This window comes from Morchella sextelata (assembly GCF_020137385.1).
Source record: "Morchella sextelata strain SCLS chromosome Unknown scls_33, whole genome shotgun sequence".
NCBI lineage: Eukaryota > Fungi > Ascomycota > Pezizomycetes > Pezizales > Morchellaceae > Morchella > Morchella sextelata.
The window spans coordinates 1-67,990 of NW_025408648.1; the positions used below are offsets into that span (position 1 = coordinate 1).

The 67,990-nt window shown below is 46.4% G+C and overlaps 13 protein-coding genes across 13 annotated transcripts; 8 read left to right on the forward strand and 5 right to left on the reverse strand.

The window, feature by feature from the left end:
• Window positions 1-2,247: 2,247 nt before the first annotated feature.
• H6S33_009830 (uncharacterized protein) lies at window positions 2,248-5,513 on the forward strand (the record flags this gene model as incomplete). Its single annotated transcript, XM_044841268.1, has 7 exons — window positions 2,248-2,321; window positions 2,468-2,655; window positions 2,746-4,034; window positions 4,084-4,412; window positions 4,568-4,747; window positions 5,106-5,367; window positions 5,421-5,513. 7 exons carry the CDS (start codon window positions 2,248-2,250, stop codon window positions 5,511-5,513), a joined length of 2,415 nt encoding a protein of 804 aa, XP_044687481.1.
• A 3,561-nt stretch (window positions 5,514-9,074) lies between these two features.
• Window positions 9,075-10,764, forward strand: H6S33_009831 (uncharacterized protein; the record flags this gene model as incomplete). The annotated part of the gene is made up of 5 exons (XM_044841273.1): window positions 9,075-9,236; window positions 9,315-9,539; window positions 9,603-9,904; window positions 10,297-10,471; window positions 10,534-10,764. 5 exons carry the CDS (start codon window positions 9,075-9,077, stop codon window positions 10,762-10,764), a joined length of 1,095 nt encoding a protein of 364 aa, XP_044687482.1.
• Window positions 10,765-20,423: 9,659 nt separating this feature from the next.
• On the forward strand, window positions 20,424-21,768 carry H6S33_009832 (uncharacterized protein; the record flags this gene model as incomplete). The annotated part of the gene is made up of 3 exons (XM_044841274.1): window positions 20,424-21,379; window positions 21,435-21,455; window positions 21,543-21,768. The coding sequence occupies 3 exons, from the start codon at window positions 20,424-20,426 to the stop codon at window positions 21,766-21,768; spliced, it is 1,203 nt and encodes a 400-aa protein (XP_044687483.1).
• Window positions 21,769-25,018: 3,250 nt separating this feature from the next.
• H6S33_009833 (uncharacterized protein) lies at window positions 25,019-25,483 on the forward strand (the record flags this gene model as incomplete). The annotated part of the gene is made up of 1 exon (XM_044841275.1): window positions 25,019-25,483. One exon carries the CDS (start codon window positions 25,019-25,021, stop codon window positions 25,481-25,483), a length of 465 nt encoding a protein of 154 aa, XP_044687484.1.
• A 524-nt stretch (window positions 25,484-26,007) lies between these two features.
• H6S33_009834 (uncharacterized protein) lies at window positions 26,008-27,332 on the reverse strand (the record flags this gene model as incomplete). Its single annotated transcript, XM_044841276.1, has 2 exons — window positions 26,008-27,149; window positions 27,218-27,332. 2 exons carry the CDS (start codon window positions 27,330-27,332, stop codon window positions 26,008-26,010), a joined length of 1,257 nt encoding a protein of 418 aa, XP_044687485.1.
• A 3,201-nt stretch (window positions 27,333-30,533) lies between these two features.
• H6S33_009835 (uncharacterized protein) lies at window positions 30,534-31,742 on the reverse strand (the record flags this gene model as incomplete). The annotated part of the gene is made up of 3 exons (XM_044841277.1): window positions 30,534-30,993; window positions 31,055-31,628; window positions 31,691-31,742. The coding sequence occupies 3 exons, from the start codon at window positions 31,740-31,742 to the stop codon at window positions 30,534-30,536; spliced, it is 1,086 nt and encodes a 361-aa protein (XP_044687486.1).
• Window positions 31,743-32,589: 847 nt separating this feature from the next.
• H6S33_009836 (uncharacterized protein) lies at window positions 32,590-33,900 on the forward strand (the record flags this gene model as incomplete). Its single annotated transcript, XM_044841278.1, has 5 exons — window positions 32,590-32,649; window positions 32,739-32,833; window positions 32,891-33,504; window positions 33,577-33,703; window positions 33,762-33,900. The coding sequence occupies 5 exons, from the start codon at window positions 32,590-32,592 to the stop codon at window positions 33,898-33,900; spliced, it is 1,035 nt and encodes a 344-aa protein (XP_044687487.1).
• Window positions 33,901-37,759: 3,859 nt separating this feature from the next.
• On the reverse strand, window positions 37,760-38,562 carry H6S33_009837 (uncharacterized protein; the record flags this gene model as incomplete). Its single annotated transcript, XM_044841279.1, has 2 exons — window positions 37,760-38,205; window positions 38,250-38,562. 2 exons carry the CDS (start codon window positions 38,560-38,562, stop codon window positions 37,760-37,762), a joined length of 759 nt encoding a protein of 252 aa, XP_044687488.1.
• Window positions 38,563-41,941: 3,379 nt separating this feature from the next.
• Window positions 41,942-45,523, forward strand: H6S33_009838 (uncharacterized protein; the record flags this gene model as incomplete). The annotated part of the gene is made up of 1 exon (XM_044841280.1): window positions 41,942-45,523. The coding sequence occupies one exon, from the start codon at window positions 41,942-41,944 to the stop codon at window positions 45,521-45,523; it is 3,582 nt and encodes a 1,193-aa protein (XP_044687489.1).
• Window positions 45,524-48,577: 3,054 nt separating this feature from the next.
• On the reverse strand, window positions 48,578-49,206 carry H6S33_009839 (uncharacterized protein; the record flags this gene model as incomplete). Its single annotated transcript, XM_044841269.1, has 2 exons — window positions 48,578-48,753; window positions 48,861-49,206. The coding sequence occupies 2 exons, from the start codon at window positions 49,204-49,206 to the stop codon at window positions 48,578-48,580; spliced, it is 522 nt and encodes a 173-aa protein (XP_044687490.1).
• Window positions 49,207-53,093: 3,887 nt separating this feature from the next.
• Window positions 53,094-57,590, reverse strand: H6S33_009840 (uncharacterized protein; the record flags this gene model as incomplete). Its single annotated transcript, XM_044841270.1, has 3 exons — window positions 53,094-56,728; window positions 56,796-57,428; window positions 57,494-57,590. 3 exons carry the CDS (start codon window positions 57,588-57,590, stop codon window positions 53,094-53,096), a joined length of 4,365 nt encoding a protein of 1,454 aa, XP_044687491.1.
• A 3,418-nt stretch (window positions 57,591-61,008) lies between these two features.
• H6S33_009841 (uncharacterized protein) lies at window positions 61,009-64,046 on the forward strand (the record flags this gene model as incomplete). The annotated part of the gene is made up of 4 exons (XM_044841271.1): window positions 61,009-61,189; window positions 61,285-62,219; window positions 62,282-62,933; window positions 63,010-64,046. 4 exons carry the CDS (start codon window positions 61,009-61,011, stop codon window positions 64,044-64,046), a joined length of 2,805 nt encoding a protein of 934 aa, XP_044687492.1.
• A 1,208-nt stretch (window positions 64,047-65,254) lies between these two features.
• On the forward strand, window positions 65,255-65,598 carry H6S33_009842 (uncharacterized protein; the record flags this gene model as incomplete). The annotated part of the gene is made up of 2 exons (XM_044841272.1): window positions 65,255-65,425; window positions 65,530-65,598. Coding segments are annotated over 2 exons (240 nt in total), but the record flags the coding sequence as incomplete, so codon positions are not given.
• Window positions 65,599-67,990: the final 2,392 nt, after the last annotated feature.

Consider the following 67,990-nt stretch of genomic DNA (forward strand, 5'->3'; position numbering starts at 1 on the left):
CGGAAGTCCATATCAATCGATACTACTCAACTTTAGCGCTTCTATGCAGGGGGCAACACGTGCATTATTGCAAGGCATGTATTGCAAATGAAAAGAAACAAACTCTTCATGCAATATATATCAGGTACTATATGCAGGTCCAGGAAAATTTGCAATTGAGAGAAGTCGACTTGTTTTTTCCCACGATACGGTCGTACGGCGGCAGCCCGTCATCGATAACCGCGTCCTATGATGGGACTACCACCGGCGGCTGAAACTTACTGTTTTGAATTTTCTAGTAACTGCTATGTAGTACAACTACTGAAGTTTTCATCTCCGAAATTTTTACGGTGCAATTTTAGCTCCTTGGAATCTAGTTATCGGGCAACACCCAGATCTAGAATATTCGATTGCCCATCTCCAGACTACTTTAACATCATCTTTGGAGTTCTTGTGACAGGTCAGAGCAGAAGAGAAAAAATAGCTTTTTTCATGGGATTCATCGTCGCCGTGCATTAGTTATAGCTTAGGCAACGGGGGCGTTATATCAAAACGGAAGGGTATAAGTAGGTTCTCCGCCATCTTCATGATAAATTACTGCATTCACTTAGTGATTAGTCCGGTGATTGTATTCTTGGTTGAGTAAAGAAACGTGATTTCTCTTACCTGACATGCAAAAAATTTCAGAAAGAAATTTAAAGCGGCACTTGAGCGACATTCCCCATGGCGATCTTCAGGAACGTCTCCTATCCTATTGTTAACTGTTCACTTAAGCTTCAATGATTTACAATGTTTGACATTGTTTGGTCGCTACAACGCTCGGGTGATGTCCGGTTGGTGCGCTTGATATTCCCATGTAATAATATCACGTCAACGCACTCCAACCTATCCCCGACACCGACAACCCGATTTCAAATTGCTTGTGAGACAGTGATTAGACGTTAATATTTTTTTTTCTAGAAGCTGACTATGGACCATAGGATGGCAGTGACAGTACATTATTATGTATGTCTTGTTTTATTTTGTGGTGGAGAAACAGCGCTACACATGTAGACTGCAGCACCGTTTGATATGTGAATGGTGATGTGTGGAAAATGGCTCTGTAAGAAATGTGATTTATTGGTATTAGAACAATTCACAAGACCCCCCGAGAGAAGCGAGGACTGTGCGGTGGTGCACCGGAGGCTTTACTTAGAAGTTAGGGCACCTGCCAAGAAACGGGGGGCCACGAGAGGCGATTTTATTAACAGAGAGGCTCAAGAGCTAATGGAACGTCTGAGTGGGATTCGCCAAAGCTGGTGGACCGTGATGGGCCCAAATTTAACTGATGATAAAGGCAATCCTATTGATAAGATGGTATCTGCTACTTTCGATCTAAAATCGTGAATGCTAATGTTTTATTAGACAGCCGTCGTCAGATATTAGAGGTGCAAATGATCAAAGTGCAAGTCAGGTACGGTAGATAGTTCGCTGCTCGGGTGGTGCTGCAGGTAGCGGTGGGTTTTGTGCGGTGCAGGCTTGCCGCCCTGCGTCTGCTGCACCTCGCCAAAAGGTCTTCTACCACCCCCCACCCGATCAGGTTCAGGCATCTCCTTCGCATTTTGTTCCTGTTTGGCATCCCTGACTGTTCCCAGCCGTTCGGAATAGGTATCCAAACAGTAGTCTGAATGTTGTAGATAGTGTGTCGCTGGGGTTCATCAGCATCATCGTCCATCATCCCTCATCCCTTTTTTCTTTTTTGTCCCTCTTTTGACTGTCTGTTACTCCCCGAAATTCACTGTGAGTAAGTCTGGAGCTCTCACAAAGCTTTGTCTGTTCCCGCGTGTCTCTGCACAGTACCGAAAGTCCCCCTTTAGGTACTGGCTAATCTTCTCTCGGCCAATTGAGAGAGGAAAAAAAAGTGACAGGGTCATCGTCGGCCAGCTAGGCGGAAGAGACTGTTGTGAAAATTCTCCTTGTCAGATCTCCTTCGGCACCTGTCTTCGCTCGCTCTTACATACACTCACTTCCCCCTCCGCGACATCGTGTGCCCGCGGTGGCTTCCCTGTTGACATATTATCGAAACGAAATCCCCACCCCCTCCGTGGTTGTAGTGGCTACTACTTGGGCACGCCAAAACCAACCAAATTCTACCCCTGAGGTGATCCCAGGCAACAGGAGCATAAGCATAGACTTATTACGACCAACCTACGGAAACAGTTATATACATCTATTCCGCTCGTTCCATCGCCCATCCAGTAGCTTTACTATACCAGAGAGAGCGGCATCATGTCGCTCAACGGATTGGATACGCCTGAATTGACAGAGGCATTTGCAAAAGCATGCGCAGAGCCTGGAAGCTGGTACGTCAACTGTTTTTTCTTCTTCAATATATACCTTTCTCAACCCTGGCTTGATAATGGTCAATCACTCTATGGAGGGGGAAAATGCTCTTCGGTGGAACCCGTCTACAGCTCTTTTGCTGACAGGTATTGTGCTCACTTTGTAGGTTTTGGATTAAATACACCTCCCGAGACGATGTTGAGCTTCTGTGTCAGGGAATCAATGGAGCGGAGGAGATGCGAGAAGCAGCAGAGAAGGAGCCAGATGATTCGCCGCTGTATGGATTTATTCGATTCAGGCGACGAAATATCTTGATCAAGTATATCCCGGAGGGAACTTCGCGGGTTTTGAAAGGTGAGTCGCTACAAAGATTAAAAAAAAAAAAAATCAAAAAAAAACCTCATTCTCCGTTTACGGAATAATAACATTCCTTAATCTTCACAGCTCGATCACAGGTACATTTTCAATCCGTTGCTGAAAGGTTCATTCCAAACGACACTACATTCTCAATATCGACTCCTAAAGAGCTACGCGACAATGCATTGACGTCAGCATGCTCGACGCATACTGCAACTGCTTCGATATCTTCTTCGAATAGTTCTCTTCGAGCGCGTCGTTTAACGGATATTGCCGAATCTGCAGATGAGGAGGAGCCGCCTACAGCTGTAATGAGCGCTGGTTCGCCGGTGACATTCGGTGAGATCGATGGAAAAGGGAAGACTAGTCAAGGCTTGGCGGTGGTGATTACCGCACATGATTCGTCAATAACAGATGGCGGACCTGGCTCACCCGTCTTTCTCGATGGGGACAGGGACCTCTTGGGGTCCCCCCTAGGCGCCTCCTTTTCGAGAGACTCACTTGAACCCAGAAGAAAGTCAACAGGTACCTCACCCAGACCTTCTTCAACCGATTTATACGGACCGTACATATACACCCCTAGAGAAAAGGTTCGACTTGGACCTCGTCCCCACGTCGAGCCCGTAAAACGGCCTCATACCTCTGGTGAGCGTCCGAAAGCCTTCCCTAGCCCCGACCAGGAAATTCGACCCGTGGTCTCGGTTCCTAAATCTGTTCAAATTCCTCCAAGAAAATCCAAAGAATCAAGGAATAGGTCCTTGTCCAACGAATCTCTACGATCAGAGCAAGATACAATCTCATTTCTCTCAATTGAGATTGAGGACTCACCACCTCCTTCACCAAAATCACTCTCGCCGGTTCCCTCACAAGAGCCTGCCCTTACTCCTGAAAAGCAGAGGTTGATGAGAGCTTTGCAGCTGAGGAGAAAAACAATGCAACCTGAACTGAAAGAGCAATCGAGACGGGATGAGGAAGCCGCCCTAGAGATCCAAGGTATGAAGGAGTCAGACGAAATTAGCACCATTGCAGAAACTGACGAGGATGAAGACCGAGAGGAAGGGGAAAGTGGGATTGTATCCCAGAAGATAGTCGAGCCAGATTCAAACGAAGCTATCGGAGGACAAGAGGGGGTAGATGTGCTCGAGGAAAGTTCCCGTGGAGACGCGGTGAATGAAGGGGTAACACTGGATAGGGTAAACGAGCAGACAGAAACGGGAGATGCAACAGAGGACTTGAGGGAGCAGGATGATAAACTACCGGAATCACCAGTAGAACTACAATCACCCGAAAGTACAAAGGTTCGAGGCGAGCCCGATTCCGATGTTGACACTGAATCCGATCACACCGAAATTTCCATCATGACGGATTCTAGACCCGTAACTATGACAGCTATCAGCAACCTATCCCTAGCATGATTAAAAGCAGTTCTCGCTCACACCCGACCAAACCCCCGTCACCAGATCCTTGGCACCAAAGGTGCTCAAGAGAACTGATCGTCCAATTGAAAGCGAGCCCATAAACGAGCCCCCTGTTCCTGAGGCAGCCCGTTCTGTTTCTGCACCTTTCTTGAAACCGACAGCTCCCGCAGCTGGACCAAGAAAAGCTGTAGGCGGGGGGGTGTGGGGGTGTGGCACAGCGGATTCGACAGCTCGAGATGTTGTCAGTTCAGAAAGCTGCCGCAGCAGCAGGGAAATCACCCCCTGTGAGCCGAGGCAGCTCCCCGACACCGCCGATTCCACAGTATCACCCGAACCGTCCGTCTAGTGTACATGTCCCAGTCGCGTTGCGTAGGATGTCTCCCCCTGCTCCTCTGCGGCCAACATCATCGGTATCGCGTCCATCCACTCCCAACACTTCTGTCTCAACTCTTGGAACTCCTCTGGGAGTTTCACGTCCTCGTTACGATCAGTTATATCAACGCCTTCACTTCCGAAATCAAGCCCGCCAAAATCAAGTCCTGCTCCCAGGATGGAATAATTGAACGCAATAACAGGCCCGAATTGCAAGTCACAACTCAAATCACCAGAGACGAGCAAGGAACTCCTCATCCATCATTCCAATCACCTCCAGCTCCAATTCCGGCTCCCGAGTCAGCTAAAAGCTTAAAAGCCCCAATAGCTTCAGCCGGAGATCCAGCGTGGATATAACACCACAAGATCCAGTTCTGCGTAGCAGGAGTGTGGATGTAGCGCCCCCTCCAACAACATCTTCCAGAGGCCAAAGCATCGAGAGGGGTCGGGGTATTTTATCTAGATCATCAAGTTCAAGAGACTTAGAAAATCTCCCCGAGAAGATTCCCACACCCAGCTCCAGCCCTAAACCCACACCTACCTCCCAAGACCGCCATCAACATACACGAACAGCTCGAAGAAGAGTAAGAAAGAAAAGGAAAGGCGTGGATCTTCTTCCAGCTCTGGGGGATCAGGGCCGTCTAAGGAAAAATCTAGATCCAAGTCGAAATCTCCGACAACCCCCAAGTCACCAAAGAGTCCTGGATTTTTGCAGAAAATGAGTGCGGCTTTAACAGGCAAGAAATCTAAGGAAGATGTGCAAGCCCCCGCTCCTGTAGCCCCCGCCGAGCCTGCGAAAAAATCATACCTCTTGGCTGGTTGGATAAATGCTCAACTTCCGGATACCATGTTATGGAGGCGGCGGTGTTTGAAGATAGATTCAAGTGGTTGGCTGTTCTTGTCTTTATCAGAAGATGAGGTATAATTCCTTTTATTCCCTTTAATTTGAGATTCCTCTGACGTATGAAACAGAATGCGCCACAAACTAAAAGATATCACATATCTACGGAGGTTCGATCGGTTGATTTACCAGATATGGATGAGCAAGAACTCCCCACAGTGTGAGGCTTCATCTCTTTGAAGGCGGGACTCTGCAATGTGCTTGTCAGAACGCCAATGAGCAGAAAGAAGTATTGGGAGTGATTCGTGGTTGCATTGCATAGATGGCTTGCCCACTCTTCATTTCATCTCATTCTCTACTCATGCGTTTATTAAATGGTCGGAATTCTTAGTAGGGATTTGGTTGCAACGATATCCGACCATTTAATGAACGCCCGAGTAGCATCCAAAGTTATTCGTTTACATACACTGTTTTAGTTTTGCGGTCTTTTCTCGATAAATTTCAACCTTGTATTGCCAATACTTGTGGCTGCAAAAGAAACTGAATATTATAGACGATACTTAATGCTTCCCCTTCTAAAAAAATATCTAGTATCCCTTTCGTTATCACTCTTTCAGCCATGTTCTTCTCGTTATACTCATTGTCACCATCGTGCCGGCTTTTTTATTATCATCTAAAGATTCGTTATAAGGCAGGAGCCGTTGGGCATTGGGCTCGCGGTTAGAAGGGTTGGGGCAATTACCTCCCCCTTTCCTTTATTCACTCTGCGATGCGCCCATATCAGGGGTGCTGTTTTTCATTTTGCCGTGGATTCGGGTTTATTCTTTTATTATTCTTTTTACAACTCTAGATCTACCTACTAGTTAGCGTGTTTTATTCTGTCTTCACTTCCTGTTTACTATGTTAATACCCCCGATTACCTCCCCATACACCCCTCCCTGGAGATGTCTTGCTATACTGCATTGTTTGTTTTCTTTGCTTATTAGTTCCGTTGTGTGCTTGATATCCCCCTTCGGTAGAAGATACCACACCCGTTTCCTCCACTCTACCGTCACGGATGGTTTGTGGGTAGGAGTTGGGGCAGCGCGATTTGATGATCGCAAGTTTTTTTGTCTTCGAGCGAATAAATAATCTTTGTTCGACCTAGCTTTCCGTTGTGATTCGAGCCATGTCCAAACCTGGTTCCATTGTAAATAAGCCTTGGCTTGGCAGCCGAACCTATATGCATGTGCCTCTGTTCAGGGTCCATTCAGGGTCCATTCAGGGTCCATTCAGGGTCCAAGTCGCACAAACCTTAAATCCACGTGCAAAGAACCCTCTCTTCGATATCATCTCCATCATCAAACGCAACTTCTAAATGGCAATTTCGGGGCTTCCCCCAACTGCTACTCCAGGTCAGCCATTGGCCTCATCAAGTCGTTATGTTCCCGGCACTGGCGTGCACATCTTTGATCGCGAAATATGTGCATCTATCGTTGGAATCCCGCAGCTATCCCCTAGCTCATCTTCAGGGCGTGAACAAATCTTGTCTGTTCTCCCTTGTACCGATTCCACAAATAAAAACGGGATTCTACCACAATTGGGAGCTATAATTTTGGGAAGGGTGACGAGGATAACCACATTGAAGCTACATTGGCTATTTTTGTTGTGGGCGACGTAGTCTGCACTGATGAGTTTAAAGGTATTATCAGGTTTGTTACAAACGTCTGTAAGCTATGAGCTAGGTAAGCATCAAAAGCTAATATAATCGGGAATCCAGAAGGGAGATGTACGAGCTTACTTGAAAGATAAAGCCAAGATTCTTTCCAGCTTTAGGCCTGGTGACATTGTTCGCGCTCGGATTGTGAGTGATATCCTGTCCCCTATATAATTCTTCCTGAGTAACTCGTCTAATTTATCTGTAGATATCACTTGGTGACCAGTCAAAATACTTTCTCTCAACTGCAAGCAATGATCTTGGTGTTATCGTCGCACATTCAGGTATGAAACCTAGCTAGGCCTCGATTCCCCTCGAGCCCAATGCCATCAACATTGGAGTTAATTTTCTGCTTTTTGTTCCACGTATCTAACTTTATTAGAATCTGGCGATCCACTCAACCCGTTAAGCTGGCACGAAATGGTCTCACAATCGACAGGGGCGATAGAAGAACGAAAAGTTGCAAAACCGATGTGAAATAAATACATTCATTCATTAGTTGTCTTGAGATCTGCCATTGGGCGGGGGAGGGGGTGGATGAGAGTTAGCCTTGTGGTATATCTTCGAAAAAAGAAACAACATCTGGCTCTTCTAAAATACAAAATCAATGGAACCCACTCTCGAAATTATCGGGAAACCTAGATATGTCTTGCATGTGCCTGGGCCTTGAAACATTAATCTTCCAATTTTGAGCATGAGTGAATTAGTTTATATGGATATAGATATTTACATACATCTCAGGACTGTATACCACGTGCAATGATATGTAGATCTCGGGTTATCTCCGTTTTAGAACCATGATTACGAGTCGCCCAGTTAGCGTCTAATTAATCGCACAACTAACAATGCGCACGTTGTTGTTTGCGCACGTATGACTAAACCACCGTTTTAGGGTCAGAATTTATGATTGTCTTTGCCGTGAACGAATAGTGACGTCCGTCAGATCACTGTTCAAGATATTAATTCTGAGAGTTAGCCTGTCGATGTTCTAGTCACTGTATGTTGTTGAAATTTTGTAATATATTGTCTATATTTCCTATACGCAGTAGCTATTCGGGCGTCGCGATCGCCCTGTTATCACAACATGTATCTTCTGTGTGTATGGGTGCATGTAGAAAGCGGTAAGCCTCCAAAACCCCCGCATCAAACGGCGTACTCCAGCCATTTTTTTTCACAACTAAACGTATGTAATATGCGCATGCGCATTCTTTTCTTTACAATGCATGTTGAGAAAATAAAATATATATCCGGGCCGCAGAGCTAGTGCTTTTTACTCTGGTAACCACGAAATCTCTTAAGATCTTGTCGATACTACAAATTTCTTTCCCACTATAGTGCTATTAATTAACGGCCCCTACTGTATACCCAGAATTAAGTGTCCAAAAAGCTGAATTATGAGGATTCTATGCGTACATAGTACGGTGAATGATTTCATACTGGGACCCACATAAAGATAACCCTCTGTAGCTATATTAGTCAGGTATCGGTTTTCGAATTTCAATCCCTTTCTTCTTGTTTCCTAGTGCATGCAAGCATGCAGTCTTTTAATTAACCTGAACGCAATCAGTGAGTTAATTAAGAACAACAACGTACAAGTCCCTTTTAATTAACTATGACGACGTGTTCGCCGTATATAACGGTACCATAGTTTCATTCTCGATCAGCGAGTTGGGCATTAATTATAAATTGTTCTCACATAAGTATACCATGTAGTCATGTAGTTTGATTCAGTACTATTTCACATACATATGATGTACAAGGGTTCGTATATATTGCGCACGAGCTAGGGCGCTGCCTCATGCCACAACGCGCAACGCTGACTGAGCTGTCTCAGTATAAATTCTTCTAAGAATTTGACAATATATAAGTGAGCATCTCACTACATGTAATTGTAAGAATCAAATCCTTTACGATCATACCATTGACATTAGCGTTGTCTAGTAGAATTCACATGTCAGATCGAGACCCATTAAACCGACATCCCCATCTACACAAGCCTAACGCCAACCTTTACAATACCTGCCCTAATTATGATCCTGGGAATAACCCCGGACACACAACTACTATAGAGACTCCTAGAACTTCGAAAATGGAGAAATGGGTCAAAGTAAAAGTCCTCGGCGAAGGTTCATATGGAGTAGTATGGCTGGAGAAGGGAGAGCAAGGGGCGGTTCGGGCTGTGAAACAAATTTCCAGAGCAAATACTACCCTCAACCAACGAGAGCGACATGCCTTGACAGAACTGAAAGGGGTAAGGCTGTAATGGATCATTGATTTCGACATTGTATCTACTGATGCACAACTTTATGCTAATGCATACGCCATATAGTACCCCGACTCCTTTGTAGAGCTGTTCGAATCCGGATGCTATGAGGACCAAAATAACATCTACTTAGCGATGGAATACATCGAGCATGGCGACCTAATGGGCGTCGTTAAGAACCGTCAAGGCAGCATCTCTGAGAACGAAATAAAATCGATTACAAGGCAGCTACTCACTGCCTTAAAAATTATGCACAGTAAAAACTTTTGTCATCGTGACTTGAAACCCCAGGTAACACATTTCTCTCGGCAGGATACTTTTCTACTCATGTAGAAGTAATTAATATTTGAATAGAATATCTTGGTGGCCTCGATATCACCAATTAAAGTAAAAGTCGCCGATTTTGGCGTTACGAAGCAAGCCTCGGATAGCACCCAGCTACGAACGGTAGTGGGAACATGGGGTTACATGGCCCCTGAGGTCCTAGGCTTTTCTGATGCCGAGACCTCTGGGTACACAAGCTCTGCAGATATCTGGTCACTTGGGTCTTTACTGCACTTTATGTTTACGAATGAAGTCCCGTTTCCAGACAATCGAAAACTGATCAATTACGCTCGGGGGAATAACGCACAGTTTCCGACAGAAAAACTGCAAAAGTGGGGCGCGAGCTCGGCTGCAAGAGATTTTATAAAAGCTTGATGAACCCTTGCCGGAGAAAAGATTGACCGCGAAGCAAGCATTAGAAGCGTCATGGCTAAAAATTGATATCGATGAATCTGACCAGATCAGTCCACTTTCAGAAAGATCCTTACCAAACGCTCCCGAGCCTATGGCCAACAAACCAAAATTTAAAGGTAGTCTCGCGTCTACATATCCAATCCTGCCTATAGTTATTCCGGTGTGAGAAACCCTAGAGATTAACGAATATCCATCAGATTTGGCAATTGGACGGCTGAGCCCGGCGCTGGCTACCCAACAAATTTACATATCCATACGAATACAATGCCCAAGAGGAAGGATTCCAGAGTACGGCCTGGCTGACTGGTAGTTCTCAACACAACGAGGACGACCCTCCGGATGTGGGAAATATACATATAGCCCGTGTGGCTTTTTCAGCGCTTGAACGATGGCTTAGGATCGTGTGCAGAGGCTTTGTATTCTGGATCACAAGATCTAGAGGACGAATTGCCTTACCAATCGCACATATTCCCAATGACATTCAGGTAAGTTATGATATCAAACACTCGAATCATGCATGTATCCCGGGAGCTAACAGTTCCAGCAGATGGAATCAAGAGAGATCTTCAAAAACTATGCAATGGTCAAGAAAACCACGCGAGGTGACTTCATGCGGCAAGAAAACTGCAACTACAATCACAGAAAAACATTTTGCTCCAAGGGCAATGGGAGCGAAAGTCGTGAAAAGACAAAAGAATTGGACAAGGAGGCCAAGGGTCTTGTTCTATTATATAATGATGACTGTCTGAGCTTCTTTCAAGCAAATATAAAGGGGTAAAATATATTTAGTGTGAGGACTTGTGATCTCTAATCATATAACTTTCATATTTTCATTTTATTTTATTTTCATTTAAAATAGAGAATATTAATTCAGATTCAATAATTGAAGAAATTTGATAGCAAATCCACACTTTTGGCCCACAAAAAGGATAGTTTAATTAGGGGATAATAGAAAGCTAGGGGCCAGTTATGGCTCAATTGACTCATTTTAGTGGGTAGGTGTGTCAACTTGTATCTTGAATTCTCATTGGCCAAAATCGACTTTTAGCTTGAAGTATAGTTGTGGGTCGTTACTTGAGCATGAGGCTCTTCCTACAAGGGCTTATTGCCACTCAAATTGGCACACGTACCCACCCACCAAAGCGAGTTGAGACACAGGTGTAAGACCACTATCTGTAAGACAAAAGTTTCACCTGCCCATCCTCACAGCCGACGGAGATATCTGTCAGACCGCCGGGGAGGCTCTCAAATACGAGTTCAGAGCTATGTATTTACTGTTGATTATATATATATGATTACATATATATCCGGGTCCAGCACTTGAGTAGAAAATCCCAATCTAACTTTTCTGAAAAGGCAATATCAGTATTTCTAGGACGTGGACTATGATCGATGTGGTTATATCGCACTAGGAAATATTTGGTATATCGATATAGACTAATGTTAGAAAGTATATGACGCCTGTTAATCATGAATGAATATCCCAGGTACGTCTATATTCCCTGAACTATCGACATGAACGCCTTCTCGCATCACATTGCGCAGGCGATGAACACGCACTAATGATTCAATTATTACAAACTGAACACAGAATAAGGTGCTAGTATGAAGGCTTCCTCGTTGCTGAGCCTACAGGATCATATCACGCTTGAATTCTTCGGGACGCTCTTTGCAATTTGATAGACAGCGATAATAGTGCAACCAGGAGACCGCCACGGTCAGGCGGCCCAACGCCGAACGGTACACCGCGGCCGGTGCACCGGTGCACCGGCTATCAATGCGGACAGGCGTGCAAGATAGTGTGCGAAGACATTATTAACGGCCTAGTTTTGAAAATAATCGCTAGGCTACATGTATTTCTGAGTTTGTCCATTATGGCAGTACATATCAGTCAGGAACGCGCGCTAGAGATGTTGGGGGACGCAGGGCTTGGCAGCACTAAGACGGCTATCATTCATCCGCTATTTGAATAACGAATCTATCGAAGCTTGTGTTGGACAGGTTCTATTATTTTGACATTTCCCGAAACCTATAATTAACATATTCAACGACCAAAAGCTTCAGTATGTAAACATATTCGAAATCATAATATATCACTCGACTGCCAAGACAGCTCCAGATCTGCAATATCAATGATCGTCAGAGCAAGAATTTGGTTCTACCCTCTCGCCAGTCTCTCTATTTCTCTTCTTTTCACTGACCAAACGTAGAATCAACTTCTCCAATCTAAAATTCGTGATATGCATCATCAACACTCAAACAAAACTTGAGGCTATGCACGTATATATATATATATATAAAACCGATGTGTGATGTTGACACAAGTCCAGACCGGGGCGAGTCATAGGCCTAGGATCCTAGGAATGATACTTGTAATACCAGGATTATGAAGAATATAAATGTAATTTCTAGCCTCCGTTGAAGTCTTGAATGAAGATCAATGAGACCAAATTCTGGATTAATGAATTAAACAAAAAAAAAAAATTTCTGGATGCAATTTATCTCCGAGTGATTACCTATGATGACAATTATCGTCCTAGACATGGTGTATTATAATTTCTAAGATATTTCGGCACCTAAAAATTAAATCGATGAGAATTCCGTATTATATAGTATCTATGCAATCTTTTTGATGTTTGAGCGGTGTTTTTATTGACACTAATAGAATATGCGGGCACGTGTTTACTAACCTAAACTATATACATGTAGGCACGGAAGACTTTATTTAAGTCTGCATCGCGATTTAGAATAAAGTTTGTGCTACTTCTCAAACCTTCTTGCTTGGGAATAAGAGGTTTTTTTATGTTTCGCTTGGGCCCGTTTGTTCTTAAGAAATCCTTTGCTATCAATAATCTGTGTTGATCACGAGATTCTAGCTAAATCTTGTATAGATTAAACGAGTAATTATAGTTTATTTAGTGACCTCTTGGGGCAGGGGTGTTGGTATGGTGAAGAGAGATGCTAAACAAGGCCTTAGGAGTGGCAGAAATTCACAATCGTGAGGTGAAAACTGCTAGTGTAGCCTGTTGATACCTAGTCTATGTCTTTCAATTCGTCCAGTTAACCACCATTACTGAAAACTAGTTCAGGTATACACACCCAACTAGTATCAACCTAGCTTCGAACAGAACCTTAGCCAAAACTACAGTAAAACATCAGAATTTGAACGGCCAAGCGGTAAACACTTGAGTTTGCTTTACAAAAACCGTTTGCCTTGGCCCAACCCCAGTATAGACATTAAACTAGCAAAAGATGTACCTTAACCAAGAACTCTTCCGTGTCTTTTGAATGAGTGAAGTTTATTAAAAGTGTACGGTTGTTATAACGCATACAAATTCCGACCCTCGCTATTGAGAGTTGGCTACCCAGCGCAGAAGGTTAACGTCATAGCTGGTATATATAAAGTATCGATGGGATAAGCCTAGTAGGCCTATAGATCTATTGAAAGCAATTATGCGATACAAGACCCATCCTGTCGTACCAAAATGGCTCTCGGTTTCTAGATCTTCTCCAGTTGAGGGTTTAGTTAGAGAAATGATTAAACGGTCAAATTTGACCTGATCGGCTGGTAGAATAAATGGTCACCTTTGATGCACGTGGGAGTTTTATATAGGCGTGACAGATATATCTATCAATATCATAATATTAGTAGATTTCAAGACAATTATTACTCCACAATTCCGTTCCTCCTAATGAAGATTGTGATTTGAAACACACCCTAGCCTGAAAGACCTAAACTATAAACCAATGCGATAAGTAGGACGAATATGGAAGATGACGCTCTAGGGCCAGCAAACACCACCCCTGCAAATAAAAACGGCCCGGAACAAATATTATTTCTATGCAACATCTGACGAGAGTTCGATACGTGCCATGGCAGAAGCTAATTACTGAAGTTAGTATTCAATTATCAATCTCGGTGAAAATAACGCACGTCGTCTCACGGTCACACCGGGGGTGTCCTTATACAGTAATGGCTATTGCATTGTGCTTGTAATTGCAACAAATAAGCGCAAATCGCCGCTATGCAGGCCCTATCATGACAGCCCGTGCCACTCGAATGCACAGATATATGTATGCAATTGAGTAGAACCCTGAGGTATAAGGCGGGAAACTACACAAAGCTATCATAGGCCATTATTGGCTGTATCTACCCTGTTGGGAGCTTTGTATCCATGTAGCCAGTACTCAGGTTACACTGACTTCTCCAGCGGCGCGGTAAGGATGATAATATATGTATGACATCCTGAGCGATCCGACCCGACACAGCCCGACACCCATCACCTCTGTGGATCCTATTCAAAGTTGTTCGCTGTTGTGTGCTCGTAAGCGTTCAAGAAAGGTAGCGATATAAGGTCGTGCGGTGTGTAAATTGGTTGTAAGCGGAGATATGCTACTTTGACAGCACACCCTTGTTCCGATCAACGAGTTACTCAACAGCTTGCATAAACTCTATTTTAACCCCATCCCAGGCACAATTTCATGAGGGATGTGGCGGCTAATGTATTGATTGGTGTGTCGAATTGAGCGTCTGTGCCAATTGATTTCAGTTAAACATCTGGCTAAGTTATTCTGCTTACTGTCAGGATTTCAGGACTTGAACGGCGGGGAACTAAGTTGCCTTGCCTCGCCTTGAATCCACATTTATACCGCCCTATCTGGGCGTTCGAGTGGAGTTCTGAGCCCAGATTAACTGTGGATCGTGCTTTGGAAAGTTGAGATATTCGGATTATGATGTGAGACTCTGTTGATACTTTGGAATGATGGTGGTTGTTGTAGGTAGCTGGCTGTTGTAAGTAGCCGGTTGTTGTAGCCGGTTTTTGTGTCTTGATATTAGAGTTTTCAGAACGCCGGACACAATCGTGCCAAGTGTGAGTGAAACCTAACACCAGTTATTCACAAACAATGATGGTAGATGGACTACCAACCTCATCGTTCATCAAATCTCCTCTGCACACGATTGCCTAGCTACAAACGTGGCAGGAATTGCCATTAGGGTGATTCGACAACTGCCAAGAGCGTGACTGAGTAGGAACAAGTGTACGCATACGTTGTAGTTATAGAGGGTACAAAGAATATTCCTCTTACTCTACCACTTTCATCCTCTCGCTCTGTGTATCACTTTTATCCTTTATACCCTCTTCAGGGGCATGCTGGTGTCTCCAAGTATTCAACTGTGAATCTATCGGCGCGATCGTCCAAACAAGGGGGGAATATGTAATTGACAAAAGGAAAGCTAGTCTATGCTCCTTTGAGTTGTAGGTATCTCGCTCAATCCAGATGAACTGTAGAGCAGACCAGGTTCTAATCTCAATTACAGCCGATCAAGCTCCCACGTGGACGATTCATGCTCGTTGCCATTACTCTACAGCGCCAAATAAAAGAAATTCACAAAGACTATTGCTAACGAGCTAGAATGTTCTCCGAGAGACACCATTTCTCCCGGGCGACTACCATCAAGGCCAAATCAGTATTCTTGGCATAGCTCATGAAAGCCAGTAAGTCCTTGTCCCAGGTGTTGTATGTAGAGTGATCAAGGATAGCACACCATGCTATGCACCCACGGGAAGGAATTGCTTTTTCTCATACACCTACCCGTTAATATTCGTAACTCAGCTTCTCACGGCAGTTGTAGATATTGTACTTGTAGCTTTGCGCGCGCCCTTTTGAACTCAATTGATCATAAAATTCGATATGTTGGGTAACCTAGCCGTTCCCTTTCCGGATCCTGTGATTTACATTGTACAAATTGCTAATATTCCTGTGAATAGAAGCTTTGTGGGGTTGGTTGTACGATGGGGAAGGCTCAAGGGGAAGAGGTTCAATGGTTTGCCAAGCACGCGCTCCTCGGATAAGCATCTCACTGTTTCGGCAGCCTAGATACGCGTGACTGAACAAGTGTGAGGCAGATTAGCTAAAATTCCATCATTAGCACGAGCTTTTCGTTATAACCAATTGATGCCCGATTTTATAGAAAAAACGTTTTAAGGTAGTGGTACCCGAAGAAAAGCAGTTTCGATTGATTGACCAAGCACCACGAACCCGACGCCGCAGACTTAATTCACTGAATTCGCACAATTCGCCCTCTCAAGGCTCTTGTGTTTCCAAGTTGGTCAATGCGGCGGTCAGCTGTTGTAGTTGATGTTGGTGGTGTGAGTGGCTGGCTCATGCACAGCTCGGCACTCGCTCTCTAGCTCAACCTCGTGAAGAAAGAAAAAAAGGGAAAGAAATTTGTTCTCTCTGAACTGTTCCAGGCGCCTGGATGAGTTGACGGCCGGTACCGACTGGTTGCCCGCTTGATTTGAGCCGAATTCGCCTCACTCAACACCACCTTGATGGGTCAAACTGCCTCTAAAGTACCTCCGATGCGGAGTGAGGTGACTTTTCTCATACCAGGTAGTAAGCAGTTATTTGTAGGTACCATTACTCGATGAAAACCACAAAAGGTACCTCGTAATGTAGCAAAAAGTACAGGGACTGGTACCTACGCGCTGTCCTCCACATCCTTTAACGGATAATAGGAAGAGAGAGAAATTTTCTTCCTTCCCCACACACGCAAGGCAGGAGACTTCGGTTTTGGAACGGCGATTCGAATCTCAAAGTATCGTGATATCTGTCTGTCAATGGATACCATCGTCACCTGTACCATTCCCCAACAGCTACTAGTATACGTAGGTACTCTGGATGTCACCGACGGTCACTCTATATTAAAGACTTGCGGGGAACCATCGGCTGCAGTGAGTGTTAGAGGTTTGGTAAGTTAGCCCCTCCCTCGAACCCACCGTGCCCCAGGGAGAACAGATAATTTGCTCGGTTGAGTTTACCACGCTAATTGTTGTACTGTTTTTACGAGGCGTCCCTTAGAGAAAGTTTGCAAACTGGACTGAGGTGGTTTGTAGTATTACGTAAAGCATCCAACTGTTATTGAGCGCATACGTAGTTATCCCCAAATGGACTTGTTGAAAGGGCAAGTCAGAGAGAGCTCTACATCGACCTTTCTCCGAGATGCTAGATGCTGTCCGCGGAGATGTGCGATAGGAAAATAAATAAACTCTTGACACGCCAAGGGTCAACACCTGAATGAAAAGGATCGCCTTACGCCTTCGGTCCCTTTTGGTCTCGGGATCACCCTGCTCCTTCTTCCACCATCACACCCACCTTGGTTACGCCTGCTTTTAAAAGCCTTGGAACGAAAGCGAAATTTCCCCCGCAATTTGCCTGTTGCGGCGGGGAAAGAAGGTGCGGTGTGCAGGGGGCCCTGATCGTCAGGGAGCGAGAAATGCCATTTCTATTTTCCCCTCTCGATTTCCGTCGATCTAGACGTCTGTTTTCTTTACTTTTTTCTTACCCTCTCACACCATAGCTTGCTCTGGTGAAAGCTTTCACTCATCGAAGCAGGGAACAAATAAGAAAAAAGGGGATCATGTACCGGTTTATCCATCATCTTCATCCATCGTGAACGACCAGATTGAAATGATGTCACTGATGACAATATCGATATATCCCTTAACAGTCAGTCCAGGCGGATTCAGTTTTGGTGTTGATGTTTACACTTTTCAGTGACCGCACAAAACGAAATTTTTTTGCTTGAGGCGCACTTGGTTGGGCAGGGTATCTTTGAGCTCCCTCTTCTTTGCTCCTCATGTCTACAGTAGTTACGGGGCTTTCTACTTTTCAGCGGCGCGTGACGTGGGTTTAGTAGGTATTTCTCATCCCTGGATAGTGGGAGCTAAGGTTGCTTGCTGTTGTCGCTTGTTTCATGCAAAACAAATAACGGACGCCAATTTTTATTTTATTTTTTTATTTTTGCGCGAACCACAATTAGGCTGGGGCCGAACATGCAAGATGCTTAGGGTCGCGTCGGTGGTCGGCAACGATCAGTGAAGTGTGAGGCGGCGCAAAAAATAGATCAATGATAATTTGCACGAGCGCTCATACTCATATATGACAGCAGCTATTCCATTAAGCAAAAAGGTCGGGACGGAGCTCGTACATACATGGAGTAGGGATGCTTTAAGCCGAGTGCGAGATGGTGCATGGTAGATGTGCTGTTACATATTCCCGTCAATCTGGCGAGGTGGATCTACTAGGGGAAGATACCAGCATCTTTGGGGGAGCTCAAAGACAATTCGCTGCGGGACTGAACAATGGAGAAAGTGTAAAAACACGTGGGCTGCGCAGAATTGGTTTCTGGTCCGTTTCTGTTCAGTTGGAGGAGAAAGCTCTCTATGGAGAAATATACTTGTGCTGCGCCATAGTTACCATAGCCGGAGTTCAAAGGATCCAAGAGCCGGCTTGGCCAACCATGTTGAAGCTGTGATTCACATCGAGAGCTTAGTTCCAATAAACCTAAAGGTTCCTTCACTTCCTTCACTTGCTGTCACTGGAAGTGCTCTTTAATCTAGTGGTAGAATAGTAGGCAGTCCAATATCCCCACTTCTTGGATACATACACTAACTGCGGATGATGGACCAGGGCTGATCGTGGTGAGGCTTGGGTGGAAAATTTCCACGCTCAATAATTTTTTCAGCCGCCAGCAGACGGCGGGCGGGCCCTTGGACATATAAAAATTTGTAGGTGATGTAAGACTAGGCGGACCTCGGTGGTTGCTGAAACAGGCAGCGGCGGCGAGCGATCGCATCAACATGCACCATAGGGCTGCTTGGTAGACTCGGTAAAGGATATTTTTGACAAGAATGCGCTGCACAGTAGGAGGGAGGCAAGGAAGCGTTTTCCAACGACGCCGCCACCTTCCCTCCTTCCTTCCTTCGATCATATCCATGCTAGTCGACCTGAAACGGGTTTTTTTTTCCTGTCTACCCGTCGATTTAGCATTGGGATCCATCTCAAGTCGTCCTTTTTTTATTTTTTCTCTTTCACTCCGTAAAACAAAAACAAAAAAAACGAAAAATGAATGCAGGATATGCGAAGTTCAACCCTGGAATGGGAGTGCGGTAGTTGCAAGTAGACGCGATGAATGCGTAACGCACATGCGCAGGCCATACTCTAAACGCATATGTATGGATGGATGGATGTAGGTAGGTGGATCTCCATGGAGGAGGAGGTGGAGTGGAGGAACAGAAACACGGGAGCTAAAATGACGACCAAGAAGTAAAGGTGCCTTTCAGCATCGTGTTTACGAAGATCCCAGAAGAGGAACTACTTCGTCTGGAACGACCCGAAAGCAAGACCCCACCACTCATCACATCAGCAAGCACTTTTATTTTTTCCTGATGTGCCAGAAAATGTACTAGCGCTGCGGGAGAGCAATTCTATACGTAATGAGAAACCCGGGGTAGTGCTAGCGGTGACAAGAAGAACATAACGCCTTCGCATGGTAGTATTGCAGGTATGGATGGCATGGCCGCAAAAACCCAACCAGTCCCACCATGTGAGCGCCTGAACTGCATCGTGACCACCTACCTACCTACCTACATACTTCTTACTCACCTACCTACCTCTCTCTTTGGGCCTCTGCACTCAATCACTCCACTCACACTCACAACTCACATTAATTCGGCTGGCTGGTTGTTAGGAATCGAGCAGTATATAGCTCCAGCAGTAACCTCGCCGAATTACTGCCTCTTCAATAGATTGCCTTTACTTCACTTTGCCAATCCGCTTCTTTACACTTACGATACAAGTTGGGGTGACCTACCTACATACTATCCACTACATACATCCATTCCCATACACACACACACTCACTCAGTACCTTACTACATAAGCTGTGTGAACTCATTCAATCAATCATATCAATTGCTTAGAACTGCAGCTCTCACAACCACAGCTGCTAAGCTGAACAACCACAACATCCCATTAACAAACGGCTGTGCACCCAACACGTTCTGGGCTGTTCAGCTGTGAGTTACCGTGGGTTTTGGGGCTAGGTTTTTTCGGAGGAGGATGGATTTGGAAGTAAAAGAGCTACGACAGAAGATCTCATAAACAGCTAGCTTTCCCGCACATCCATCTCTCAAATAATTCAGAACCTTCAACCAAATAATTGCAATCCCTGCCAGTGGCTACTATTTCCTAGCTTCCCCACTACAGCTACAACGTTACTACTACAACTACAACTCCAACGACAACCACAACCACAACCACAACCACAACCACAGTTAAAGAAGAAGCTACTCAACTCCAACCCAAACCTTACCACACACAGCTACTAGTGCCAGATCAAGACCTCAGCCATTGCAACTAAAGTTACCTAGCCCAATTGATCCACGAGCAGTCCGCCGTCCCACCCCGCCCCACCTCAGCCCGCACACGTTGTTAATTCAGTTGTTGAGGAACGGCTAGCGCCAAAGAGGTTTTTCTTACGACATTTTTATGCCCATATATCGAAACCTCACCAGCAAAACCTCGCAAGGGAATAAATTTCCTCGACTCCTCCTTCACCCTCCACCCGACGATCCATCACCAGCAAGCTCAATGATATACCTACCAAACATCGAATCGCTTTCCTCAAAGCAAGGGAACTCCAAGAGACGCTTCTCTGGATCCCGCTCTAGTATGGAAGGAGTCCGCCCCATGCTCGAATCCTTCCGCTCATCAAAATCAACACTCAAGGCCAGTATTGAGGTCAGTCCAGAGATAAAAATGACAATTGAGTCACCGCCCCTCGTCTGCTACGGGACACCAAAAGAGTCGACCGGTGCGCTCTTGTCTGGCCTCGTCCACCTGGACGTCAAGGAGACGCAAACATTCGAGAGCTTTACCATGTCCTTTAAGGCCGAAGTCCTTACACGACGACCAGTGAGCACGCATTGTCGGGATTGCGCCGTCAACATCAGCGAACTTCACAAATGGACGCTCATCGCCGAGCCCGTAGTCCTCAAGAAGGGTATCCACACCTACCCCTTCAGCTACCTCGTCCCCGGCCACTTGCCCGCAACAAATAACAACACCCTCAGCAAGATCACATACAGCATCTCCGCCCTGGCCATGAGCGTCAAGGGCGACGAGATCAAATTCAAGCAACCCATCACCATCCAGCGCGCCATCCTGCCCGGCCTCGACCGCCACTCCATCCGCGTCTTCCCCCCCACCAACCTCTGCGCCTCCGTCAAGCTCCCGCCCGTCGTCCACCCCGGCGGCGACTTCCCGCTCGAGATCCGCCTGGACGGCGTCGTGCCAAAGAAGAAGCAGACCCGCTGGCGGCTGCGCAAGATCTCGTGGCGCATCGACGAGAACTGCCGCGTGGTGTCGCCGGCGTGCAAGTCCCACAGCAACAAGCTCGGCGGCGACGGCAAGGGCCTGCTGCACGACGACTCGAGGATAATTGGGTCGGGCGAGCTCAAGTCGGGTTGGAAATCGGACTTTGAGGCGGCCGGGGGGAAGATTGAGATGCAGTTTATGGCGGGGATTCCGGCGCATGCGGAGGCGGCGTGTGATATCGACTCGCCGTGTGGGATCGTGGTTTCGCACAATCTGATCATTGAGCTTATCGTTGCGGAAGAACACGTAAGTTTTTTTCCCTCCCAATCTATCAATTGATCTTTATCTTGAAAAATAACCAGCTCTTACTGACTATCTTCCCCCGCTATTCAGTGTCCTACAACTCAAAACCCGCCTGATAACACCCACCGGCGCAGCGCGTGTCCTTCGGATGCAGTTCCGCCTCGCCGTCTCTGACCGCGGCGGCCTCGGTATCTCATGGGACGAGGAGACCCCCCCAATGTACGAGAACGTCCCCGAAGCCCCACCGCATTACACCGGCATCCAGTGCGGAGATATATCGGAATTCCTACCACCGGATTATGCGCATAGCTGCTGAGCCCTTTCTCACTTCACTACTACTACACATCATCACATACTCACTACTACTACTGCGACTCTCGATATCCGTTTTTCCTTTGTTTGGGGTGGGGAGGAGGGGTTATTTGGTATTATCTTTCTATTTTTTTTTTCCATTTTTATTTTGAAGCGTTTATTGCGGGTGTTTTATTTTTTTATTCTTTCCTCTACTTTTATTCAAGGGCGCCCTCAATTTCTTCTCAACTATAGACCAGGTGTTTTTTCTCGTTTTCTTCTTTTTTTCCGTTGGTGGTGTTTTTCGTTGTACAAAAGTATATCTTTTCTTTTTCCGGGTGAGCCCGGGTGAGTGAGGGGAGGGTGCACCCTAACCATACTCATCCTTCTCATCCTGTTCTATATCATGTATAACTACAGAGTCATGATTTATTGTACATGGACCTTGTTTACGCTCTACACGCATGCACGAATTTCCTTTTCCTCTTTTTCTTTCTCTCTCTATGGAGGCGGGCTCTCTAGCTAGGACTGGAGTGGACTCAGGAGTGGTTATGTTATATGGGTACGGGAGTACAATATACCTAATAATGAATGAATAGAGGAGGGAAGGAGACTTAGTGGTTATACCCATCTGACGATAACTGTGCATTCTTCTCCTATCATCGTGATCTTGTGCAATCGATTTGTTGTTCGCGGGGAGGGGCCGGATTGAAAGGAGGGAAATAAAGTGGAGAGATAGGGGGATATCGGAACGTCATGATTGATCCAGAAACACCCGACGGCGGCGGTGATCATGACATGTCAACGGTGTCCTATCGATCCAGGATAGGTAGTCAAAAAGGCAAGTCACAACCCGGTTTTTAAGCTTTGTGTGTGTGCGTGCATCATCTCATCTCATCTCAGAGTACATAGAATGGGTACATGATGTGAGTGTGAGAGCTTAAGTTATATAGAGTACAAATATAGATAAACTCTAATGGGCTGTTCTATATCTCAAACCCGTCGTTGTTGTGCGGCGCGCCGTTTCCAAGTATAGGAGGGAAGGAATCCTTGTTTGAGCTAGCTTAACTAGTTGAGCCCTAGCCCTGGCCTCTGTCACGCCGTGACATGATTGTTTGCGTGAGTTTGTTTGGGGTATTATTTATAGTGGGGAATATTTATACGTATAGCCTTCTCTCGCATGGTGGTAGTATGGCGTAGGCGACGGGTGGTAATTACTTACTTGTCCTGATTTAGGATTTCTAGCACACAATTAATTGCCATGGGCTACACATACTCTAAACAGAATCCGCTAGAGACCACAAACAACGTGGAACTACTATATGGCCGTCTCGCTTCCACGCCGGGCCTCTGCTCTGAGAGAATGGGTGCCGTTGATGGGAAGAATAAGATATCCTTATTTGGTGGTGACATGGTTTGTTGTGTCGTAGTTTTATGGTATGCCAAGCCCATACGGATGAGCGTAACTTAATTCCGCTGACGATGTGAGTCTTGTGTGTTCCCAGACTATCTATCCGCTGCTCTCGACTCGTCTGTTGACAGCACAGGTGCCTGTCTGTCTGTGCACTACTCGGATGCTACACTTTCGGGAAACAGGACTACCTCCATGCCATCGAAACCTCTATACGCAATCTACGGGACTAGCGGTACCGGGAGAGGCGCGATATGAAGGCTTGGCTTAGGTGACGACCGAGTGATATTTCGTGAGCGGTCGATACATCGTAACTAGTAAGGAAAGCCCGGAAAGATTCTCGTCGTTTTGTTAGTTGAGGTAGGGGGTCGCTGAGATACCTGTAACTCAGTTTGATAGGACCGGTACGTACACATTTCTGTGTTGTCTGCCGGCAAGGTTGTTGGAGTGGCTGTCGAGTATGACGCGATGATCATGGTTTATCACTCGGCCTATTTCTCCATCGGCGCTATAGCCAGGATCTCGATAGGATGGTTTGGTGTAAATGGCTTGTCGCTATTGGTGAACTAGAGAGGTCTTTAAACATAATAAACATAAACATAACAGTGTGGATATGGTGGAGGGGATCAGCGGCCATTTGCCCACTGGCACTGAGAGAATTAGCAACGGTTGCCTGATCATTTAATTAGACGTACCCTTTCTTGTCAATGGGATTTGGTTGGGGTAGTTCAAAGAATACTCGTAAGGTGTCTAGCTTGCGGTATAGACCCTTTTCAACCCTCCGTCCATGGGTTTATCGCCTCGTTTATTCAACCCAGGGGGATTGTAACTTCGTGGTAGTTCCATTGATTCATAACATGCGTTCTCAGTTCGTAGGTTATCCGCGGCACTTTTTATTACATCAGCAATTTTGAGTAGATGGGTGCCTTCGCTATTCTTGTTGACCCATGGCCACCTAATCAAACAAAACTTGGACTTTGAACGATCCCATAGTCGGATGCCCTTTCCCGCATGTTGAAGGTGGAGTTTTGTGGTGTTTCTTCATCGGGTTAAAGAGGGATATATATAGTTCATACGGGCAGGAGTTATAGGTGATATCGACATATACATGTACGTATACCAATATTGAGGGAGTACTTGTACGATTGTGACCACGTAGTAACTAGCTATCTATGAAACGTGTCAATAAGAATTGAGGATACGTTTCATGGCCGCGTACACTAGCTTCGAATACCTTTCTTTTTGTGTCAACTGGTAAACCGTCCTCTTTCCTGTGTCTACTTCTTTTACTGACATTTCAGACCATTTCTTGAGCTATGAACATTGACCCATTTCTATATACGGAGGCCCCAAAGCCACAACAGATATAATCGGCGGACCATTGACCCAGATTAAAAAAACGGAAAACAATTGGTTAGAAAATCCACCGCATTATTTCTCATGAAAGACGGTTAATATTTTTTACTGCAAGACGGCTTAAAAGGATCATAACCAAGCCGTTTCATCCTTAAACATGAAACCATGCTCATTCCCGGTCAAGTTAAATGAAAGTCACCGACAATAGAAGCTGCATTTCGTCTCAAGTGTTTCATAAAAAAAATTCCTAGTATGAAATTTGCCGCCATTGAATGCAAGTCACGGATCTGCGGCGAAAATTCTAGACTTGCCCGTCTCGTCCTATTGGACTCGGGTAGCTTCCTATAGAAAGATAGATTCCGGTAGCTTTTACATATCTACATCTTTACCCCACCATGGATACTTCCTCCAAGATAAAACAACCATCAAAACCGACCAACCATCAACCACCAACCACCAACCACCAAAACCAAAAATCTTTCTCCAACTCACCGTCACATCTATAACCATGCGCAACTACAAACAAACATACCTCTTCACCCTCCTCCTCACCCTGCTCCTTCTCCTCACCACCGCTCCTGCCCCCGCGCACGCCAGCCAGGCAACCACCACCTGCCTCCTCAAAGATACCGTCTCCGAGTTCAACTTCGAGCCCAGCGCCCAAGACGCTTCCCGTGCGCTTACCAAGTTCTGGTCAGACTGCACCACTGGCGCTATCAAAAAGCCCTTCCTCGCCTCTGACGCCACCCAATGCATGCAGGTCACCAAAGTCGGCACGGCCAACATCAGGCTGTGCCCCCCGCCTCTCAAGGACCGCAATGTCTGGAGGCGTGGCATAGAGTACAACTGTAACGAGATCAGGGTGGCCGTTATGGATGTTAATGCCTACTGCACCGCTCATGGGTTGACTGCGGGGTCGGCGTTGCTGGAGGATAGGAAGAGAGGGTTCGTGATTGTGAGGAGGATGATCTAGGATTAGCTAGGGAGTTGGAGATCTTTCTTCTGCTTTTTTGAACTCTTTCCTTACGTTTGCGCAATTGCACGCTAGAGATGCGGTTTCTAGTCGTGGGGTCCGTGCTTCTTTTTTGTACACAAGGTCAAATAGTTAGAGAAGTTAGATATCAAAGTCAACTTCTAAAGCTTTAAACAACATGGTCTTCGTAGCCTTCAGAAAGTGAACAGAGAAACAATTGTTCCCCAGAGTAAATAGGGTATACTATTCTAATCTGTTCAGTGATTTCTTATACCTAAGTATTGGAGAAGGTCTACGTACTTATTGATAAAATGACTGTAATCTTGATCTGTTCCGATCCGCGTTGAAAGAGATAACAAGTCATAAAAAATCACTCGAGGCTCGACACTCGTCCGAATTTTATGAAGCCAGGTAGTCCCAATATAAAATCTCAAAATAATCTTTCCGCAAAGTACGTATTTACTCAAAAAAAAAAGAAGAAAAAAACTCCGTCATAAAATCATTGTCACCAACCAAACCGTCACTCATCCATCCGTCCCTGATCTTACGGACCGAGCGTCCCCAGCACCTCTATTCTTAAACAACCTCTCAAGAAGCATGTTGGTCTCAACTTCTCTTGCCTCGCTCTCAGTGGCCCGAATTCTCTCCCTGACATGGAGCTCTTCAGCCTGTCTATGTAGTGCCGCGAGCGCGACTAGCCGCTGGTTCTTTTTGTTTATCCTGAATAACAGATTCTTCACTGCGATTTCCTGGTCTTGGAATGTCCTTTGATAGGCCGCAGAGGGCTTAGCGAGTCGCGAACTTCCTCCGCCAACGCCTCCATGCTGGATCTCAGACAGCCTGGCATAGGTTTCGCGCACCGTGGTGGCAATCAATTGGTTGACATGTTTGACGTCCTCGTCGAAATTTCTCAGCTCGTCATGGTCATTGAGCGGAATGGCAAACCGATCATCGTACGCTGTCGCCGCTTCGATATCACTCATCACTGCGCGGCTAACCACGAGGGGGGCAAGGCCCACCTCGGCAATATGGGCACTACTAAATTCAGGTGCCTCATGTGGGGCCTTGAAGGGGTTAAGAACCATAGTATTTGGTGGACCACCGTTCTCTGGTTCGTGCTCTTCGATGCATGGCTCGCCCGACGGTGTGTATCCCACGATTCGCCAGATCTTTTGGCCCGCTCCTGCTGGTTTGTGCCCCGTATTTCCGCCCCGGATACTTCTTCCATCCAGCTCATACATCTCCATCAGGTCGTTTCCTCTCTTCTCCCCCATCTCAGGCGCCTCGACGGTCTTTGGAAGCTCCGCTACAATCTCGGGCTGCTTTTCCTTTACTGGCTCTACCACTTCTTGGAAACAGACACTCGGAATGGCGCCCTCATTGACCTGGAACTCGCCCTTCCGGTCTGTCTGTAATATCTCGCCAATCTTGCTCTCCACCTCCCACAGCAAATCGTTGATTGCGTCCTCCCTCGTCACCCACTTCTTCCCCTTCGCCTTGCACTCCCTCTTCCACAGGATCTTCGAGTTGAAATCAGCATGCGAATCGCGCAGCGAACACGTCTTCGGCAGTATCAGCGCTGTACATGCGTTCGAGACGCCATTGTTGAAGGTGTGGTAGAACGTTATCAGCTGCACCTCTTGCCCGAAGAGCCATCTGCAATTCTCTGAGTACCCGTGGCCTTTAGTATCAACGAGGGGCCAGGGTTGAATGGGTTTATGTGTGTGTGCTAACCTAGTACCTGCTCGCGCCGCTGGGAGCTCGTGGGTTTCTCGTCGCCGTCCATGACCGTGCAGGGGTTGAGCTCTGGGATTTTATCTGTTAATGTTGCGGGCCTGCTTCCTGTCATTGAGCAGAGTTGTGCGGTTTATGAAAAGAAGGAGGGCGGGGGCCGTAATGGTAGCTGATGGTGTGTCCAGCGAGCCACCATGTGATTGGTAATATTAATAGGTACCAACGTGGTACAACAGCGCCTGAAACAGAAGGCTGGCTGTATTGGCTATACTTGACCGTGTGGCTGTCCGAAATTGGAATGGGGCGGGGCGTAGAAGCACTCAATTAATATCATATGTGCTTCATTCCTTTTTTTTGGAAGGGATATGTATTTGGCCGGCTGCTGTAATATTGCTCTGCGGTACCTACGAGTCTACTGAAATGCGACCCAATATTGTTAGATTATCCAAATACGGACTTGACGCAGGTGTTTGGCGTTAATAATCTGTGGATTTTGCCTATTATATCAGGCAACATGTGTCTGGCATACTGCATGGCTGTTGGATAAAAACGACAGAACCAATTACCGGCACCTGAATGTTTCCTTGGCAGCATGGAAAACGTTGAAGATCGATCATGGGCTAGGCCGAATGTGCAAACCTATTCTTTAGGGTACTATGGTTCCTGTGTGTCTTTTGTCTAGGGACACGGAATTTATTATTAAGGATTCGATTCACACACATAAAATATTATGCCACGGAATTTGAGTTATCAAGGATGGGGTACCACGGGAGGAAAAGCATGCTCGAAATAAACTCGGTCTCTAGCTTATCTCTTGTGGACCAGTACTGAATACACGCCCTAGAACGATTTTGTGTGCTGGTGTCGAGATCCTATGATCTTATTTCTCTTATGATCCGTCCTCGATCTCATCCCCTTTTGATGTGTTAGTCATGTTATATCACTCGCGATCGTGGGGCCGAGTCAACCGACCGGACAGGGGACTGCTGCCACGAAATATTTATCCTTCACCAATAGCTGGTCTATTTTCCGAGAAGCCACTCGAATATCATACCAGGTAATTAATGGGATATCCCTGAGACTAGCTCAATCCCGCCCGGCCAGTCTCGGGTATTGAAATGATAGGCCAAGCCCAGTGCGGCTAATCATGACTCCGAGTGAGTCCATTTATAGGCACTCTGTAAAATTGCCCGTGATATATTTCGAACACCTTTCGACTTTGATATCTAGTTAATCACTCACAAATATTCTTATCCTGTTGATGTCCAAGTAAGCCAGTTTTTGGTATACATACAAATATGGATCTTTAGGCCTATGCTATTGTCAACTCTGGGCCTGAAGGCTGTACCATACATGTACATGTTGGGTGACTGCAACGGCCGGAGAAAGATTCTCCTTCATCGAGAACGTATCGACATCGGCATCGTTTCTCCCAGGACAAACCGCCACCAGGAATAACAAAACATACAGAAAAAACACCACCCGCGGCTACAAATCTTCATCAATATTAGAGCTGTGGTCTTGCCGAGTAACCCAAGCCTACCTTCGATCCACCCCTCTTCTTCCTTAGCTTAGTAAGCAGGAGGTAATGACAGAATGAGCAGGATAACCTTGCATTAGTCTCTCCACTAGCGTGGTTTGGTGGGGCCTGTATATACTGAACTGTATCGCTATTATCTACAAGCATTTTCCGGCCTTTGGCCGGAGTAGGAACTGTTATGGCTTAAACAATATCAGTTTACCAACGCTTAAGATCACTGAAACCCCAAGATGCCCTGTGCACATATCTGATATACTATTTGGTTGACTCAAGGTATGTTGGAACCAATATCTACTGGCTGACTCAAACATATTTGATAGAATATCTACTTACTGACAAACATATTTGATAGAGAAAAAGAAAACCCCTCAAACCTGGCCAATCAAAACCTTTAAATAACACATTGCATATCGGTATATCTATATACTTATTAGATAATATATTTTATCCCGTTCCTGACTCATATCACACATAGCTTACTGCCTCCGGTGCAGCACCGAAAATCAGAGGGCGGATACAAGCTCATATCTTATCCTAAATACCAACGGCAACGGACACTCTCAGAGGTGGGCTAGGATTCGTACACGATGACAGGATGTAAGTCGCGAGGTCTTGGTATAAGAAGTAGCTCGTAGATATGATGAATATATACATATACATGTGGAAATGATGGTACAAATGGGTTATCTACATGTATCTATAGTGAAATAATCAAGGTACATATACGCGTTTGTACAGCCACTCTGCAAAAGTGTTCGTGATTCCGATTTCGGAGTGAGACATTTCTTCATATGTAACCGTGGCGGACCATCAAAACCCCCAATAGAAGACTTTCCTAGTGACCAATGGCGCCCGAAATCAATGTTGAAGGTGATTAATGACCTACTTTCTTTTATATACAGTCACGAACTATATTATCTATTTTTCGTTGTTTTGAATCTCAACATTAATAACGGATGCGCCACACTGCGCACTGACATTAAAACTAAATCACGAACACTTTTGCAGAGTGGCTGTACGTTTTGCGATAAATCAAGATCACCCTAACAGTTGGGGGGGAAAAAACGAAAGGTATTATAATTAATGAGGATATCAAACTCGAATGTTCTTAGCTATAGGCAACTTTTGTTGACACTGCTAGTCTCTGCCGGAGGCAAGATACAGCTACTCTGGTCCGAGATCTGATTCGATTGTGTCCTCAGCACACGAAACACATCATGCAGCTAAGGCTACAAAGAAAACATATTTTTTTGCAACTACAACCAGTCTTCTTACCTCTCATGGTTTCCCTGGTTAAGATTCACTGATCCTGAAGATCCGTCGAAGTTGGAGTGGAGGCCTCCGAGCGTTTACCCCCCAGAAGATGTCGTTTATTAACCGTTAGCCTACATTCCTAGAGATCTAAAGCAGCGGAGAAAGAGTTTCTCTATCCATGAGGTCTCAACAAATACTACTACGACCACCTCACACGAACCCCAATAAATATAGACAAAAAGCGACATACAAGATACGAAACCCATAGGATACCCCATTACTCTCCTCAGAAGGTAGGTTCACGTAGCTATGTACTTAGAGCTTTTGACTTAGAAACCTAGAAAATCCGTTCCACTCCTGATCATCAAGGTTAATATTTTGCCTCGATTTTCAGGGGTATAATTAATTAGTGTACTAGCTATCACTCGTCGCCTGAAGAAAGTAATGGCTCAGAAGCAAGAAAACATGGCCCTCTTATATATTCGTTTTGTCATCCATCTTCGATCCTATAAATGCTAACATTTACACCTTGGCATCCAAATTTAAAAGCCTAATTGCATTGTCCCCCAAGACACAGTCCGCTACCCCTTCCTCTCCAAATGCGTCCTTAATAGCATTGTAATTGGTCGTTACGCTTAACCACTGTTCCTCCTCCCCATCTAGGGGTGGGAAGAAGGGATGATCAGTCCCAAATAAGACTCTGTCAGCACCAGCCACGTCTACTGCAGCCTTCAACCCAACCGGTGAATACACAACTGCATCTAGTAGAATATTCTTGGATAGTACATCCCAAATGCTTCGCTTAGGCGCTGTGTTTGTGGTCTTGAGATGCGCGTCGTGTGCAATGACAGACTCAAGACGGCCCGCGAGGAAGGGGAGGGTACCGCCAGAGTGAGCGAGGAGCAGTGTGAGGCTTGGGTATCTATCAAAGACACCAGAGAGGATGAGGCGTGCAACTGCAATTGTCGTTTCAAGGGGAAAGCTACGCAGTGTCAATACATGTACTTATGATATAAAAGACACAAAGGAGGGTGTAGGTATACCCTAGCGCCAAGGGAAGAACATGTCCATACTCGGACGCCCTTGGTCCATACACCTCGGTAGGTAACCCGTAATGAGGATGTAGAAACATTGTCTGACAAGTCTCCTGTAGCGCTTCATACACCGGGTTCAACTTCTCGTCATCTAGCCCGTTACCTAGCCCCGAAGTACCCATGACGACGCCCCTAATCCATGGCAACCCTTGTAGCCTCCTGATCTCTTCTGTGATCTCTTCCACGCTCCCACTCAATGGAAGCGTTCCAAAGGCATATAATCGGCCAGGGTATGATCCGCAGGTGGTGTTCATATCATCATTGATGTCCTTCGCTGTGGCTGCAGCTTCAGATGGGGGCAAGAAGTCGAGCCAAGGGTTTGCGAGCGAAACAACAGAGATGTCAATATTGTGTTGGTCCATGAAGGCAATCTTGTAACTAAAATCATAGTACTCAGGACCGATAGGGCGGCCTCGAGCTGTGGAGTTATTGGACGAATTTTCACCTGGCAGGATTATGAGTCGCTCCTCGGTAGAGGGGGGGAATGTCCGCACATAGGGGACTGTAGTTCGGGAGCGGAGAACTGGAGGGCGCCGGCGTGTTAGTTGTTTTTGGAACCATGGGGTAGGAAAATGAAAATCTTACGCTTCATATAGGCAGGGGGGTATACATGAGTGTGGATATCGACAATCGTCATTGCTGCGGTATTGGGAATATTTGAATTGATGGGTAAAGATATAAGTGGACGTATATGACTATGAGGACTCAACTACTGTCTTTATATAAGATCTATTAGCGTGGCTTCAGCCTGTGAGCTGTCCTTCAACTTACGCTTGGGTACATACATGCGAGAACTAAGACATACATGTAGTACTTACATTATCTACTCACATGTACTGTACTACTCTATCATGTATGTACCTGTCCCCAGAGAGCAGTTCCGAGGTTTCACTGGCCCTCTTAATAAAACATCTAGGCTCTTTTCCATTGGCCTAAAATTCCCTGTCCGTCAACATTATACAGTATTCTTCATCCTGACGTATTCGCACACTACATACATGTAGATATATTAATACAATCCTCCAAATTGGTCGGGGGCACGCGACGACAGCAGCGGACGGGTCCGGCATTATTCCCACTTCGGATAAATATTACTGCGACTATGCCCTATTTCGGCCTTCTTGGCATCTGTTTATCGCGATAAGGAGCATTTATGGAAGGTGGGCAGGATGGTTTTGGATAAGATATGTAGTGGCCGGAATGTGGGGTAGGGCTCGGCAGGTCCTGCAGATTGGTGATAGGTAACCCTATGTACCTATCTGCTGATATGAGCGATGTTTGCGGTGATATGAGTGTGTAGAGTACTTGATAATACGAGGCGTTTCTATTATATATCCGTCTAAAACTACAGCTTCGCACTCGTCGACATACCCCCTGCTGTAATCGAAAGTATTCAACTATAGCTACAGCACCTACAAACGCGTGCTCTCCTTGAGCCTTACTTTACTAGTAGCACGGACTATCACCAGACGTATATGTCAAACATGGTCAACGCTCCTCAGGCCGTCACGACAGCTGTCTCCAAAGATGAGCTGTTCATTCCTGTAAGAATCCAGCTTGGAAACCCCCTGACCCCACCACTCCCGTTCCTTACTGCCACTGCAAAAATCACACATACTGAACTAGCACCTAGTTGATCGATTTCTCCCTCTTTCTTAATGGCACAGATGAAGACAAAAATGCTGCAGCCAACGGCATGGTCGACGGCTTCAAAAATGCCGGCTTTATGTAACCCCCCTATGAAGCCTACCTCACCAATACTATCTCGCCAACTGACCCTCATAGCTACATCAAGAACCACGGCGTCCCGCAGCCCTTGATCGACCGTGTCTTCGCCGAATCAGCCCTTTTCTTCGCTCGACCTAAAGACCAGAAAAACACACTCGCCTGGACCACCCCCGAGTCAAACCGTGGGTATGTTTCTCACGGTCGTGAGAAAGTAACACAGCTCGCCGACCCCACGCTCATCCAAGCGCTCCGCAACGCAAACCCCGATCTCAAAGAGTCTTTTGAGATTGGCCGTGACCATGTACCCGGGCTACCAAACCACTGGCCGGAACACCTCGACGAGGAGGGGAAGGTCTTTACTAAGACGATGAAGACCTTCTTCGAGACGTGCAAAGGGTTACATATCGAGGTTATGCGTGCCATAGGCTTAGGTATGGGCCTGGAGATGGGCTTCTTCGACAAGTTCACCTCTGGTGGTGATAATACGCTGCGCCTACTCCATTATCCGGCCGTTAAGAAGGATGTATTTGTCAAGAATAGGGACCAGGTCAGAGCAGGCAAACATACGGATTATGGCAGTATCACGCTGCTGTTTCAGGATGATAGAGGCGGCTTGCAGGTTAAGAGTCCGCAGGGGACTTTTGTGAATGCAACACCGATCCCGGGCACTAGTGAGTATTTCATATCTATGCAATGAAGTTTTGGAGGAGAAGTGTACTGATATGGTGTGCAACGTACGCCAGTTGTGATTAACGCTGGTGATCTGCTGGCGAGGTGGTCGAATTGTAAGATCAAGTCTACCGAGCATCAAGTCGTAGAGCCGCCGATTGCGCCAGATCGTGATGAGTATCCTGCCCGGTACTCTTGCGCGTAAGGCCTTACCTCATCTCCTTATTATTGTATGATATGCTGATAAAGAGATATTTAGATATTTCTGTAATCCGAACTTCGAACAGTACATTGAGGCACTCCCAGGGACATACCAGAGTGAAGAGGATAAGAAGTTTCCGGGAATCCTGAGCGGTGATTACTTGGTGCAGAGGTTACAGAGTACTTACACCACTTGAGCGCTTGTTTTTATTTATTGTGGGTTTGAGTTGGGGTATGGGGTTTGGAATGCATTGACTTTTGGGACGGACTTGAATTGTGGTTTTTATTTCTGCTGGCTAGTTGCAATCGACCGTTTTTGAGGAGCATGTTGTCTTGTCGCAATGATGATATGATTCAAGTCCCGCGCTTCTACATGTACTTGGTGTTGCGGGTTGTTCTAAATATCTATGTATGCCTGGGTGTTTCCCGCTGGGACGACTAACTATAACTAAGTAGCAGGTACTTACGTAGGTACATACACATATAGGAAACCAAAACTAAGAACTCAGCCGAAAACATAGTACCGCGACTATGTAGAGAGGCGCCTGTATAGCTTAGTCCTCAAAACTTTATTTTCAAATGGACAAGGAATCCTATCTTCACGGGTCGGGAGTACCGTCATGATATCTTATGGATCAGAATAAAGAATCTTGATAAAGACAAGCTAGGGATACTTTCTTTACATTATTCTTGCCGGCTTACAGTTTCACTCTATACATCGTTTACCGACTTACAATTTTCGGGTCACATACCCTGGTGTATTCGACACTTCATGACCTCAGGAATTTTAATTGTTGGTACTGGAATATTGACTCCTACCCCAGATCTATGCGATTATAATTGGGCTGCTCTATTGGGAACCGTTCCGATCCTATCTATAACAAATATATAATAGAGTTGCTCTCAACGAGGGATGGACACATCGCCATGAGAGGGTGAACCTTCATGAACACAAAAATTACAGTCGGCAGGTGTAGTATTGAGCTTATCTTCTAAGAGGGGAGGTATAAAGTCAACTTTTTCTGACTTCTTTTTTTGTTCTGTGTCCATGTAGCACCCTCTTGAGGCATAGGCTCTTGTGCAACTACTAAGTAACTACTTACACGTAGATGAATGTATATCAAATGAGTTACATGGGGACGGGATGACAAGGACTATGGATACGTTTGAGGTCCTTGAAATTGCTCACGGTATACTATAGTAGCTCACATACGCTCGACACGACATATATATGGTACGGAAAGAGGCATGCAATCCGTATCCTCAACATAAAATGCCATCTCGAATCTTCGTTCTAATACAAGTATTGTGCCACTTTATAATAATACCGCGGTTCAAAGATATATTTCTGCCGTAGTAGGTTCGCCCGCCCTTTAATTTAATGGTAACTGGTTGAACAAAGTAAATAATGCGGCTAGCCAGATATGCGTACGGGAATAGAGTGTGTAATTGTCTCAGTGTTATATCTACATGTTGAAGTGTTAGGTGTCGCCTCATAATCATTGAGGTGCATTTTTTCGGTGGCTTTGTTTATCGCGAAATCTAGATGATTGTCTGTGATAATGAGAATCATGAGTGATCACTCGCCTTGGGGGATTAGTAGCCGTATAATTGATGCTACCGGCCTATCTCAATTAGTGTTCGCTTGATCTTTTTCAATCATCAATGATACCTCCCCATACTCTCGCGGAACAATCAATCGAAAAAATCTCGCTACCGGTGATTTTCTGCAAGGGATCCGGATGACATCAGCTTTCTTATCCCTCGAGCCGCGTGATCCCGATGCAAAGTGGAGAAACCAGGAGTAATAAGCCTTTAGCCCTTCCCAGATATTACGTGTAATTGCTCTACAGAGCTAAGGGCTAGATGTATCGATACTTAATTAGGGCTTTGCAACATTTCGCATAGTCTAGTAGCGAAGGTTGGCTAAATGTAGTTTATGTAATAGTATCCAAAGCCATAATTATAATTATATAATATGTACATATACAAGCAGTTTTATCACGCAGGCCGGTGATGTATATATACAGTCATCTAGGAATAACAACCTAAAGCTCACAAAGAACTTTACTGTCAGGATTCTCGTAGATCCTCTAACTCCGCTCTAGTCACAACCCATCACTCGGCATCACTAAGAACAAGAAACTGCCTGGATATGTATGTATGAGTCGCGCGTATGTATCTAAGGAGTTTGACAGTTTCTTGTTATAACAAAGAATTGTGGGCGGCTAGTAGTGAATGCCACGTATTTCCGTTATTTCGGAACCATCTTATCAATGTCAATGATCCAATCTCCACGTCTCAATCTTATACCATCAATCTCAGCAACCCAATGATCCTCACTACGCGATCGAATGCTCGATCGAATCAACGCCAAGGATCTCTTGTTACAACTCTATGCATACGATCTCTTCTCACATATTCCATACATATTTACCGTCTCAAAACAAACAAATTCCCCAGCTTTATGTATTTCAAATCCACACCAGCAGTCCAGTAAGTCTCGGCGATTATGAAGCGATATTTCGTGAAATTTATCGATTATTAGGACTAACCACGACCCACAAACTGGGATTAGGTTTATGACTGCCATTTCGTGTCTCCGTCCTTTTGTGAAGTCGTTTGGGCTCTTCATACCCCATAGACTTTACTACTATCACTTTAAACATCACTACGAAGGTCAGTTAGTAGAAACGACCCCATATCCATCCTTTACGAAGTAATACTTAACCTCATCCAGGTTAAGTTCTGTGATCCATCGGTACATGGGCTGCTGCCGATGCAAAATGTATGTTTAAACTTGCCAGTCTTAACTACATTTCTGAGATTCTAAGCTATAAACTTAAGTTTTCAGAGCAGCAACTAATATTTTGTGGAATATATAGCAAAACCACCACATTGCGGCTTTGAGGAGGAGCACAAACAAACTGGTAAATACCTAGAATATCTTACTACCCGCTGTACCAAGACCGATTAAGGGCGTTCCTCCTTTACTGCACATAGCTAGAGTGGCATTGTTACTCTAGTTGGATATACAGAAAAGGAGGACATCTATCAATCAGTCTTGAGACAGCGGAAAGTAGGATGTTCTGGGTGTTCGCTAGGTTGTTTATGTTTTTTTGTCAGTGTCGGTAGGTATTCGTTGATGTACTAGTTCTTTCCAATCGGTCTTATAACTAATTATATTAGTAAACAGTTGGGGGAGCCAGAGGAATCGGGAGCTTCTCCCTGTGATCGGTGTTATCTGTACGTATCATCTGGTGCTGATTTTTCAAAACCACTATTTGCATACAGAGATCTAATTATCCAATAGAGAACACCCAGGAAACGGCAAATACCTCAGATGATTTATAGGTACAGCCATATTAGTTTCGAAATCCCATGTTATAAGTATTATAGCTAATATCAATTGAGTAGGGCAAGGGTGAGTAGAAGTGGATGAAACTCCGCTACTACCCAGGCTGCGTCACCTAGGGCCCGGCCACCATCTCCGTACGTATAAATCTATTATAATCTTTCAAAATCTTTATTCTTTGCAATTTATGTGGCTGGGACTGGTGGGGGTGTATTGACTTACACCTCTCTGCCAGTCTCCCACTGATCCCGAAGTATGGGCGTGATTATCTATTTGAATATATTCTGAGAAGCGCAATTGCAATTATAAAAAACCCATTGATAAGATCAGAGAAAAGTCTAATCATTAGAATAGTCAACACCCAGGAAAGTGGCAACCAGGTAGCCCATTATCCGATACGGGGGCGCTCGAAGGTACAGCCACCCTGCAAAAGTGTTCGTGATTCGCCCGCTGGAGTGAGACATGATCGACATGAGACAAAGTGGCGTCCATGGACATTGCGGGTAGGAAATATCAAAAATACAGAGGTTTGCGACCCATTCAACACCGTGCCGTTCGATAGATATATAGTAAAATAAAATCCAAATAGGTTTTTCCGCTAAATAAGAAGACTCTTTCAACACTGTACCCGCTGAGTAGCAATAGAGTAAAAATACAAATAGGTTTCCGCAATCGTCCAGTACCCGTTCACTGCCTGTTCGTCAATACTTCGTATACCAGCCCTTTGCTTGAATGACGGCCTCCACCCTTCGGGGCATCGATGCTGCAAGTTTTTCAAAGAACTCCGGGGGTATGGTTTCCCAAACTAAAGGCAAAACTCTAGCCAGTTCCCTCTTTACAGCAGGTGGTCCCCCTTTGGTATCAGCAATTCTAGGGTACTGTTGTTGAAGCCTCTTCTTGAGTTCTACCCATACATGCTCGATAGGATTAAGATCTGGAGAGTAAGGTGGGTGGGCTTCCAACTCAATGTTGTTATGATCGAACCATTCTGTGATTATTCTGGCTGTATGAACTGGTGCATTATCATGTTGAAAACTGACATAAGGGTAGATGATCAAAGCACTTCTTAGAACTGATGGGAGATAACGTTTGATGATCCTAAGGTAGCGGATGCCAGTCATACTCTCGGGTACTGGAACCAAAGGGCCTTTATTCCCCCGTAAAAACAACCCCAAACCATTAGAGAAATACCTCTATCTTTTGGCTTTGGATAGATGCAGTCGGCAAGCCATTTCTCGTCTGGCTCTCTGAATACCCAAATTTGACGAGGGTCTTTAGATCTCTCAACCGCACACTCATCGCTCCAAATGACACTCATAAACTCCTCAATACCCCAGTCTTTCCGCTGCATTGCCCAATCTAGCCATTTTTTGACATGTTCGGGCTTCAATAGTGGACGGTGTTTGGCAAGCCATTTCTTAATATTTGCCTGCCGTAAGACTCGATCGACCGTAGCAAGAGAAATCCCAGGTGCATATTTGTCTCTAAATTCATTCTTTGTCATTCTCCGATTATTTTTGCTGCTTTTACCAGTTCTTTCTTTTGCCGGCGGCTAAGCAAGGGCGGTCGACCAGAGCGGGGAAGGTGTAACGGAGCCATTTCAACTGTCTGGTGTATGAGTACACACAGGGCCCGATTACATGCTGAGAGTTATTGTTAGAAGCCAGTTGCACGGTGATATGCAAGTACCGGCAGTGTGGTTAGCTACCAGCTGTTAGAGTAACTACATTCCGGGCGCTAGGAAGAGGATCTATTCATGGGAGCAATGACTGACGAGTCTATGCCTCGCCAGTGACTAGAAGACCGGCCAGAGTGAAGCTCTGATTGCCCGGTGATCCTCTGTATCCTCCGAGCATTGTAAGTCCGCCGAAGGGCAGAGACTATGCTAGGGAAGTCTACAATAAGCGAAAGCTCTACAGCAATGATTAAGCTTACACTGAGCGGCAGCTCATTCATGCAGGTCCTCGGTTGTGTGGCAACCAAGGCTGCAGGTGTTACAAAGGCTTTGACTAAGGGTGGTTGCCTTGGGTAATCGGAAACACCTGCTGACGCTTAGAGAAAAGCGGGGTAGCGGTGGTATTGTTTCCGGTACTGAGGGAAGGCCCACCGGAACTTAGTAAAGGAATTAGGAGCGGAGAACAGAGGCCTTCGGAGTATAAGTACTCAGGTTCATTCTCGCCCTTCAGTCCTGTTCTCTCCGGTCTTCATCAAAAAGAAAAACCAAATTCTTATCGGTAGCAGAGCCCTTAAAGATTATTGAGTTCTAGCGATAGTATCTTTGAATAATCTGCAACCTGATTGTCTATCTTGCACGGCCGTCTCTATTCTACTTCATTCTATTTCTCTTAGAAGAGACCCCCGTTACAGATAATCTTTAAGGCTCAAGTCACCTTCAGATTATTCTTCCTCTATACAAAATGTCCGCCCTCTCGGCTCCAGATGCACCCCTTCAGATTGAATGGCAGCCGGTGCCCCTCCAGCTTCATGCCAACGGGCAGACACAGCTTGTCAAGAAGCCCAGGACCGCTCTACAGACCTACATTCCCGGCTGTGAGCCTGTCTGGCAGGATACCGATGAGGTTTCCTTACAACAGTTCTTCACAGAGCTTCAGACCTACCTCCAGCACAGCCTGCAGAGTCAGTTGAACCGAGGCAGTCAGGCACTGCTCATTGTACAAGAGCGCCAGGCAGCACAGAATGCTCTGATGGCAGAAGCTCTAGAGTACATGAGATCGGAAGTCAACTCTGTTCAGGAAGAACTCCGGAGGTATGCAGAAAGAGATGAACTGAATGCCGATGTTGATGCTATGGAGATTGAGTGGACCAATCCGGCCACTCCACCAGACTTTGTTGCCGAGATACAGAGAGCTCTTGATGAAGGAAGGTTGGTGGTGGGTAGACCAGCAACCCCGGCACCACTTTCAGTCTCCAGGTCCTCTTCCAGAGCAGCTACCAGGACAATGCAGCGGAAGACCAGCCCCTTTGCAGCATTTCCGGTCCGATCCACTAGGAGAGTTATCCCTATTGTGCAGCCAGCGGTGGGGGCTTCACCCTTACCACCTAGCCGCTTCGGTGGAACACATCCACTCCTTGGAGGAGCCGACCGAACCTTTGACTTTGAAGGAGAGTTCTTCCCAGGTGCAGGCCGAGGACCTCCTAGTCCGCTAGCCCGGAATCCAGGAAGGTTTACCATGTCTGGGGCTGCTCAACCAGCAGCAACCTCACCACTAGCTAGCAACCCGGCACCAGTAGCACCTGTGGCCCCTCCTGCTGCGGCCGCCGCTCCCCCTCCAGCTCAGGCACAGGGAGGAAGTGGTGGGAATCAGAACCCTCCACCTCCCGCGGCCCAAGCTCCTGCTCCTGGAGATTCAGACAGTTCAGACTCGGAACCAGAAGGTGGTGATAGAAGAGCCTGGCGGAGATATTTTAAGAAGAAGTTGGAAAAGCAGCAGAAGGATCTGTTGGCTATGATGTCCCAGCAGTTCCGATCTCCGGCCGCCTTTTCCCCTTCTACTTCCACCAGGGCTCGAGAACCAAAGGCACCACCACCTTCCAAGTTCCAGGGCAAGGCGGAGCAAGTGGAGACCTTTATCCGGCAATGTGAGAATGTCTTCTCCATTGAAAGCCTATCCTTTACCTCTGAGGAGGTTAAGATCCGATATGCAGGCAACTTGATGGAAGGTGAGGCAGCGATCCGATGGTATGAGGCATACCATAATTCAATTGATCAAGCCTCCGCCAACCGCCTTGCTGGGATGCCGGTGCAGTTGGATCAGAGATGGAAGCGCTGGGATTCCTTTGTGGATGCTTTTAGAGCTGCCTTCGGTGAAGCCATCTCTAGAGATGATGCTGTAGCCCAATGGAATACCCTCACCCACACAGCTCGAGGAGGAATAGACCTCTTCCTGAATACTATCATTCAGCTGATGTGGAAGACTGGCTATGAGGGTCAGTTGGTGGATGATAAGATTCATAATTCCCTCCTCCCGGACCTAGGTATGAGTTGGGCTCTTTTTAATCCCAAGCCAAAGTCCTTGATGGAGCGGATAGCTGCTCTAAGGGAGTTAGGGCACACCCATGAGAGGTACCAAGGGATGGCAGCTGAGAAAGCGCACCCTCGGACCAAGAAAGATCCTCCCGCTCAGAAGGACCAGCAGCCTAAGAGGAAAAGAGAAGCTGCGAGCTCCTCCGGACCTCAGAAGACTCCAGGACCTAAAGACAAAGCGGTGGAACTAAAGGGTATCCCGGGGGATATTCTAGAAGAAAGAAGGAAAGCAGAAGTATGCTTGAAGGTATGACCTTCCGGTACTCCCTATTGGTAGAGTGCATAGACTGACTTGTGCAATAGTGCGGCAAGTCCAGACACAAATGGACCGATTGTTGGTCCAAGGAACCTACTGTTGTCCGAGTGGCGGCAGTGAGAGTACAAAAGCGGAAAAGAGGGAATGGCAAGTCCAACTCTCAGAAGAAGGCTAAAGTGGCTGCTGTAGTAGCAGAAGATCCACTTGTTGTACTCCCGGAGGTTACAGAAGATTTTGTTTTTCAGCCTGAGCAAGACTCGGACAATGAAATCATCTGGTAGGAAAAAGTGTCTGTTTTAGTCTATGTTTACTAGTTTTCTTTTATATGGGTTTTCGGTTTCTATGCTTTTCTTGAATAAAATTATGATTGTGTTTCCGCCTATTTGATTGCTCCAAGCACTCTGAGGATGGGTTTAAGACCCGAAACAGCTGGTCTGTCAGTGCTCTACCAAAGTTATATTTGCTACCAAGACACTTCCAAACCGCTGCTAAAAAGATTACTACACAATACATCTGCTATACTATCGCTTGGGAATAGAACCAAAGGATCTCTGATCTTAGTAGTGCCCGAAGCTATTAGCTATGTTGAAAAGACAAAGAGAACCAAGTCCGGAAACCGCTGTTAAGCAGAGAAGGTTGGAACAGAGGCTTCCCTCCTTACCAGTACATGGAAAAAGACCTATACTGAAGGCAGGACTGTCATGGACAGTCAAAGGAAAGGATGAAGGCGCCCAAGGGTCTTTCCTGTTTGACACCGGTTGTACAGGAGCTATCCTCAACCAGAGTTTTGTCAGGAAACATGGGATTCCCTTAGTGCGGCGGGATCAACCTCTGATAATGCTTGATGCTCAAGGAGATGTCATGATGGGAGGAGGCGAGTATTACACTCACCCGGTCCGCATGACTATGGGAGATCATAAGGAGACACTCCGATGGGAGGTGGCTACACTGGAAGAAGGAATGACCGGTTATCTGCCAATTAGTTGGGCTAGGAAGCATAACCCGGACATCAATTGGGAACTCAACACCATGAGCTGGAGGAGTGACTACTGCAAGCAGAATTGTCTCCCAGCGGCCACCAAGATTGAACTGATCTCTCCATACCAGATGTTGGAGGAAGAAGAGACAGTCTATCAATTGGTTGGTTCAGTATGGCATGATGAGGAAGGAGGTGATATTGCCGAGAAAATACACCACCTATACCGGGATTGGGCTGATGTGTTCAGTCAAGAGAAGATTGAGGAAATGCCGCCGCATTCCCATAATGATTTGAAGATCAAACTCTTGCCTGGCACCGCTCCCCCATTTGGCCCACTGTACCCATGTTCCGCTCCAGAGTTGAAGGCCCTCCGAGAGTACCTGGACAAAGAATTGTCTTCAGGAAAGATCTCTAGATCTAGCAGCCCTGCTGCGGCGCCCATACTGTTCATTCCTAAGAAGGATGGGACATTGCGGATTTGTGTGGACTACAGAGGATTGAACAAGGTTACTGTCAAGGACAAGTACCCGCTGCCTATTATGAGTGAGCTCAGAGATAGGTTGTTTAAGGCCAAGATCTTCACAAAGATAGACCTGAAGAACGGCTTCAATTTGATCAGGATAGCAGAAGGTGATGAGTGGAAAACCGCTTTCAGAACCCGCTATGGACTGTATCAGTATAATGTGATGCCGTTTGGTCTATGCAACGCTCCCTCCGCCTTCCAGGCAATGATCAATGATGTGCTAAAGGAACTACTGGATGAAGGAGTGGTCGTCTATATTGATGACATCCTCATCTACTCGGAAACTGAGAAAGAGCATGAGCTACTGGTCAAGAAGGTCTTACAGAAGCTTAGGGAAGCTAAGCTCTGTGCCTCGATCAGCAAGACATCCTTCCATGTCCGAGAAGTAGAGTACCTAGGCTATCACATCTCGGAGGAAGGAGTATCTATGTCAGAAGACAAGGTGGAGGCAGTTAAGGATTGGCCAATCCCTGAGAATATCAAGGCAGTACAGGCATTCCTCGGATTTGCAAACTTCTATCGCCGCTTCATTGAAGGCTTCAGTAAGGTTTGCAAGCCATTAACTGACCTCCTGCAAAAAGACAAGAAATGGTATTGGACGGCAGCACACGAGCAGGCCTTTGAAGAACTCAAGAGGCTGTTCACAAGCGCTCCAATCCTCCTTCATTTTGACCCTAGTAGGAGAACGGTGGTCGAGACAGATGCCAGTGATTTTGCCAAGGGAGCGGTGCTCTCTCAGTATGGGGATGATGGGAAGCTACATCCGGTGGCATTCTATTCTAAGAAGTTCTCCCCTGCTGAGATCAACTATGACATTCATGATAAGGAAATGGGAGCTATTGTAGCCTCTTTCCGGGAATGGGAACACATGCTCAAATCTTGTGAGCAAGAGATCACGGTTTTTACAGACCACAAGAACTTGGAGTACTTTAATTCTACCAAGGTTCTCACTAGGCGGCAAGCTAGATGGTCTGAAGACCTCGCAGGCTACAATTTTAAAGTTGTCTACAGACCGGGAGAAAAGAATGGCAAGACTGATGTGCTATCTAGGCGCTGGGATCACCGCCTTGGAGAGGGAGGTGAAACTCTGCAGCCGGAGCCACAGATCTTTTTTAGGCCAGGTCAATTGGTTTTGGATCCTGCAAAGCTAGCGGCTGTCAGGGTGAATCAATTGCAGAATACATTCTTAGAGCGCCTATACACGGCTGCTAAAGAGGATAGTTTCTGGCAGGAATTGCACCGCTCCCTGGTTGAAAGGAAACCAAATTTGGACCAGAACTTGTCGGTCAAGAACGGTCTCATCTTCTACAAGAATAGATGGTACATACCCAAAGACAAGAAGCTTCAGATGGAAATACTGTCCGATACCCATGACTCTAAGGTGGCTGGTCATTTTGGCCAATTTAAGACACTAGAGCGGGTGAAAAACAACTTCTTTTGGCCCAACATGGATAAGGATGTTGAGGAATATGTCCGGAGCTGTGACAGCTGCCAGAGGAATAAGACCTCAAGACACAAGAAGTTTGGTATGCTCCAACCGTTGGAGATACCCTATCGGCCATGGACTTCCATCTCTATGGACTTCATTGTGGGACTACCGGAATCTAGTGGGTTTACAAAGATCTGGGTAATAGTGGACCGCTTTTCGAAGATGGCACACTACATCCCTCTTCCTACCCTCAATAAAACGGAAGATTTGGCAAAATTGTTCTTGAAGGAAGTTTGGAGACTCCATGGTTTACCTGATGACATAGTCTCGGACAGAGATAGCAGGTTCATCTCTCACTTTTGGCAATCTCTCATGAACCTCCTCAATGTGAAGCTGAAGATGTCCACATCTTTCCACCCCCAAACGGACGGTCAAACAGAAAGAGTTAATCAGACCCTGGAACATTACTTGCGGAGTTATTGTTCATATCAACAGGATGACTGGGCGGAACTCTTGCCTTTGGCAGAGTATGCATATAACTCGGCGGTCTCTGAGTCTACCAAAGTATCGGCTTTTTATGCCAACTATGGATATGAACCCAGGACCAACTGGCCGGCCCCAAAGGAAGGAGTAGAATGGAACAATCCAGCAAGCGAGGTCATGATTTCTCAATGGGAATCTATCTGGCAGGCTATGAACGCCAGCTTGGGTAAAGCTAGATTAAGGATGGCCCGATGGTATGATGCCCATGCCCTGGCACCACCTGAAATCAAGCCCGGAGATGAAGTTATGTTGGACCGGCGCAATGTGCAAACAAAGCGGCCTTTGGGGAAATTGGATCAGAAGAAGATGGGACCCTTTAAGGTCTTAGAAGCTATTGGTACCCGTGCCTACAAGCTCTCTCTTCCCCCTCAAATGGGAATCCACCCGGTCTTTCATGTTTCTCTTCTGGAACCTTACAGAGCACCCGTAGATCCTGAGAGAAGAGTTCCTGTACCGGAGCCCGAAGAGATTGAAGGAGAACAGAACTGGGTTGTCCGAGAGGTAGCTGATAGCCGGGTCAATAAGAAAAGGAGACGAGTGGAATACCTAGTGCTGTGGGAAGGTTATGAAAACGAGGATGCTACATGGGAACCTTGGGAGCATCTCAAGAAGAGTGCTGAAGAAGCCCTTCGGGATTTCCATATGAGGTATCCTAAGAAACCCAAGGACAAACGGATTGTTGGGGTGTAGTTTGTTTTCCTTTAGGTTTTTGTTCCTTGCATATCACGGAGTTTCTTGTCATATAGATTGGATGGTAATAGAATGGTTATAGATCTCGGAGACCAAGATCCAGGAAGAGGGGAGTGGTGTAACGGAGCCATTTCAACTGTCTGGTGTATGAGTACACACAGGGCCCGATTACATGCTGAGAGTTATTGTTAGAAGCCAGTTGCACGGTGATATGCAAGTACCGGCAGTGTGGTTAGCTACCAGCTGTTAGAGTAACTACATTCCGGGCGCTAGGAAGAGGATCTATTCATGGGAGCAATGACTGACGAGTCTATGCCTCGCCAGTGACTAGAAGACCGGCCAGAGTGAAGCTCTGATTGCCCGGTGATCCTCTGTATCCTCCGAGCATTGTAAGTCCGCCGAAGGGCAGAGACTATGCTAGGGAAGTCTACAATAAGCGAAAGCTCTACAGCAATGATTAAGCTTACACTGAGCGGCAGCTCATTCATGCAGGTCCTCGGTTGTGTGGCAACCAAGGCTGCAGGTGTTACAAAGGCTTTGACTAAGGGTGGTTGCCTTGGGTAATCGGAAACACCTGCTGACGCTTAGAGAAAAGCGGGGTAGCGGTGGTATTGTTTCCGGTACTGAGGGAAGGCCCACCGGAACTTAGTAAAGGAATTAGGAGCGGAGAACAGAGGCCTTCGGAGTATAAGTACTCAGGTTCATTCTCGCCCTTCAGTCCTGTTCTCTCCGGTCTTCATCAAAAAGAAAAACCAAATTCTTATCGGTAGCAGAGCCCTTAAAGATTATTGAGTTCTAGCGATAGTATCTTTGAATAATCTGCAACCTGATTGTCTATCTTGCACGGCCGTCTCTATTCTACTTCATTCTATTTCTCTTAGAAGAGACCCCCGTTACAGAAGGTTGTCCTCATTTCCGTCCCGTAAGACAGTACGCTGTATAAAGCTCTTGATTGTCGACCAAGGTCTAATAGATTATTATTAGTAGCTAGTCCGGATAGCCAGTCAGATAGTGAACACACCTGCCAATGATTGCCGACACTGTCTGTATGCAACCAAAGCAGAAGAAGAATGCGATAATCATGCCCTTTTCAGTTGACGACATCTGCCTCCTTGCAGTTTTCGCTTTAGGAGCCTTTTCTAACTTTAAATGAGCTAGACTCTTTTTCAAAAGCTGTACTTCAACAGCTTTATCCACTTGCACATGGCTATGTCGACGCCGTGCCATGGTTGCAGCGGCCCCACGACTTATTCCAGCGTCACGGATCTGTTGAGATTTCACAGGTATATTGCGGCTTCACAGGTTGCGGCTTGAAAGATTGCGGCTTGACAGAGTGCGGCTTCACAGGTTGCGGCTTGAAAGATTGCGGCTTGACAGAGTGCGGCTTCACAGGTTGCGGCTTCACAGGTTGCGGCTTCACAGGTTACGGCTTCAAAATCTTCACGCGTTGTGGGCTCCTCAAATTTTCACAACTTGAACCTGTACACAGTGATTAGTCAATTGAAACCTGTTGGATGTCTCACTCGAACAGGCGAATCACGAACACTTTTGCAGAGTGGCTGTACATAAAATTACAAAATCCATCATTATTTTTGCAAGATATACACGAAAATGTGGAGAGAGAAAATTAAAAGCTAACACCTAGGTGAATTAGCATTGACCCAGCAGCATTTGGGCGGCCTCTCAATTGTCCACAGCTGGTGCGGCTCTCGCCTTTCTTACGAAAGAAGAAGGGGAAAGCTCTAGAAGCTATCCTCCTGGTTGGCGCCAGTGTCACTGAGAATGACTTTTCTCACGAGTATTTGCAATATCGTAAGTCCAAAACAATCCCTTCTCTCTGAATTTAAAATTACTTACCTTTCAAACAGGCCTATGTTAGATAATACAATCGCCCGCCTGGCAGACACCCAGGATTGTCATGGCTGCCAGTTTGGTCACAATAGTTGACCGGCTCGTCATGTCTAAGGACATATAAAAGCGGAGAGGCGTGCTACTGACCGCCTACCGGCTGGGCTAAGGTCAATGCATGAGAATGGCGTTGGCACAGGGACTATTTCGTGGAATAGATCAAACGGCCCATAAGGGCTGTGAGGGGGAGTAGTATCCCATTCGATTTAGGTACGCGGTAGCCTGAAGCGACATTACGCCCAACACATGTCTACCAGGCTACAGATGGTGGTATCGACGGGGCAGGTCCAGGTGTAGGTTTTTTCTTTTTTTTTTGTAAATATCATTAATAAACATTTTATCTTGTACTTGCTGTTTCCTAGGAATTTCTTGAGTGGGAGTGATATAATCAGCACTAGTAGTAACTTATCGCGATGGCCGGTGGTAGTACCTTTTGCTAGTAGCAATATCAATAGTTGGATTTACCTAAATCGAGCTTATTAGTAAATGGTCTTTCGCTGTTAATTATTAGCACACCGATCGAGTGATTGGATTAATTGGTTTGCTTGTCCCAAAGTAACCCTCTTTTGATACATACATGTATGTCTATACTTGAGTAGACAGCATCATGATTCCTCGCTCGACCAGCCAGTCAGCTGACCATGACTGAGAACAGCACATATTGTTCCAGGCCACACCCTTAGCCCCTAGCTCTTTTCATGCGGCCAAAGATACACGACATCACAACACGCATGAAAGTACAATTCGTGATCTCTTGATTTCCTCTGGTGTCCTCCCGCCGCCCTCTTTTGGTTGTTAATGTAGCTAATAGGAGCGTAATGCAAACAAACACAAAAAAACAATAATAAAAAACTCCCCCCAATCCAGCCCAGCCCTGCCCAGTCCTGCCCAGTCCGTGCCTGATATTATGAATAAGGAAAAACGAAAGGAAAAATCCCCATTGAATACCCAGCCAGCAAAGAAATGATAAAATCCACAAAAACAAAAAGAAACAGGCAGGATTAAGAAAGAAAGTTAAAGGGTAAAAAGAAAAAAGATGGAATGCGTTATGGTGATATGGTAACGATGTGATGCTGTTATTATGGCGACTGTCCTTGCCCTGCATTTCCCGACCTAAACAAATAGTAATATAAAAAAAAAGAAAGCCTATACAGCAGCTTTTTGCTTTCCTTCTCTTTTCGACAGAAACTTGAATTCCATCGGTATCACGTCCTTGAGGCTGACTTTGCCTCTGCATACTGGGCACCTCCCAGCTGACTTAACCGGCGGCATAGCCGAGGCCTTGATGGCGCCGTGGAGGCATTTGTGGCAGAACATATGGCCTGTTCCCACACACACATAAGCAACTGTCTCGACAACTCTCTTCATAGAAACCGGCTATCTAGAAAAAGCAGGGCATATAGAGTAGCTGGTAGAAAGGGTCACAAACCACAAGGCGTCACCGCCAAATCTGTGGGCTCGTCCTCCATACAGATGACACACGTGAATCCCGCCACCTTCCTCTTCTCGCTCTCCCTCGCTGCCTCTTGAGTCTTCAGCAGGTCCTCCCTCTGCTGACGACGAAGCACGTCCTCATCCGCCTCCAGCTCTGTCAAGTCCACGCTCTCGATGACACGCCGGCGCTTCGCGGCTGGCTGCTCGTCGGAGTGGCTCGGCGGCGAAGCGGTGAGGTCTATTGTTGGGGCGCGGGCGTTCCAGCGTCTAGGGTTGCGGTTGGCGGGAGAAGGGCGGGGCGAGGCGTGAGGGTAGGGAGCGCGCGGGTATTGTTGTGACATTGTGGAGGCGTTTGGGTGTGTTTGTATGTTTAGTTGTGAGGATGAGGGGAGGTGTTGGAGGTGGTGAGGTGAGGTGAGGTTTTTGAAGGTGCAGCAGGCAGGACAAGGGCGTTATGTAGAGTAAGGTGCCTAGACTGGATACCGGACCCCCTTGGTCGTTGTTCCTGAGTTTTGACCTGGTCGCCAAGACTTTGCGCAGCTGTCAACTGGGGGTGCGATTCCATGATTGGTGGGAGGGTTTGTAGAGGTCTGGAACCTTCAGGGATGTCTACCTCTTTATTATTATTATTCACTCTCTGGGTATGTATTTACATATGTAGGTACTCTATTAAAGCCTGTGGGGAGCATCTGTAGCTCGTTTGAATACCTGGAAAAGCTGTGAGGATTGTGCATGTATGTAACCCTATTTGATGTAACCGTAGAAGGCACAACAGCAACGTGCCTCAATAACCAGGTGACAGGAGCGTCCACGTCGCACGAAACATACACATATTCAAACTCCTGTCAGCCAACCATATATATCAGTTCCAGACCACGGTGATGTCACTGATATCCTATCAGAATCATGGTCTCCTTATCACTACCGCATCACAAGACAAAATCTCAGGTAAATTTCTTTGAAGTCCTGTCTCTACCACGTATTCTGGTGTTTTAAACCTTCAGAGTTTATGCTGAATAGTGATCCCCATAATCCTAGCAATATACTTGGACCCCCAAACCTAAGAATAAGCTCAAGCCTGAGCTCGGACCAGACAATATGTCGAACATACTAAATACTTTGCAGAAATTGCGGCACAGTTCCAGCAGCTCTAGATGGGACCAGATGAGTCGAGTGCTCTCGTGCACACAGGACACGACATCGATCTACAGATGTACATACATACATGTATTGTAGATCCATGTCTTGAGCTCGAGCTCAAAGCTCGGGCCCACAGATCGTCAATCTACATAAAGCTTGGGAGGGTCCAGAACTCGAAAGTATCATAATTTAAATTGCCTTCTGCAGATCCTCGCCCAATTCTTATAAGGTTTTAAATATCGGTGAGAGGCGCAGGTACTTGTTCCTTACCTAGGAAAAGTACTGATACTCCAAAAACACATATTTGGCTCTTATCATTTTAGAGACGTTTATTCTTTTCTCGAGCTCTTGTCACGCACGATACATAGAACTAAAGCTGGAATATCGGCCACTATCAGCGGAGTTAGAGCGCAGAAGACCCCTGCCTGGTCTGTTATGTGATCTCGTCTCTTAATCCAAGTTCAATAAGCTAGCTTTGTCCCTCAAACCAAGGACATGTTGACATGGGCTTATTCAACCTTAGTTCTCGCTAGTGTGGTGTTCGGCTTATGACAGGTCCGAGCTTTAAGTCGGATTCGCTCGGCTTAAGAGAAGAAAGCACGATATATACAAGTATATACTCCTAGCATAATTATAAGAGGTACTCAGTATAAACCTCCTTTCGCAATACCCAACATATGCATATCAGTCAGAAATTTACACCTAAAGGGCAACTTCAGACTGAGTTCATACAACTACATGACATACATATATTCTAAGGCTCTCAAAGTGAATTCAGACCTAAAAAAAAAATGACTTCAGTACTGGCCCGGGCCTCATTGCGCAACTTGGAGCTTGAAATTTTCAAATCCAAAGGCCGTGCTGATATCTTGGCCATGCTGAACGTACATTTTTTGCGTAAGACATCCTCTTCAGAGTCTCAGTTTGAAGTCATTTTGCTAAATATGAGCTGGCTTGAGGCAAATGCAAGTTTTCCCTCGATCTGGCTCTATCCAGCTAGAATATCTCGAGGATGCACGAGCCTATGTTCGAACTTCCCACGCGAGCTTAAAAGCAGATTCATATTATATAATTATAAGTAAAGTTCTTGACTTCGGTTGAACTAGAGTATCCCGGACTAGTAGAACTGTTTGACTCACATAGGTAGTAGTTCGATCATAAGGTTGAGCTTACCACGAAGTACGTAAAGATTTGTGTTCTGGCCTAATTAGGTATGAGATTCTCCTTTTGTTCCTAGACCTTTCAATATTTTTCCCGGGGGCGAGGAGGAGTTAAGGGCAGATGATGGGGTGAGGGGGGCTGGATATGTATGCTGGTTGACCAAAGAGGAGTGCAATCTGCCACAGCCTTGCGTCGTGCTTGTGATCTACCCCCACCTCCGGATCCCCTAAGTAGGTAATCTCTTGCAACCTTTAGGTAGCCGAAATTGGGTCGGCTGAAAGAACTTCAATAATCTTTGGGATGTAGAGGGATAACTCGAGGTGCACTATCACAACGAAGTACCGATAAGCTCGTAGCCCGTATTTGCGGGTCATCTTTGATTGTTTGGCAGGCCGCAGCTCTGCTCACTGTGCAAATAGCCACTCTCTAGCCTCTCCTCGTCTTGGTCCGCCTTGTGGGTCATGCGAATCCGATTTTGAGAAAGCTTGAGCACCATCGGCTTACTCGAAACCGGCGCCTAAGTACCACTCCAAGCCTCCAACTCTGTTGAGTTCCATTCAGTAACAATCGCGAGGGCGATGGGCGGCAGGATTAGTGAGTCTCCGACTATAACTACATGTATCCAATATTCGATTAGAGCATTCCATTTGTGCAGGTGCGTAGCTTACATTGCCCTTCCCCCGCACAGCCGCCACGCCTCCCCCCCGGATAACCCCCTCCCCTAGACAATACCTCCCCACATATGACAAAGCGATTTTTATGTTCCGTGGCATTGGAAGATCCTTCCACTAGACCTTATTTTCTGTTGAAGCGTACCCGTACCAGCCCTCTTGGCTGCCATGCCGCTTCAGATTTTATCACTTCAAGCGAGAAGTCTGGACACGAGATCACCCACCCCATAATACTGCATGGGGCCGAAGAGTTTTGATGAGAATCCCCCTTAAAATAGGGCTAGTTCTAACCATTCATACTACGCGACTTTCGAATAAGTACTTACATCTTGGAGAATGTCACCGCTAAGTAGTTAGGGCTGCAATATAGTCGCGAGTGATAATGTATGATTTCGCAAAGACACAACTCACAGTTACTCTTCACAGAACCCAACGCAGTCTATCCGCTACAAATACCTACATCTACGTACCAATCTAAAGAAGCCCCCTCCACCGCTCCCCCCACCCCATGCAAGCTCTTCGGAAAACAACGCTAACCGGATTGGTTGTGGCTCTAGTTACATCTAGTCTCGACAAAAAAAAAATTCGGAGTTGAACCGAGGATCTCAGCATTACTAGTGCTGCGCCTTACCAACTTGGCCATCAGAGCAGGTGTTTTCGCGCCTTGTATTGAGGCCAATCTCAAATTGATCTATAGGTCCCGTCCGGGTAGGGGAGTGTTAAAATCGGTTTAGGGCAATCATGTGTACTCTACATACTTTATTGTGGGCTTTTGTGGTGTATATCGATCCTTTGTTGGGCTAATGCGAAGAGGCAGAAACATCGAGTGAGAGATTGTGATTACAGGAAGATTGTCTATAAACAACTTTTCCTTCACAATGGCACCCATATTTCAAAAGCTGCAATCCTATGTAGTTCTAGAGATTCGTGATCGGTTGAGAAAGTCTCGGGAGTGTTGTGCGGTGATTTAAAATTGATGTGGAAGATGAAAGTTGAAACGAATTGCACTTGTACCTTTGCTAAAGATTAAAAGGTTATAACAAGATCGACCTGTACGGGGAAAAAAATATGCGCCCTAAGAATTTTGAAAACTACATGTGCTTGTACCAACCTTATTTTAAAGTTAGGATCCGTATAGGCTACATTTATTTAACTCAGAGACAATGTACTTTTGCCACAGCAAAACCAGCAGTGTCCTCTTAAAATACAGAAATAATAGTACAAAATGGGAGATCAAAATCTAAATCTAGAGGATTCTAGTTCTTCGATACCGGGCGGTTTCTATCTTGATATTTCGACGTATTCTTCGAAGGCCCCCTCTGCAATGTTTTCTCTTTTATGGCTAACATTTTCTCTTCCTTCTTCTTCGCCTTCCTCAACTGTTTTGCCGCAAGAACCTCGGCCTTCAACGCCGCCCTCTTTTCCTGCTTCGCAATCCTCCTCTCCTTCAGCTGCGCTTTCCTCATTTCCTTTCTCTTCGAATGCCCCAAGGTCGTCTGGACCTCCTGCTCTATGAGTTCCCCCAACTCCCATGCTTCTTCATCCGTGAGCCCAAAAGGGCCTCGTTTCCTCACCTTGCACTGTAGTTCTCTGATCCTGTTTTGCCTCTTCCTGACCTTCTGCTTGTTCGGGAGGGCTTCGTCTAGAATCTCCAGCGCTGGAGCCCCTTTAAGCTCGACACTTATAAGGTTTAGAAGGTCCCTTGACGCTACAAGTGTTTGCTCCACCCTCTCGAGCCGCTCCCGCCTCAGCCTCTTGTCTGCCCGGGCCTCTATTTTCATTCGGATCATTTCCCTTTTTGTTGGTAGGCCCATACTCGCAGCAATTATGTCGCGATCCCTTTCTAGCTCCACTTTCTTCTTCCTCTTGGCCAAGCGCTCCCGTTTAACTAATTCTCGCTTTGCCTGCTTCCTTTCAGCTTTCGTCAACTTTAAAGGTACGCCATGATTTAAAGGATGCGGTTCGGGCATTATTTCCAGAACCTCTCGAGGCTTTGGATGAGGCGGAAGCAGTGGTTCAGGCATCCTTTTCAAAAGCTCGTGAGGCTTTGGATGAGGCGGAAGCGGTAATTCTACCGGTTCTCTCTTGTCCCCCCCTCTGACTTTTTTCGGGATGAAAGGCTCTGGTGGTGGCGGCGGATTTAATGCTTCGAAAATGTTCTTTTGCATCTGTTCGAGTAGCTTCTGTGCTCCCTCCATTACATTTTCTGCGTGAGCCGCATTCAACTTCTCTTCGGAAAGTTTACCTTTTTTCCCCTTCTTGACGTTGCCTACTGGTTTAAAGGGAACCGTTACGTCTGGGTTGGGTGTCGTCTGTTCTTTCTTTGCTACCGATGACTGCTTTTGTATTTTTTTCTTCTCCACGGCAGGCGGCGTCTCCACGATGGGTGATTGCTCCAAGACAGGTGACGGCTCTACAACCTCTTGCTCGATCAAGTTCTCCAAGGTAGGCGGCAGCGTTGTCTCCACCTCCTCCAAAGGCTTCTCCATCTCAACCGTCCCCAAAGGCTTCTGGGTCTCCACCGCATTACCCTTCTTTTCCGACTTCTTCCCCTTCTTTTCCGACTTCTTCCCCTTCTTTTCCGAATTCTTCCCCTCCTTCTTCGAATCCACATCTTCAGCCTTATACATTGCCTGCAGCTCCTCCTTGGTACGCAGGATCTGCGCCTTGAGATATACACTCGTATCCTCGGCCCTGTACAAGTCCATGACCGGCTGCCTCTTCTTATAATTCCATCGCTCCAAACTAATCTGCATCTTTGGCACTACGGACGGATCTAGCTTCGCCTTATTGCCTTTGCCAAGGAGCTGCATGATGTCGAGTGACTCCCCATGCCGTATGGGAGTCGAGTGAGAAGGTGTGATGCAATCCATGCCAACATCCTTCCTCATCACCGTATCAATATCGACCGCTGAGAACCATGCCACCGACTGCGGCAGGTCATTGATTCCCATCTGCTCACTGAACATCGCGCGTGTCCACAGATTGGCCACCTGGAGCGCCATGGCGCACCGGTACTTGTCGGCCTCTGCGCAGAGATAGCGCACTTCGTCGTGGATAGTTAGTGCAACGCGTGCAGAAATATTGAAACGCTTGGTCAGATACTCCATCGCCACGAGGAGCATGTGAAGGTAGTCCACACCGCTGCTCTGCATAACCCAGTTGATGCGGCTAGGCATGAACTCCCGAGAAGAGAGGTTCTTCCGCGTCAGTGCCTGCGTAATGCCAGCGCCTAACACAGGTGTCTGTGGTGTCTCTTGCTCCGCAAATGTCTCAAGTTTATTGAATACGAAGCTCTCGGTGCCTCCATGCCAGAACCCACGCTCATGGACGGACGACTTACGGGTGCGGGTACCTTTGGTCTTTCTGTACATATCCTCTGCGAGAACAGTTGCATCCTGCTCACTCAGCGCCGGGTTTAGTTGCATCAATGTCATTGCGGCAAAGTACGAGCCAGCCCCATAGATGCGGGAGTAATTGATGACTTTTGCGCCGTTCCTGTCGACGCCAACAAGATCGGCAGTCCGCGAGTGCATGTCTGTGCCGTCGGCCTTGTTTCCTTCGAGCACCATGGAGCCGAGTGCGTTTGCACCGTGAAAGCCAAATACGGCGTCGCCGACCAGCGAAGCAATCCACAGCTCCTCGCTATCGACGTCTGCGCCTACGAATACATAACCGGGTGGAGGTTTGAGCATTGCTTTGATCTCGCTGCCGACACGCTGAGGATTTGGAGGTGGCGCAGTAAGCCATGTTGACTCCGAGGCGCGCCGAGTGACGGTTCCCATGGGCACTACCTTCGGGAGTATAATTCCAACCTCCTGGCTCCCCTCGGCGGTGGGGATACCGAAATCGACGCCAGGGTTGCTCTGCCAAACGACAGTCTGCTCCATAATACGTTCACGGGCATTGATCCAATATGCGCACTGCGCATTCATATCGAGCGCCTCCTTCCCAAGCGCATACTCTGATGACAGCACCCCCAAGTCAAAATATCGTTGGTAGCTCTTCGTCAGCGGACTGGCGCACCGTACTGACTGGCCGCTTTTATGCGGAAGCTTATAATAAGCGCCATCGGTGTCCCCTGCCACCTGTACTCTGGTGAGCGACCTTTCATACCTCTCAATAGCGTACTCAATGTCCTGCTTGCTCTGGCCCTTATGGGGAACCTTAGAAAGACGGAAGCACCATCCGTGTTCGTCGGACCAGAAGAGGGGATGTCCATCCCACGCCATCTTGAGGAGTAGTGGTGAAATGCGAGTACGCACAGAGAGTGACATTGAGGCATCACTGGTGGAGAATAGGTCTCTGTACCATTTAGGCATGCCCGGCTTCTTTCGCGGCATCACGCGCGGGGGGTCATCCGGCAGCTTGGTCTTGAGTTGTTTGACCTCCTGCCCGGACCAGTCGAGCTGCCGAAGCCATGGATCGGCGTTGTATATCTCGGGAGATTTGCGCAATTTCACGGCTTCTTCCGCGAGATCGACGAGGCGCTGGAGAACGGCGTCGGAGAGGCGGTGGTAGGTTGCTTCAGCGTTTGTAATATATGATTCCCAGCCGCGATTGACGGGGAGTATGCAGGATGAGAGGTGACGGAGGGCGGCAAAGGAGATGGGATGCGGACAGACTTCGAGGAAGGCGGGGAACACCTCTTTGTAGACTTTGTGTGTGACCACTACATCCTCGGCGCAGTAGGTTAATAGATTGTCAAGCTGCTCCCTCACACCCTCTGGATCCAAGATTCCAAACTGGTCTCTGATACTCTTGTCCATCTCAATCCCACAGTGAAACAAGGCCACGTCCTTTAGGCTATTTAGAGAGCTCTGTCCAGCCCAATGCCCGCCGCCCTCCAAGCTCTCACTCACTACGAAGCCTTCTTCGTTACGTTGGCCCCCTCCGCATTCTTTTGATCAATCCCTTCTTCTGTTTCGACGTGGCTCCATTCGCAGCGACATGCAAACTCATCGTGTCTAGAAACATTGTTTGCGTTCCAGCTACATTGTACTCTTCCTTCACCCGTACTCTATCGAAACCAATGTTGTGTCCGGCCACTATTCTAGCCTTGTTTGGATCTCCCAGGCTAATCAACTGCCGATCGTCCTTAGTTTCACCCAGCACCCACGGCGACAGCCATGCATACCACGCATGGGGGCTCACGGCGGTCGCCATGACCGCGAACGGAGATATTTTGTACAGGACTTCCACATCAAATACTAGACACTCCTCATCCGGTGACTCTACCTCCTCTGTTCGCCCGTCTGAGTAGTACTTGGTCCACCCCGACTTGTGCACCCACTTCTTCGGTATCGGCGGCACGTCAACGGCGGCAAACCCACGCGCGAGATCCTGATACGGAAAAGCGGCCTCCATACCGAGTTTGTAGAAGTGCTCATCGAGGGAATTCCCAGCGAGCGCTGGCAGTGGGAGCTCTACTGGCTTCGATCTGCTCGGTGGTTTTGAGAGGAGGTCATGGCGCTGGAGATGCTCTTTTGAGAGTTTTAGAAGATCGGGGGAGGGTATTTTAGGAGGAGCGGTGAAAAGCGCATTGTGGACTTTTTGTGGGAGGAGTTGAATTCCTAAGGGGTTGGTTCGTACTAAATATGCAGGTTTGTTAGTTTTTCAATTCTGTCCGGGGTGGCGGTATATATGATGGACTTACTGGAAGTACTCTTTGTAGACTTGTAGCGGTTGCGGAGTAGTTGTAGATGCAGATGCGGCTGTGGTCGGCCGCGAGTGCGGAAACAGGTCGACAGCATCGCGAGTTGATACTCAATGGCAATTTCGCATTGGCGGTGTTGTATGAAGCTTTACGGGGGTGGGGTGTTTGTGGAGGGGCGGATATTTTTTTTCACCGTGATGTCAGGGATTGTTGCTGCCAAGGCTTCGTCGGATAAGATGTATAGTTAATCATTGACGTCCATCTAGTGGCAGAATTTGACGCTTGCTTTTTCCCTCCAAGCTATAACATATTGATAACGTTTAAATGGATGAGATCAATGTTTGACTCAGTACCTGATGTGATGAGCATAACTATATATTAATTCCCTTGAAGTTAACCCTTTATAAAATTACAGTAATTAAGCAACCGGCCACAGATGATATTGATACCCGAATTAACCTTAGGTTTCTACTACAGTGTCAGATGTAAGAATTCGTAATAGCCTTGGGGACAGTGATGAGAACTCCTTTCAGCGCGTCATATTTAGATCTTGGGGTAGATCTGTTGATAGGTCATTTAAGATACCGGTGATAACTAATCATCAATTGTGTTGAAATCGAGCGTCCTATGCTCCCTATTAGTATCAGGTGCGAACGGGTTGAGTAGGGGAGGAAGAACGGGTTGACTAGCAGGGCAGGAAGGCTGGGTTATGACGAGTGAGCATGAGTGATGCTTGCAAGGGCTGTGGTCAACGACCTTTTCTTCTGTCTTTCCTTCTCACTCACTTCTGTATCAAGCACGAGTAAATCAATAAAAGCTTTCATCGCTCCCAACAAATTGCAAGTACATGCAATCGAGCAAACAACAAAACTGATCGATCCCTGGCTCATGAAAGTTTAGGGCTGTTCTATGTACAGCCACTCTGCTAAAGTGTTCGTGATTCAGTTTTAATGTCAGTGCGCAGTGTGGCGCACCCGTGAATTTGATGTTATTAGTGTTGAGGTTCAAAACAACGAAAAATATATAATATAGTTCGTAAGTATTTATAAAAGAAGATAAGTCCTTAAAATACTCTTCATTGATTCCGGGAGCCATTGGTCACTGGGGGAGTCTTCTCTTGGGGTTTTGATGGCCCGCCACGGTTACATATGAAGAAATGTCTCACTCCGAAATCGTAATCACGAACACTTTTGCAGAGTAGCTGTAGTTATTATATTATTAGCAGTAGAAATTGAACCGTGACTTGATAGATGTTACATCTAATATTGGTGTTCGGCCGGTTATACTAATATCATGAACGATCAATTAAGTACATCTAAGCCCACCTCCCCCGGGCCCCCAGGTTTCTAAAGAGGCATCAAAAGCGTAGTAGAGTTTCACTATCTAACTAACCGAATCACCTACGATACAGTGTTTACGAGGGGAATCCAAAATACTGAGGTTCTTTTTGAGGTATGACCGATCATTAGCTCAGTCGAAACCTTTCTTTCTTTCCTTCTTGGGGAGGGGGGGGGGGTTGAGGAAAGGGACTTGCATAAGGGTGTGGTCAATACCCCAATACCCCCCCCCCCCCCCGGTTTCCTATCTCACGAAAACAGAATATATCGCCGTTATATTTTACCTTTTATTCGTTCTGTCTCTGTAGTTTAAAACCGAGCGCGGCACTCCCCGCCGGCTCTTATGATATTTTACAAGCGGAAAGTGTAAATCGCGGGGCAAAGAACAGGCTACAGGCCGGCCGGAAATGAGATTCATATCCTGTTCCTAAAAGAGAAGAATATAGCTGCATGCTCAGGCTTGTGGAAAAGGGGCAAAATTTCCTACCGATCACCCGGACCAGAGACCGAGGAGAAAGAGAGAAGCCAGAGGACAGAGAAAAGTTAATGTTTCAAGGTCCTCAGAATTGATTAGCTTCTTCATTGTTCAAGCTCTTTTGCTGGAAAATTCACGTTCTAGCTTGCATGCATCCTAGAGAAACGCCTTAGACTTAGAAGTTCAAGTACTCTGTCTACATCTTCTTTACCAATTCCCGTTAACTTACTTGCCGCCCGTTTAGCCGCATCACCTTCCATTGAAGTTATAACTCTAGCCGTGTACGCGTTGCATTTGGGGACTTGGAAAGATATCACCCAAAACCATCACCATATAGCTGTTGTTGTTCTAGATCTTGAAAGTTGGAGTTATCTTTAAAAAGTAGTGTGGTCCACGCGCGAGGCATCGACGCCCGAGGACTTGCCTCGAGGCCTCTGCCTCGAGGGAGCTCAAGGCATGGGGGTCGACAAGGCGAGCATGCTCGAGGCAAACCCTCTTGCCCGCCGGCCTCGAGCTGCTCGAGGTTTAGGTAATCATAGTATTAGTGGCATATATTCAGTAGGGTCGATGTTTCTGATAGGAACATTGGAAGCATTAATTTCCTACATTTGCGTTCCAGTATTACAATAAAATACGACTTTGACAGATCTAAATATAGCAATTATCTGCCTCAAGCCAGCTCGAGCACCTCGAGGCATCCCCCATTTTTCACGAGCAAACAAAGGCATGGACAACACGAGGCAGAGGCACCTCGAGCACTTGTCACTGCTCGCCTCGAGCAGCCTCGTGGACCACACTATTAAAAAGATTTGTTTATATCCACTAGCCATGTAATTTTGCAATTTGCGCGCCTCAGACTCACCAGCTTCCCCTTTAGATCGTCTCGACCTTTATTAACACGCAATATCTTCCGTTACTTCGAATTTCTAGTCCAAAGTCCAAGCGATTCCTAGAGGAATTCTGCTGGTCTAATGAAAAGTTGTCGATTCTTCCTGGAATTAACACACGACATAAACATGCATTTCCTCACGGATATGTGTGCATGTGAGCTATCAAGCTATAATAGCCCAAGCTTATATATATTAAAGATTGATCACGATGAGTTGGTCTAGAAATTCGAAAGTACACCGTACCAATTGCAACAGTAGAAAGCTGAGGCCAGAGAATAGTTAGTGAAGTTGTGCCGTGCAAAGATACTTATTGTCTTATTGCCAATACACTTAATTAGCTAGCATATAAGTCATAAAGATTCAATTAGGAACATTGCTGCTCTGAATACGTATTGACTACATGTAGCAGCTCCGCAGCTGGCGATGTTCCGCTCATGGACATGGCCACTAATTAAAGAATCACCTGTTCGAAAGAAAGTTCCTATTACTCCGGTTAATTGCACGTAGTGGAAGGTATCAGCCGGTCAAAGGTTTGTAGACATTGTACATATATATATTAGCGTAATGAGGTTGACTGATTTTGTTTACATCTCGTTTCATGCGGCGCAGACGGAGAAAGCTGTGTGAGCCTCGCCTAGTCAATAATTCCAGATTCCAGCCACACACTCTCTTTCAACCTCCAACGAACTAGCCACGAAAACAACGCCATCCCCAGGCTCCAGTTTCTCGTGAGAACGCCCCCAGACCTCAAAGCGCGCGACGGTCTTGCTGAAACTCGCCTTTTACTGCCTTAAGTACGTGCCGTCTTTCGAAATGGCGCAATCAGCAGCATCTTCGTTCGACGACTTTCAAAAACTGCACAACACACTGATAGATCCCCATGGCCCAAATCTAGCGGTGCTGGCGGAAGAGCTGGAATCACGCACTGCAGAACTGAAGAAGTTGCTCGAGGTTCCACCCAAGAATGATGCCAGTCGAACGAAGATCAAGTCCGGTAAGCTACATACTGCCTCCACGCGTTTCCCGGACGGGCCCGTACTAACTTTACCTTGCGCAGGAAAACTGGAGATTAATGGAGGAGAATACAAGATCAACGAGCAGTTATCCAGGAGGCGACACAGCTGTCAGATGACTTCAACATGGATGAGGTAGAGGCAGCACGGCTGTTATTTAGGGGATCTGAGGAGAAGCAAAAGCTAGATCGGTCGGCCTTCCAAAGCGCCGTCTTTCTCTACCATACTCGTCGACAAAACCTTCTAGAATGCTTACGACTAATACTCTCCTACGCGTTCAACGATAATACAGATCCTGAACTACGAGAGTTGGCCAAGGACACGGTTGATGTGCTATCTCCACTCAAGACTTGTGGGCAAACGTTTGCCGAGAGGTGTATTTCAGCGATGGGGTCGGTGCGGCAATCTGTGGAGCAGTTGAGGGCGAAGGAGAAACATGATCATACGCTTGGGCTAGAGAGTACCCCAAGTAATAAAGAGGAGTTAGAGATGCACGTCCGGTTCCTAATGAATCAGCATGAAGCCCTTGCATCTAGTGTTTACTACTTGGTCAAACTGAAGCGGGCCACAGTCTCAGATTTCAAGGCTCTACTCAACACCGTCAAGACCTTTGAGAAACATGACACATTCACCCTTCATCACATGCTTCCATTGTACGCCTTCATCACTATGCTCTGCGAGACTGATTCACCTCTGAGCTTTGAGGAGACTATCCAACTTCATAAAGAGATGTTGAGTAACTATAAATCATCACCATGGCCGCTAAAATATATTCACGCATCCGTCAATATATTGTGGATAAGCGAATTTAATGGACTCTGCAATGATCCTCCAACCATCGATGCGCCAAGTCTTCAAAAACTAGACTACATGACCGATATATTTGAGCCATCAAAAGAGGCGTTGGAGCAGGGTGCATTTGAATTCTTACTTGCGGTGTGCGCGGACGTTAGTGCCGGGTGGGCCCTCAACGCAGCAAAAGAGGATTTGCACCGATTTTTACAGACTCGAGTACCGCCAGTCGATCACCGTGGTCATATATCAGTACCTTTCAGGTCATTAATGATCATCAGATAGAAATTTTTGTGGACAGTTTCATCTCAAACATGGCAGATGTATTGAAAGATATCAAGACGCGGGAGGAAGAGGACGTATTGTTAGGGCGGAAGACTTTGGGGTATGAGCTAGAGAGATTTTTCCTTATCATTCATTATGCATATTTGGGGCGACGAGACGCCGGAATGGTATTTTGGAGTGATCCAGAAAGCAATTTGCACGGGTTTATCTCTTGGGCATCGATGAGGCAAACACCGTTTATGGCGGCTACCTTCAGCTTTATGCTAGCTTCATTATCGTTAGGCAAAGTTGCCGCCGAACACACCCACAGATTTCTTCTTGACGAGGCCAACCCCGGTAGCACGAAAAGGAGGACAACCTATCTGTCGTGGGATTACATCTTCAAACAATTTCAACTGTATATTGGCCAGTTAGAAAAGAGATCACAGCAGTTAGTCCCAGCGAATGCCTTCAGGCCTCCCCTCCCGCCGCCAATTGAAACTACGGAGCCTGCACCTGAATTGAGTATGATGCTGGACGGATTCATGCGGCTAATCTCTCAAATTGTACAAGAATGTCCGGATGCCAGAAATTGGCTACTTCATGAGAGCCCCTTCAGAATTGTCCCTGCTCTGTTGAGCTTCTCGGGTTACAAGCGTCAATCCAACTGTGGGATTCTATTTTTCAACCATCACTGCTTTCTTGACTGAGAAGACTGAAGTTATTAATGGCGAAATATGGAAAGCAATTGACGATTGGGCTCTTGGAGCTGCTCCCCCAACTACCGCTCTACAACTCGGCGTCATCCCTGGAAAAGCCTTCGCCCAAGCTGGGTCTGAGAAACTTGACGCAGTAGTTACTTCGGTCCATCCTGCGGAGGCCTTTGTGCGTCTGCTTGCCACTTTGGTTTCGCCGGCATTTCATGACCAGCTTAAAGACGCTCTACCATTTCCCGAAAACCTTGGTAGCATGAATCGGTTATCCGGGATCGACCCATACGTCGATTTTATTTTGGGAACGATTTTCTCAAGTACCACGGTGCAGAATCTTCCTCCCGACCTTGTACTTCCGGTAGACAAGCAAGATATCCCAAGCGAAAGGTTGACCCGCTCACAGTACCGGAGTTTTCGTCCAGCGCTCCAATCTAGCTGCTTGACTTTTATTCATACTTGTCTTGCAACATTTAACGAAGATCTTCTCATTATCGCGAGCTCCAACATTTCTCTTGATTCTGCGATGAAATCATCTTCCCTTGAGACCTATGCAAAGCTGCATCCATTTGCCAGGGTCATGGAACATATCCTTACTGAGAAGTGCTTTAACGTTTTCTACGAAATCTTGAAGCTCGGCGTTGAGGATCTACAAGCCACGGACGTACCATTTCCTCTCGTTGAATTAGTCATCAACATTTTGGATCTTGCGTTGCAAATGCAGACAACATTTTTTGAGTTTGTTCGTCCTTTAGTCAAGCGTGACGACGGCATGCGAAAGGTGAACGTAACTTCTAACGGATACGGGTCCATTGAAGAAGCGGTCCTACACCATTTGGATATCGCAGTGTTTTTAGGACTGTTTGTGGGGAGTGCCAACCAGGATATCACCATGGCTGCTTTGAGCCTCCTTGAAAGGCTTTCCACACGGCCAAAATTGGTATCAACGGCAGGGCCATCACATACGTTTGGGCGGAAAATAGGCAGGAATCGTCTCCTAGGGATTATCGAGTCAAGTCCGGAGTCTCGTCGGATTTTGTTCAATTTATTCACCAATGGATGCGGATGTTGATGATGAGAGCCCAGACATGCGGTACCCACTTAAATTTGGTATATTAAAATTGCTTAATAGCAGTTTAGTCGGAACAACCAAATGAGTATACCCTGCTCACTTCTTACTTGGATTCGGATACGACGAACAAGACGGCATTAGTCTTAGTGTTGAAGATGGAGGCATTGGATCTGGAATTGCTCTTCTTCATAGTATTTTGGCGGTTGTAGGATGATGTTGCTGTATCGGATGATGAAGGCATGGCTTTTGATGGAGCTCTGTGCCAGCTGAGAATGAGTGTTTCACTGTATCAAACGGCTGTGGAAAGCGTCTTCCACATCAAGTGAAATGCTTTATGTTTCTTCGAGCTAACAAACTCTTGTTTTCTCAGTTCATGGGGGAGCAGATCCTTAGAACGACTAGCAAGTGGGATGGTGTTCAATTTGGTTGCCTAGAGTTCTTCCAAGAGGGTAAGGCTTTAGGGCTTTGCAATTACATGGAAGACGGGCCTCATTATTCAATTATATTGCGCTGGAAATCCGACAATTGGCCGCTCAAGGGCCTCAACAATGGTCTCAAAATATCTTTCAACACTGCTTGGAGTAACAAATCTCGATGGGGACCCAATGCAAAATATCCACATTATTGACCTTCTCGTACTTCTTGGAACTAGAAGCGCCTGAAGCCTACCAATTCCAAAAATTACCTATTTCCATGACCTCAACCTTGCAACATGTCAACTAAATGACCAATTCGGCAATCCGTCGTTTCACCTACGCAAATATTGAACAAGTTCTACTGCTACGTAAGCAGAGTTACTGACCTCAGGGACTGTACAACCCTCATGACGAAGATGTGGTCCAAGCTGAACTCGCTGAAATTTTAAATTACCTATTGCCGAGAACCAGCTCCGTTACTACAGAGGCGCAAGACTTGAGTGTTTAAAGTCTTGGGCAACGCTAGTTGCTGTCATGTTGGAAGATTGTGAATTCGAACCGGCGGCAAAAACCTCGTTCTGCTACAGGCATTGCAGGCTATCATGCCGAAGGTCGAGTCGTACAGCAGGCAGCGATATTGAGAGTGCTCATGTACTCAGTTCGTTGACACATTCTCTGATCACTCATCTCAGGTTCGACATCAAGACTTTCGGCAAAGGCCGGTCAAGCGACTTGGCAAGTGATCGAATTTACGACCTTTTCCGAGTTTCATTAAGGTGCATCCAGTCACCAATGGCGACAGCAAGGCTACGCGAAGACTTTTATAACATCGCATATCGGTCCCTGCAGGGCACATCGGACCTTCTACAGCAAGGAAGCGCTACCCGCAGTCACAATATCCAAACGATCAAGGCGTCCGGTGACCGCTTGTTGGAGGTTTTTGTGGCAACGATGCCTACTCAGGTGAGGGACAGTGCAAGATAGTTGCACTGTTACTTCTGGAGGCACTTGTTGCACTTGCTGCAGCTGAGTCATCGCATTACGTGGTTGATGCTTTGATGCGACAGAATTTCTTGGTAGTGCTCGTGGATTCAACAAAACAAATCCGCACGGACCTAGTGACCACCAACTCTAATGTAGGTTTTCTAACCTTGGATGTTCCTTCTGCCATCACTAACAGAAAGCAGACATCCCTTACTTGATGCGTTCTTCAAGGCAACCACTGGCTTCCTCGTCCGAATTGCACAGACTAGAGTCGTGCAGGCCATATCATTAATGCTGGTCTCTTCAAAGCCCTTCGCGAGAGCAAGCTCTTCTCTGTTATCCTGACCTTGGGGTCGGATTAACGACCCCAAGGCTCTTGAGAAATACTATGAGCTTCTTACCATGCTACGCGTGTTGTCGTCGCCTGTATTCTTTCCAGAGGCCAGGCCAATCGCCAGGCAATAACCGCAGGAAAACAATTCTTGATGGAAAACCGGCCTGTCGTACTGTCGGTGTTTAAGAGGCATGCCAACATTGGAGTCCACGAATGGAAAATACCAAAGACATGAATGAGTTGGTAGGAATGTTTGTGTTGTTGATTGCGTTAACGGATTTCGTTGAGGTTTGTTTACCCTACAGCAGCCATGAGAGAGAACTGTGACTAATTGATTCACAGTACGAAGAGAGTCTGCCGATACATGCGTAGAGTGAGTCTAAGGTGAGGTTCGATATGCCAGTCTGTTATGCGTTATATAAAGGCACAATTGGGGTTTATGTTTTTTTTTCTTTTGATTCTGGATGGGATCATATGGGATGGTCTGTTCTTATGATACCAACCTGTTATGCTTGGACAACCCAGTAGAGTCCGCTACTGTTCTGTTTTCTTTCCTTTCTCTCGATCTTTTGATGAGTGTCGTGTAAATGTAATGTGCTACAAAATAGTTTTTTTTGGTGCGTGTGTAAGTGGAGTGGAGTATTATGGTTTCAATGGGATTGAACCTTTGTGTGCATTTTTTCGATCCTTATCAAGTGGTTGATGTAACGAGTGATGGTCTATGACTCTAATGTTGAGAAAGAGGGTCGCAACAAAGGACAGGTCTTAATTAGCAGAATGAGGGAGCGGAAACGATAAACTTCCAGATTACTACTCATTCAAAGTGGCCTCAATAGTAACCAAACCCCGGACTCGAAAGCGAGGCTATTGACACCATATCGCCTCTAAAAATCTCTACCAGTAACACCTGTATGTTTGACGCCTTCTGTGGGAGTGGCCCCTTCGTCATTCCTCGGGCTGGAGCTGTGCTCAACCGAACCCAGAAGGTTTCGTGTTTCGGAATTCCGAGTTCGTGGTCCTAAAGCGAAAGGAGGCTAAGCACAGTTGCTCTGAAGTAATACCCCTGGCGGGTATTGGCTAGTTCTAACAGAACAGGTGGGTTAATAGAGCCGTGTTAAAGTGGGGGGGAAGTTGTTTAGTCTTGAGAGTCTCTTAAGCCCAGTAGATGTCTCAGTAACTTTTCAAGTGCCCCGCCCAGGTTCTCAGTTAGGGTAGAGCCCTCAGCTTCAACCCCGGGCCGCCAACCCCCAAACCCTGCAGTCCGGCGCGAGAGTACCTCTTCTCCTACTTTACTACTCTTTTGCTCCTCCCTTTGTCCACTCATCACCCCCATACCACGTGGTATGTCAGAGCACAGCTTTGGCTAGGTGTCTTTCTAGGAAGATAAAAAGGCAGGGCACAAAGACCATGAACTAACATACAGATAACACTAAAAATCATGCTGTGGGGGCGAGAACCGGGCAGAGAACTTAGGGTCATCTGAAGATAATGCTAACGACACAACCTCAATCCATTGCAGAGGTTGCCGCGCGAGTGCAACTAACTCAAACGATGGATTAAGCCTTAGCACTCTACATCATGGCTGGAACCCCGTACGTTACTGCGCAGAAAAGTTAAGCACGGCGTCGGAAGAATAGATGAAGCACCCTAGATTAATATAAACAGTCGTAGCTACCAACTACACGACTGCTGGTCTGAAAGCGGTTGAGGTGAAGCTAGATATGGCATAGGCACTCAAAAATCACTGCCGACATACCACTACTATCGGTCTTCCCCTCCAAGAGATCACGGCCCGGCTATTTGGATCGCGCTACTAGGAATGTCCGGCGAGTGATATATTGTGATGCACATGGAATAATCACTACATACAAGAAAATGCAGTCCGGCGCACTTCCTGTTGTGCTTTATAGCAACCTTGCATTGCCACTTTATATTGTGGTAGATACTGCGTTCCAGTACAAGAAAGATTTAAACTAAGGTCTAAGGTTGTGCCAATCACGATACAGATGATTGATATGCAGCTCGTCCTGACCGAAAGGTGCTCAGCGAGTACTAGAGGAACCAAAAAAGTGCAAGTGCTATTACCTCGGAAAAATAAGAACGTGCGTACGGATCTTCACTCTATTTGTGTATGTTTGTGCTACGCAAGTTGGTTTTAGGTGTATAGCCCTTAGGGAGCTCATATAAGAGCGATGACCGACTGATAACTA